Below are 69279 nucleotides of genomic sequence, written 5' to 3' on the forward strand. Positions count from 1 at the left end.
TTTGATTGATTGAAATGTTAGATACAAAATAGTTATTGGCTAAAAGCGTTACATTCCTAAAAAATGGCAGACCAAGCCACCGCACTAGAGACGCGGAACGATCGGAAAGATAGCATTAGCATCATTACGAATACGAATGACGTAAGCCAGTTTTGACATGTGTCATCAGCTGATAGCAATAGACCATTATTTTCATTTTACCACACTTCTCTTTGAATTCAAATAAAGCAAAATATTAAAAAAAAAAAAAAAAACATTTAACCAGCAATTATTATTATAAGGTGAGTCAGGATAAGTGTGACATATTATAATTCAATGGGATGAATTTCAACCTGGTTCATGATGAATGGATGTGTTTTAAACAGTTGAAAACTTTACCGTAGAATCTACAAAAGCATTACAATTAATATGTACAGAAGGAACCCACTATATAATTATTATCTTACTTTAATATTTTTTGATCACTAGTCAGTTTGTTACACTTACCCCAATATTGGGGTAAGTGTAACTAAATTCAACTTTATTCCAAAAGTACTTCAAAACCTGTATTACATGCCTAGAAAGGTAATATTTCATTTGATGGATATTGAGTTTTGAGTTAAAACTACAGTTATAATTTCAACAAAAATGGACTAAAACATTTTTTTTTGGGGTAAAGCCGCGTTGATACGGTCCAAGTGTGACTTGGATAGGAATAATTAGTATGAAGATGTCTCATCCAAGTGACAGCTTCGTACTATTTATTCCTATCCAAGTTAACTTGGATGCGTAGGACGCGGTCCAAGTAGCTTGGATAGGAATAATTAGTATGAAGATGTCTCATCCAAGTGACAGCTCATACTATTTATTCCTATTCAAGTTAACTTGGATGAGTAGGACGCGGTCCAATAATTAGTATGAAGATGTATCATACGAGTGCACTTGGATAGGAATATATAATATGAAGCTGTCATTTGGATGGCACTCGATCCAAGTGTACTTGGATCGTACTTGGACCGTGTCAACGCGGCTTAAGTGTGTCATACTAATGTATGAAGCGCTAGTGATGTCCCGAAACAAAACGGCGTATTTTTTTATTAATTAACGTAGGTAATTGACGGAAATCTGATGACACTAATGAGTTTACTTTTTGAAGGATCATGGGAAAAACTTGTTATGTCAAGTTGACAGTCAACATTATAATATATCCTTTGTGGACAATCTTTTAAATTCAGGTTGATGATTGTACTGTTTAATAAGACAAGTTATAGTACCAATTGATTACAAAAAGATTGCAAACTTCTTTGCGAACATATTCTACAGCTTGCGGTTTTTAGCATGGAACATGCTTTTATCTTGACCACCCGGCCAGATTCGTTACGAAAACATCGCACAGGCAGTGGTAACGAAAACAAAAAAATAAAGTCACGAAAGTAGCGCGGCGCGGGCTAGAGTGGCTTCAGTCGGCTGTGAACGGCGCTTCGGGAATGACATATGACCTGCGCCTCGCAATTTATTTTATTTCCCTTCAAATTTGGACAACCAGCGTTCAGAGAATCAGTGGGCAAAGCATGGCCCATGTTTAATAATTTTAGCCGTCAGGGTTTAAGTACCTAACCATTATATTTAAATAATAACTTATTTCTTTTAATAAAACCTATAAACCAATTGTGTCCGGATACTTCGTTTTTAAACGGTGTGTTAATATTATTTTCTTTAATATACTGTCCAATTTATTCGAGGACCACTTTTTTTGAGAGACATTCCAATGTATGCAAATTTTCTGCCAAAGATGTTTCAATCTCTTTGGGTAATATTGTACTTCTGCTAAAACTGTCTTCTCTTCTTTCGTAAACATGATTATACATATCCATATTACATATCCTGTCAATAGATTGTTTTTTTACACATTCAACTGTTTTTTGTAATTTTCCTTGGTCGTAAGCTCCTTTATCTGTCTTTCGTTTATATTTACATGTGGAAAAAGTGCACATTAATTATTATCACATGTTAGATAAGCACTTATTTGGTACTGTTCGGTTATCAAGAATACAGCGGGAAAACACATTTTGGAAATAGGCGATAAACTGGATTATCTATTAGGTTAACCTAACCAAACCTAAACTAACAAATAATCCAGTATATTGGAAATTTTCAAAATGTGTTTTCCACTGTATTCCTGGTAACCGAACAGTACCACAAAGGTACACTTACCCCGCACGTTTACTTTCATGGGGAAAGTGTGTCTACTCGATTTAAGCTTTAAAATGCTTATCAATAAGTAAAATGATAACACCACGTGAAGCAGGGAATCAAAACACATATACTCACCAAATTTTACAACCACAATGTGCAGATTTCCATGTTTTAAAAAATAGTTCAGTAACTGCTACCATCTCACTCATCGACTTCAAAATGTCGTCTGGAGAATAACCCATGTAGTCACCTCAAAAAACATGGTATCGACACCATTTCTGATTATTTTTATAAATCAGTGACTTTGCTATCACCTTTCCATAGATGGCATCATCCAATTTGTAGTAGATACTGAGATATCTTAGTAGCTACACTTACCCCGATACACCTTACACATACGTATGTACATTCAATTTTATTGAAAAATCGCCCAGAGCGGGTTTGGCGTCTAAGCGACTCAATTCATCACATGAGTATATCATATTGAATTGAATAAGTAATACCGTTTTTATCAATATAATAGAACAATTTGTTTCTTGCATCCGACCATTTTAAATTCATCAGCAATTGGATGTTAGTATGCTTAAAAAAATAAATGAAATTAGCTTAAAAAAATTTTTAGTCTCTTTCCTTTCTTACTAAATGCCTTTCTGTGCAGCTGAGTGTTTCAAATTTTTCGCAATCACATCAATAGAAGTTTTCAGCGAGTTAAATTCTTCATACATCAGGTCCATAAATACCATATCATATTTAATATAGACACTGTATTCTCTATACTTTCGAAACTTGTGCATGACGCATCCATCGCGTTCTTTTGCCTTAATCTGAACGTCTTATTTCTATTTGTTGAATGACAATCTTTTTTTGCTTAAAAAGCGGGACGTCCCACAATAATTGAGACATATGGCAACGCTGACCATAGTACTCCAATGGTCAGGATGAATAATTATTGATGTTCATTGTTTGTTTATAATAAAATATGTACCTACTTCAGTGCATATAAAACTCTGTAGGATTTTGATTTAAAATAAATCTATATGTTCGGTATTGAACAAATTAATGTAAATTTACACTAATATAATAAGTCACACTAGTTTTTTTGAAAAAAGGAATACTTAAGTACTATTTTCATTAAATCAAAGGTATTGTATATAAGATGGTTTTCTTCGATATGTTTGGTTAAAATTAAATAGTAGTATTAAACTACAATATTAATATGTACCTACAACACTCATTCGACATAACAATGAGGTCTAATTTTGTCCTCTTCAATATGACATTTCCAACTAATCTGATTCGTCAAATGAAAATCGATCCAATTGAAGCGGATGAAACCGGTCCTGCGCATCTATTCTATACACAAGACTTCTATCGGCTGCTATTGGTGGCTACCGAGGGTCGTTTATCATATTTAGGAAGTATTATAATTGTTACAAAAAGTTAGCCATCTAAACTGTCAAAAATGTCTATCTCGCTCTAAAAGTTAACACAACCAAGAGAGACACTGTTAAAACATAGCACTTATTGTAACAATTACAACTAACTGACTGTAACAATAATTATTATTATACCTCAATACAATTCAATGATAAACTACCCTCGATAGCTGCTAATAGCGGTCGATAGCAGTCTTGTGTATAGAATAGATGTGCTGATTGTTATTAAACTATGTGAAATTTGTTTCATATTGGGTTTTATTATAATTAATGCAATATATTTTCAATATGAATTGACAGAGTTAACTCCATTAAAGTGATTAATAGTGGTAGCTTTAACTGGAGTGAAAAAATATGCTGGTATTTTTCACCAACCATTCATTATAAAAAAAGAAACACTTATTTACAAATTCATTTTATTTCGCTACCTTGTAGGTATTACAAATTATGTTATAATAAACAATTACAATTTTATTATATCAATTTTCACATAAGTACAAAATAAATAATGGTCAATTTTTACGTACTCCTTCCAACAGTTTTTGCCATGAGAATTAAAATTAAAAAAAAAAAAACATTGAAACATTAAGTATATAAGAATGATAAATTGAATAATGCCATGTGTGAGAAGTAAAGTAATAAACACAAGAATTAGTCTGCTATGGACAAGGTAATTTCTAATATTAGAATTTGATACAAAAAGTAGAAAGGTATAAATAAATTTAAGACCATTATAGAGCCAATCGCGATACTCAGGGTGTTTGTCCATCGAGGACTTTAAGCGATTCAATTTAAGCTTAAGTGGTGATTTTACTTATGCAGTCATTGCAAACGAATTGAATGTGTACATTCAAATGGCAGTGGTTTTACTTGTATGATGATCGCATTACAGGTGCATGTATTGTAAAGTAACTCTTCGTTGAATCGTTTAAATTTTGTAACGATATATTATTATAATACTTACATTTATTTTATTTCAATTCAGTAAATAATAAAAAATAAATTAAAAGAAAAACAAAACAAAACAGTTTGAAAATTCAAATTCTGCATGCCGAGGGCACGTTACGTATGGGCAATGTTTTCTAAATAACTTACAAAAATATGCAACACCCGGCACAGAAAGATGTGAAATTATCAATTATTAAAAATAATAAATTAACAAAAGTTAGTTGTTTTCTATTATAATATAATATATTTTTTAAAACAGTCATATTTCATAAAAGCATAATTTTACATTATTTTATTGTCAGACTTGGTTAACGTATTTTTAGCACGAACAACTAAACTATATACCTGACAACAACTTTACTGTTAATCACGTATATTGTAACATTTTATTTTCCAAAAAGAAAGTGATAACTTGTAACCTAAAAATAAAATAAAAAATATAAAATATTCACAACACCATTTAAACAAAGATTAAATTGTTAATTACCTACATATCAACTTCATCGATTTGCAGTATATATTATTTTTTAATCTTACAATAACATTTCACCAATATTCAATATCAAAGAGTATTAGACATTAATAACAAAATAAGTAAAATGTATAATATACTAATTAAAGTTAAAGAACAATAGCACAACATAAATATGTAGGTATAATGTATATATGAACATATCACCAGATACCTGATAATATGTACATGTTATGTATTATGTACTTATAATAATTGAATAAGAAGTGAATATGAGGTAAAAATAAATAACAATCTTCGATGGTATTCATAATTTAAGGCACTTTTTATAAAAAAAGAAGTTATTACCAAAGTGGCTGATGACATCTCACCATGAGTACTTTTAGTGTATTCAGAATTTTTTGCTTGTACACAAAATGTGAAATGCGTTGTAATTGAGTTACTTCACTAAAGTATTTTCAAAATATTTTAAGAAGTTGACCACTTAACTATATCATTAAGATATACTATGGTAATGCATCAATGTGATGTATATTTTTGGTGCATTAGTATGTTATTTTGATTTGATATACTAAAGTATTAAGCTCATACGAAGTTCTTAACTTACCGCAATATTACAGTACGAAATTGATTTGTAACATCAAACGCTAATATCTCAAAACTATACTTTTGGAGTTAATACACTAAAGTCCTCATGGTGCGACATGGATTTCACTAGTTTCACCATATACATATATTAAGATCCGACATAGGTAGTGCACACTAAACTTTGTCAGTCAAACGTATTTTTGAACTAAGACTACAATGTGTAGATAGTGTTTGTTAAGAATATAAAAAATAGCATACCTAAACTATTAGGCAGGCATTATATAGGCAGGCTTTAATTGAATTTTAAAAACTAAACAATACCGTCTGCAAATTTTATCATTATATTTTTTAATATTTAATTTTTTCATTATTAGATTAGTTCAATGAAAACCAATAAGTATGACTAACAAAGTTTAGTGTGCACTATTTATGTCGAATTTTAACAACCTACCTCCACTCCTCGCCACTGCAGTGATGTACATAGTGGAACATTTTAGTAGTGTACAGTAGTGAAATAAACACAAAAACACAGGTTTGATAAAATCATAAAGATATATTGCAACCTCTTTGGCAATCAAACCCAGAACCTCGTATGAGTACACAGCGCTATACGCATTAGACTATAGGGGTCATGAAATAGCTCAAATAAAGAATGTTATACCAATGAGGTGAGGAAAGAATAGGTGGTCTAAAGCAGATTTATCCAGACAATGCAAGAGATATTTTATTAAATCAGATACATCCCATGGACGGAATTTGCCTTGATAACCCGGTAATTGTACAATAGCCCGTTATAGTAAAACAACTGACTGACTCAGGAATTGAAAATGAAATGAGTGCAAAGCGCACAAGACATCCACTAGACGTTACCACAAACAGCAGGAAGTTGCAGGTTTGGTGGTGAATGCGGGGCCGATATAGTTTAGGACGGCAGTGAGGGTCTTAGCGTAGATTCAAATTTAATCCTTATATCCATTTCTAAAATAATAATTGATAGGCTGAGGATTGAAGGAATACAAGTGCACCTGTGACCAAGTTGCAAATGTGTGATTGTAAAATTTAACATTCGGTAAATGAGGACTTGTTCAGAATGATTAATATATTTCAATGTATCAAGGACAAGTCATGTAAAAACATTTATTGCTGTATATCAGTATCAAAGGGTGGAAGTAGGCTGTAGAGATCCAAGATAAATAGTGCACACTAAATTTTGTCAGCCATTCTTATTTTGTTTTCATTGAACTAAGAATACAAATTGCAGATACATAATATTGGTTATTTTTGTTAATTCAATTAAACCCCGCCTAAGTCAAACCATAATAGATAAAAAATATTCAATATCTAAAATTAAGCCATTAAATCATACATAATATATTTTAAAGATAGAAGAATGTTTTTTATCTTTTATCTATTATGGTTTGGCTTAGTCAGGGTTTAATTGAATCAACAAAAATAACCATGAATACCATCTGAAATTTGGATTCTTAGTTTAATGAAAACAAATAAGTATGACTGACAAAGTTTAGGGCGCACTATTTATGTCAAAAAAAGCCTACGCCATTGCTAGATGTATTGGTATTAGAATACTAATAACATTTTCTACGAGTTTATAGATTGTTCAATTTTATGACTAAAATGTTTTTAACTTTCCATAGAGAACATTTACTATTAACTCATTTTTTACTTATATGTAACATGTATACCTTTAATACTCAGCATCTCAATAACAACAGATCTAAATTTATTTTAAATACTTTATAGTTGAAGCAGTAACAATATTATGTATTTTTAACTTTATAACCTTACAATCAATCTGTATATATTTAGTATACTTCTATCAGTCTATTTGTAACATGCTATGATTTACAATTCAATATTAACATTATGCCATTGTTATATAAATGCACCCACTTAATGTATACACAAAAATCATTATGACGACACAGTAAACTTATAAAAATGTCAGGGTGACAATATAAACAAAAAATGCATTCTTAGTGTGGCCATATCGCCATTGCAACGTATGGCATTACAAAACCCATCACAACACTAGATATTAGGTTCACACTATGATTGTCCAGTATCATTCTTCCACTGATGTACACCACACCTTTCCCTGGAGAACACACTATGCGTCCTTGAGTATCCACACCTAAAGTAAACAAAATAGAAAAGAGTTTAGACTACATCACCCAAGGGGGCCTTATAAGGTTTTATAAGCATACCACATTAGCGTGAGGTTCGATAGTTTTGACAGACGGGCGCCTAATGAAAGAAAGCGATGCAATATTGCTGTAGTAAGTCCAGTGGATGATAGTTACCGTAAAAATAATCACACTAGCCCTCTCTAATTCTTGCGCACTAAAACAATCGCATCGCGTACAAACAAAATTAAATTGTTCCCTTTTGTTTCACAATGTCTGTAATCTGTAATGTTCTGTCATTATTCAAATTCAAATTGATATGTTTACATGAAGCAATTTAAAACTGCTGTGATATGCCCGATCCCATAATATGCCAATTAAGACCGCGTGTAGTGCGGGGCGGGTGTGGTTTGGTAGGGCCATTAACTTCAATGTTAAAACTTTTAGAAAAAATTATTATCTGAATTCCCTTTTTGTTTAATTCACACGAGAATAGATGGGTGAAATATTTTATAATGAAAACAAAAAAAAATTACCAGAGTACTGGACGGTTGCACCTAGTAACGAATCAAGCAAACTTCCCAAAAGTCCCCCAAGGAGACCGACAACAAGTATAGGCCACTGCGGCGGACTGGCAATCAGAAGCGCTTTATCTGTGGTGTAAACAATAGTCAAGTAATGGGCCGACCCCACAGCCAGTCCTCCCAACGCGCTCAGGACCACTCCCTCAAGGGTTATACCTCCATTGGTTCCGCGAGGGACCTTCTGCCTCGTGGTTATCAGATAGGGATCGGCCCGGGCGAAAACGGTGCCCAGTTCTGATGCCCACGTATCACCGTTGCAGCATGCAAACGACCCTGTAAATTTGAAAGAAAATATACTTAGTGAATTTTCAATTAAAAATACTACATGAATTTTGACCAGTCTGCAAAATTAGAGCAGACGACCCACTGTCGCAATATATAATGCGCTAACTTCTGATCCACAGATGGCAGCAAAATATTACTGGATGATTTATCCACTATATTCCATCAGAGATGGAGTACACAATCGGTTTTGTTTTATCAGAATTGGTTGTTAGTTATTCGCTCAAATCTATTGTAGGTGTGGAGGGTGAGAAAACAATGGAATAGGCTTCATTTAAGAGCAGTCAGAAATAATAACGATAACAGTAATTAAATTTAGTCTACGTATTTAGTGTGCAGTAGAAAAAATCGCAATTTCAAAGTTAAGTTATTCCACTATAACTAGTTAGAATAGCCCTGCAGGAGCTTCTACGAATCTACACGCTAAGTTGCCAGTGTGAACTGCTGGTAACTTGGCTGCAGCAGTTGATATTTTATTAAAAAAGATGTCCAGCATTCATTTCACTCATTGAATACAGATTTCATAATGCAGGAACACTTACAAAGACATTGATATACTATAATATTATATGGTAATGTATTTTTCAATTTATTATTTATGTTTTAAGTGAGTCATATTGTATGTATATCAGTGCATATCAATGTTCGGGTCAGTGCTCTTATCCGTTATGTTACCAATACGACTATGACTCATGAATAGTATCCCCTCGAACTATGGTATCTGAGAAATTTCTAACTAATTGAATTGTGGTAATAATATTACTAACATGATCTAGGTGGCGCTAGGTGTTAACCGAATTTATTTAGTACAATGAGTACTTGCAAACAATTAGAGTATTATTATACAATATAAGATACTAACTAAATAAATGTTTACATTTTTATAATATGTATTGATACACATATACATGTGACTCAAGTTAGTGGGTCAAACGGAAACTAGCACTTCACACAAAATATTTTTTTAAATTTACATAGACTTTCTAATTTTCTACATTATCATAAACATCTACATAATATTATATTTAGAAAGTATTTATCTTCTTTTTCTGCATATGTATACACTTGAATGTTGTGTAAAGGTGCTATTTGACTCCTCGTCAACGTATCTTCGTAACAAAGAAAGACTTTGTACTTACCAAGAATGCCCATTGCCAACCACGATGGCCTGTAGTCCCAAGCAAAGTTGATGGGCCGTTCTCCGCAACCCACATCTAATAAATATAGTAATCCAAGTTGGGTTGCCATACCGCCGTTGCATAAAACATGAATCCATGTTCGTTGACCTCCTGAATGAAGTAAATACAACTAATATTATAATTCATTACTATACTTCTATAGGTGGGGTCAATTTGGTGGATGTTAAATAATCAATCATCATCTGCCGGGGTCGATACCCTGCTGGATGAAGTCCTCTCTTTCCACTCTTCTCGGTCCCTAGTCCTTCATTGCCACATACATCCACCGAACTTTATGAGTTAGTCTATCCAGAGGATTTTAGGACGTCCCTGTGGTCGTCCATTAGTTACCATTGTTCACAGAATGGACGATTTTAAATCTCTTGAGTGTAGTATTTTTATTGTTTATAATTACTAATGATCTATTATTAGGTTTTGACGATTTATTATACGCTTATCAAGTGTATTATTATTGATAAGATGTGGAGTTTTTTACAAACACTTCAACTATTCATAATTTGTTTGTTATATTTTTTTATTATGACCCTTGACTTAATAGGTAGGCGATAAGTTTTTACCTACTTTATTGTATTGATTTGTTATATAAGTTAGAGTTAATAGCATTCATTGTCAGTGTGAGTGTACACAGTGCCTGAAGATGCCGAAAGGTGAAACCCGGGATGCAAAAAACGACTCAAATGGAATAGTACAAAACTTAAATCCATTAGAATTTAAATTCAAATTCCATCAAGTACCATCGGTCGATAGTATTAAGATTATAAATTCTATACAACTATTTTTTTTATTCAAACGAATGTCACAAGATTTAAGAATGTAAGTATTTATACTGAATCTACAACCTATCCACCCTTCAGCCGTAGGGATTGTAGGAGCCATACGATGGAGTGTGCGTTGGGTGGGGGATATATATATACAGAGGAGGAAAGTTGCTGAAAGTTGTCTCAAATTTCAAAAAATCAAATACATCAAATACAAGTGTCACAGTTAAGCAAACATATAAAAATAATTAGTAATTTATTAACATAACCGGTAAAGTGGTGATTTTACTTATCGCATGCAATCATCCCACTGGACACCTTGAACAATTGCATGCATTGCATTGCATTGCTGTGATCATTGCATAAGTGAAAACACTACTTAAGCACTTATTAAGCAAAACAAATTGGCTAATTTGAAAAACAACTTCAAATAAATTTTTTCTTTAAATGCAGTAGGTTGTTTGGTGCAATTCCAATCCTAACACATAACATTATGAAAATAATTCACTACTATCATCTGCGTGTTCTATTTATGTGATGTACGCAACAAAGACGCAAACTCTTTCGCATGATAATTTACATGCGTCATGCAGAGACAGCTTATCGTTGGCTATGCATACCTTCGGCAGTCAGAGAGAGGGTGTGTGTGTATGTGTGTCTGTGTGTGCGTGCTGTGTTGCACTGCATTACAGACAAACAGATAAAATGAAGACAAATATATAATCTAATGCTGTTCGGCTCATGCTTGTCCGATGATGTAAGAAAGAATATAATATAGAATTCAAGAAAGATATTGAACTATTATAATACAGGTGGTATTATAAACTTTTTATGATAAAATACTTTTTTCATACCTATGGTTATTACTTATTAGTAACTAGAAAAATTTTAATTCTATGTGCTGGCAGCTTTCAATGTAGGACATAAATACATTGTGATCACGTCACGTGAACACATATGCTAGAACAACACTGTCATCTGTAGCTCGCTTCGAAACCAATGTAATTAAAGATATATGAGATCACATGATTTGAAAATGTGTAAATTTGAATAAAATAAAAAAACCTTTTATCATGAAGAGAGGTTGGTGATGGGACATGATATGGGTGAGGTGACATTGGTGTGGTTTGATACATTTAAATACCAAGTAGAATGACATTACAAACTTTTAGCTTGAGACGTGATTATACGGTGAACTCATATGACTTGATCACAATGTAGTTCTGTCATAATTTGCGATTTTACGTGATGATTAGCTAAATTAAGATGGTTTATTGTATAAAAAACTCCTTTTAGGACTGTATTGCAAGATATTTTTATTTGAGTGCTGCGTTGGTAAATAAATCTAAGGCAAATCTAGCTGTTTACAGATGAAACTGATTTATATCAATTAATTTTAGTAACCTTTTTTTAACTTCACTTATCATTTTATAATAAATCTCCATAGACGTAGGTTTTTATTAAACAATTTTGCTACAGAATATTGAATGTATGTAATATACCTTCTTTGTAATCCTCCTCCAACTTGGATTTAAGAGCCCCTTTGAATTTAGTTGCTTTAGACGAGGTGATGAAGAAGACAATCAAGCATGCCAGAAAAGCATAGCTGCTGATGGTCAGGATCATTCCCACGAAGAAGCCCAGAACAGCGCCGCTGATGGCTAGACTCTTTCTTCTCAGACCGTAGACGCACATGGTGATGCATACCACACTCGAGATCAGCCATCGGAATGGATGAATCGCAAGAATTTCTATAATTAATATTTAATATTTGAATGATTTTTCCAGATATTATCTACATGGATCAGAGAAATGATTACATTAAAGCGGTGTAGTAAGAAATCTACATTGAGCTACAGCAGTGCTTCTCAAACTTTTTCATACCACGGGCTTCCGAAATCAGAAAAAAAAATCCAAGGCTCCCCTCCCAAAATTTTTAGTCTTCAGTTACCAACAGTATTTTATTTACCATTAATTATTATTATAGGTACATTTTTATTAAAAATAATAAAAGATTTCATTTACTTGCTTGTAAAACAAATTAAAAAAAAAAAATAACTTCAAATTTATTACAGTTACAGCCTACAAAAACAATTTAATGAGAGGGGTGTGATTGCTAATTTTTACATAATAAATCAATATCTGGTACAATGTTTGAAATGCTAATTCGCAGGATTTGCTCTAAAGTCTCCGTTGGAAGACACGACCTGTGTTTATTTTTTATTACCAGTAATGATGAAAATGCTGTTTCGCATAGATATGTTGTCGCAATTATGTCAATATAAATTTTATATACAGTACACTCTCAGTAATCTGCCGTTATTTTTACTAGTTGAAAGCACAAAATCAAGCTCTATAATTCGCCGGAATTCGATTGTCAAATTGAATAGTCCAAGTATATAACGCAGATGAGACAGGTTTATTTTGGAAACTTCTCCTTTGTAAAACGTACATTCATCGCGAAGAAAGTAATGTACCAGGGAGGAAAGTGCCCAAGGACAGCATCACAATTATGCCGTGCTCCAATGCAACCAGGAGACACAAAATATGACAAAATGAAGCTTTTGGTCATAGGGAAAGCCAGGAATCCTAAGCCATTCAAGAATATCTGCCTCATTGAACCACACTGGTTGTGTCAAGTGATTTACTGTTTAATATTTAGTTTATAAATATGTATAATTTAGTAAATACTTGATTTTGATTATAAATAAAACCGTAATTTGCTAGTACTTACAAATTTCTCAAAAAAACTATTTTTACGAATTTTTTTTAATTTTTACCATATTTTGTACATATGCACTATTATCCGCCGCTTTCACTAATTGGACACTTGTCTGGTTTTTGGGGATTTGGGGGTGGCGGATTACTGAGAAAGTACTATATTATGTTTGACTAAAAAATCCAAATAATTTATAAATATTAGTACTTAGATTATATTTTATCCATATCGGATAAAGTATTGTGATCGTGTGAAAATTCAACCTCGAGACTTTGATTTGTATCAGGAATCGTCCAGTGATCACGTTTTTATGATTTTTTTTTCAAATACTGAAATATTTCGCAGCTCCCTGGCAGGAACAGCAGGACCCCCCAGGGGGCCGCGCCTCCCAGTTTGAGAAGTACTGAGCTGCAGTATTCAATTTGCGATCGCACTGGTGCTTTTATTACGTCAGGATAATTGAGTTATTATTTATTATCTTTATTACTTTAGGAAACATTCCTGAGTAACCAAGATAATAACAGCTCAATAATCACCGCACGAAACATTCCACACGCAGTGGGTACAATGGGATAGAGGCACATAAAGTTACTTAAAGTCATTTTGGTAGAAGTTTTTTTGATAGACTAATAAAAAGACAATCTAAAAAGTAAACCCAAAATTGCACTGAATTTGAAAATTACTGAATCGAAGTACAGTCGAACTCGGTTATTACGATCACAGATATAGCGAGATCTCAGATGTAATAAGGATACATTCGTTGACATTTTAGTTTATGATTTTCTCCATACAATTATTATTCACTGTTATAACGAGCAACTTATCGGATATACTGAGCTAAAATATCGTCAAAAATTTTCTTAAAACTGTTAATGTGTCGATCGTTTAAAAACATTTCGACCCTAAGCAATAAAATCCGACCGGACAGGATGCCGCCGGGATCGCATTACGTTTATGACACTAGTTAAGTGTCTAAGTACCTATCTAATTGGTGTTTTCGGCGACAATATTGAATAAGTATCCACGCATATGGTTGAAATAAGTAAAAATTCCAAGGTTTGTGAAGTCAGTAGGTACCTACCAGCGTTCATTACAATAAACAATTTCTTTTGTAGTTATGAATGCCACGCTTCTTTCGGGAATTTTTACGATGGTTTCCAGATTTTTTATTTTCGACTTTTTGTGTTAAAATGTGGAAAAATACCTGTTCTCTGATATAACGAGTAACGCTTATAACGAGCAAATTCAGTCAGTCCCATCTTCCTCGTAATAACCAAGTTCGACTGTAATTGTTTCAGATTGTTTTCTTACCGTCATATTGTTCATTGCTAAAAGATGAATATCCCAAGTTGAAGAGCCACATAGACATTGAGAGTGGAATTGCCAGTGCGCACACCAGCACAGGGAACAGATGATCGGACTTTAATTTGGCCATGGTTTTGCTAGATGCCTTTGAGCTGCTACGGGTCATCATCAATTTACTTTTTTAGCTGAAAAAATATTTTCGACATTAATCATAATCAAAATTGCATATGCACAAAATAGTAATAACATAATACAGTGGTATTCAAGCTGTTTAGAAAAAAACCTAGACAACCATTATTGCAATAGTTTTTAACCTCTTATGTTTTTCAACGAACTCATATCTCACCTCAGCAACTGGTTTCAAGAAGAATGGTGGTAAATAACGTCACATGTAGCTGGGAGATCATGCGTTACTTGGATGCGACAAATTAAAGAATAAATGCAAATAATACATGTGCACGTAGATTCTGTGAAATCGACAAATTACTAGCCTGCAGCGCTAACTTTATGCAAATGTATAAAACAGAATTAAAAAATTTAAGACTAAAAATAATATGGCACGGCATTTTGAGTCTACTTCGTGGCGGTACCTTGTCTAGGTATTTTCCAAGATTTGAGAAACTAGGTCCAGCGGTCCCTCCCATCCAACCAAAGTAATCTTCGGACTCAAATGCCGCCGCGAGACGAAAAGTTTGAATACCACTGTAGTGTATGAGTAACGTGACCATTTATTTTTTCCCCCAAGACACCTAAAAAAAGTAGTTACTTATCCATTTTAGGCGCCTGACACTTTCATACAATACAATAATTGACAAGATGTTTTTTCATGTCATATTACGTTACCTATTTTATTTATTTATTTGAAGATTATCGGTAGGTATGTTTGAGTAGGCGCATACAACGTTTGAGTTCCTACATATTTTTTAATAGTACATATTATTTTATTTATTAATAAAAAGTACATACAGGTATATGAATATTTATCTGGTGTTATATTTTTCCGAAGAACAAATTTAGTATATCCTGGTGTTGATTTCAAAAACGAATGAAAATCTTGGCAGGATTTTTTCGAATTTACTTTTATAATTAACATTGCTTTAAGGCCATCTACTTTCAACTGTGTTTTTTCACTCTTCTACAACTTATTCATAAGAGAGAAGACCCTTTCTACTGGTGCATTAGTGCCGGGCAGACATAAAATATATTCAATAATTATTATACGAATATTTTTGTGATCCAAATTATTGGCTCGAAAGTGTTTGAACAACTTCACCCAATGACTTGAAACATTGTTGAAACATTCCCAGTGTTCCATTCAGACACTTTTTGCGGTGTAATGTAATTACAAAAAAGTGAATACTCATCAAATATTTCTGTATTTTGGTCACAAGTTTCTTTCTTTTCAAAAACGGGACATTTTGGTGTCCCGAAACAGTGTTCGGGGACACCGGGACACGCCGCTTGAAAACGGGACTGTCCCGGTGAAAACGGGACGTCTGGTCACATTATGTATGAGAGTAATGTTACATTATTCAGTTAAAGGTTAGTTTTAAATTTGAAATTAATATCAATTACCTTATAAGTTTCCTTGTAAATTATTTGAATTTCATCGGCTTGACGGTTTCCTGCTATTGGTTGATAATTTAAAAGTAAATATAACAGAATACTGGTCACTGAACAATATTAACACTACGGCAATACGTCGATGACATCCGTGCCAAAGTGCCAATTGCATAGATAATAATATTATTATGCCAAGTGACAGCAGCCTGCAGCAGCAGTGTTGCCATTTTTTTGTCACCTTAGGTGCGTTGTTTTCAACCGTTTGACGTTTCACAATGCGCATGCGTAGAAAGTAAACCAGAAGTAGTTTGAGATTTGAGTTTGTTCACTGTTTCATCAAACTTAACATCAAACCATTATCTGATCGTCAGAAGTGGTTTGGTTTGAAATGTCAAACCACTTCTGACAATCTGCCAAAGTGATAACCATCCAGACAGGACCTAACCTAAAAATGATAGTCATTTATTATATTCTGTATCTGTCATTTTCTTGACATATTGCGTTACATAATATAAATATAATAATATGTTTATGATTAAGAAAAATCGAAATGATAAGCATTCTTCTGCGTTTATATATCGTAAAATGTTCGTATATTTTACACAGTAGGAGTTCAGTTAATTTAAGTATATTATAGCAAAGTAATCAATACCCTCACAAGTAACCATGATGTACGAACGAGAAACCACTTTTGGTCTTATTATATCACAATTCCAGCCATATTTTATATGCGATTTCAATAATTTAATATCATTATATTATTAAGTATCATTTAAGACAAATAATTTCTTTTCATTTTATTCATAATGTCTTGTAACGGATTCTAAGTTACAAACTATGTGTTAAATGTTAAATCAATCGGGAATGATCCGGTTTTATGTTATATCTAACTAATTTTTAATACTGACTACCGATTATTATCAATTATTTTTATTCGGTTTTCGTCAAGTCACATCATGTCAACATGAAAACCATGAAACAATTAGTGGGCGTTTAGGAAAAGTTTTGGAAAATAGTTTTAAAAATCTTTGTCATATGAATTTCATAAATGTACCAAATGGGTAGGATTCATGGAGTATTATTTATATTTTATACACTTAAAATAAATGAATACGAAAATTGAATTTGTGTTATTCTAGACGACGAGCTATAAGAGGTTAGAATTTCATAATGCCGGCGCTCCATTGGCACGCAAGTCAGACGATTTACAGTCTTCGGACTTTTTTTTCGCGTGGAGCACCCCAGGTCTGCGGACTTTTTAATCCGCAGACCAGGCTCGTTGGATTTCAAACATGTTTGATATTTTACTCGCCGAGCCGCTGAAATTCGTATGCCGGCGCTCCATTGGCACGCAAGTCAGACGATTTACAGTCTTCGGACTTTTTTTTCGCGTGGAGCACCCCAGGTCTGCGGACTTTTTAATCCGCAGACCAGGCTCGTTGGATTTCAAACATGTTTGATATTTTACTCGCCGAGCCGCTGAAATTCGTACGTTCACCACGCTTTACCGTCACATTATTTATATCTATGCCGACGGACGACAGCGCCATATATTAGTCTATGAGCGCCATCATTATTTTACTGTCATTCAAAGTGTTCGGACATCGAAAACAACAATGGTAGATCTACGAGTGCATTCGAAAAGTTTCTTGGAAGATTTTATTAGTTGTTTTAAAGACAAACCGTCGTTGTGGAAGACGACAAGAATCGTGATGCCAAGTCCTTGGCGTATGCGGAACTTTTGGAAATATTAATCAAGGTGGAGCCGCAGGCAACGGTCAACGATGTCAAAAAGAAAATACAGACATTGAGGTCGGGTTACAGAAAGGAGAGAAATAAAGTAAGGACATCATATCGAAGCGGAGCCGGCACAGACGCAGTATATCTACCCAAACTGTGGTACTATAAAAATTTGGAGTTCTTGAACGACCAAATGGAAGGTACGTGGGAATGCTTTAAAGCTATTTATTATTCACGTGCAGATTATGAAATTGTCGTAGCTCTGAAAGTGACATCGCATTAGATTAGCTACTATTAAGCAATTAAAACATACAGCTATGAATCATTTCTAGTCACAATAAAATTACTTATTCTTTGCTGAGGTAGGTAATAAATAATAATAATATATAGGTACGAGGGAATGCTTTAAAGCTATTTATTATACACGTGCAGACTATGACATTGTCGTAGCTCTGAAAGTGACATCGCATTAGATTAGCAACTATTAAGCAATTAAAACATACAGCTATGAATCATTTCTAGTCACAATAAAATTACTTATTCTTTGCTGAGGTAGGTAAGAAATAATAATATATAGGTACGATCATGGCGGTGGAAGCGCGGCTTAAGCGTTGGCTTATTGAGTCGTGGTCGGGTCCCAGGTTCAAATCTTGGGTCTGACAAGTACACATTGAATTTCAATTTGTGTATGAGTCAGAGTATGGACCTAATATGTTGAGCAAGTGGCTGACATCCATTTCTCGTAAAAACAAAATCTGTCAATACAAACCTCTACTCCGTGGAGATGATCGGACATGGTCGAAAGAAGAAGAAAAGAAATGATCATGAAATCAAAAATCGCTCGAGTTAGGTTCCTTCAGAGACAATCAATAAATCGTCAATCATCAATCAAAATTAATGGTACAGTTTGGTTATGAGGAATACAGCGGAAAACACATTTTGAAAATACCTGATATACTGGATTACACCAATTATACCAATATAAATAATCATATCAATATTAACTGTATGAAGGAATGGGTACTTAGGGGAGAGATAATAAAAAACAAGTTTGAGTATTATGTTGTATTTTAACAATTCACATTTTGTTTTACAGAATCGAGCTCAATATCCAGCATGGCGGACGATTTGGAAAACATGTCTCCTGATGAGAGTTACTCCAACTCGTTAAACAACGAAGATTGTATTGAGGTAAAACATTTTAACTAAACTGTTACATTGGTTTAATTTATCTATTGCTTATCATACTTTCTTGCCATGTGACAGCCCCGGTAGTATTAAAATATTTTTCAAAATCTCCTCGCGCTTTCTTAGCATTGGCAGTCGAGTTCCGATTAGTCGTTGCTTCCAAAGGCGCTAAGGTGTCCTGTAACCTCAGTCCGAGCTCTATTAAACCTGTTTCAGGATTTTCCCTATCAAGGTCATGAGAAGGAGTATAAGAATGTGTTGATTTGCGACGAAGAAAGTTGTGCAGCACACAGCAAGCTAATACAACTGTATTGATATTTTCAATTTTCATGTTTATTGGAGCTTCTAGCAGCTAAAATGCCAAAAACATTTTCTATAATTCGCCTGGCTCTGCATGTCCGATAATTATATATTAATTTACTGTGATTTAATTGCCTTTGTGAATACGGCTTTAAGAAATCGTTACGTAATGCAAAGGCTTCATCGCCAATATAAACAAATGGCAGTGCATCAGAATTAGCAGTAGGTTTTTTTTGTGCAGGTATTTTTAATCTGCCTTCGTCTAAACGTTTGAAAAAAATAGATTTTCTCAGTACGCCTCCATCAGAAATACGTCCATTTGTTCCAACATCAACATAAATAAATTCATAATTAGCATTTGCAATCGCCATCAAAACAATGCTGTGGAAATGTTTGTAATTATAAAAGTGGGAGCCGGCGCCTGCAGGTGGCACGATTGCAATGTGTTTCCCATCAACTGCGCCCAGGCAATTTGGAAATTGCCATTTACTATTAAATTCTTCTGCAACCGTCTCTATTTCTTCGTGCGTATCAGGAAACTGCAGCAAAAAATAATCAATATTTTATTTACAGATATATTATTCGCCTTCAACATCAACGTTGTCGACTACTCCAAGGTCGAATCTCAATAGAGCACCAGAACCCCCATCGTTCAAACGAAAAAAATCGAATGATAGCGCCAACAAAGTGTTAGAATTAATCACCGACAAACTAAGCAAGACTGAAGATGAATTTGATGTTTTTGGCAAAATGATGGCCATGAAACTACGATCGATGTCACAGGGACAAAGATTGCTGGCCGAGAAGCTGATGCATGAAGTTGCCTTTATGGGACAAAGTGACAAAATAATGCCAGCAACTACTGTTCATACTCAACCAGTTTATCGTATATTAAGCAAAAATGTACAAAAGCCGGTATAATAAATTAATGTTTTTTGTGTGAATAAATATCTTGTAAAATATTTGTTTTTTTGTTTGTTTTTTATGCCTATAAACATTAAGGCTTAAGCGATACAACAAATGGTAAGTATTTGAGTTATGTTAGCATACCTATATTATTATGTGGCCTCATTTAGAAATCAAATTCCATGCTTGCTTTTCGAAGAATATGACTAGTATTACAATACATTCAACAGGAATAATTAAGTAGCTTGCTTACAGCCTATATGGAGAGTCCTGGCTAGGTACAGAATTCTAACGGTCTATTGAATATTTAGCATGTCAACGATGGCCTTATTTGTGACTATATATATACCTATCTCAAATGCATCTTGTCTGTCATTCTTATGCTGTTGCCGTCTATGAGTTATATAGGTAAAACAATCCACTAAACGTTCACTTTATAAGACCAACCGACGTCTACTTGTTAATTATATATTTGTAAATTTGCCCAACTTTATTAGATGACGTATAATATAATACACACCTTGAAATATTCTCCTTTCAAAACGTCAATGATGACTTGGCAAGTTTCGGGAATTATCTTGCCCAGAGTTTGTCTTCCAATCGCAGTTCTATAATGCAAGTCAGTGAACGTTCCGCCGGCAGTCAAAAATCGCAGGGTTGCACATAATCTATCATGAGGAGAAATAGCTTCCCTCATAATAGTATTTTTTTTTAATAAATGGGGAGACCAAATTATACAGTTCTGTGTATACATCCTCCGACATTCGCAAATAATTGCGGAAATCGCTCGGTTGCAAACGCAATTCTCATATTAAATTTGTGTGGGATAATGTCGTTCGTTTCCTTAACCATTGTTTCACCCAGTATTTGTGTACCCTTTGCTTCGTTATTAGATTATCTGCCACCCAATAACCCAAAAAACACAAAACGTCGGTATCATTTAACGCCATCACGATTTAACTGTCAAATTTACGTATATTATCTATGCTGTCAAAGTCGACGGTTTTACTCGTCAAATTAATAATATACCTCGCTTCGTTGAACGTCTGTTAGCCAGTAGCAGAATGTAGAAAAATCTGAAGACTTATTGTCCTCGGACTTTTGGCTCGCCAATGGAGCGCTGGCATAACAAGTTGACATTTCAATAAATGTGTTGCTGTTTTAGAGACAAATAAATTATTGAATTAATTTTAGGTACTGGCAACACTAATTAATTGTCAGAATCGCGGTCCCGCAAAATTTCTGCCAAATGATCAGAGATTCAACCGCCCGGTTCGATTGGTATGATATAATTTGATTTGATTAACTGGAACATACTGGATACTATCCTTAGGTCTACCGCGCATGGACGATTACATAACCGGCCGGTAGCATTCGGACAATCGTTGGTTTGCTCGCGCATGATCCAAATTATTACCGGCCAGTATGTTTGAGCGCGCATGGCGTGATATAGATCGGAGGCAATGCGCGCGCACTGAAGATATGCTTCCGCACCGAAAAATGGCGGACGCAATATAAGAAACGTCAAAATGGATTTTGTAGAGCTTATATTATATAATATATAGAGGTTTTGTATAGATTATCAAACTGTTTTAAAATGTGGGTGTATATATTATTAATTTATGAAGAAAGAAACTGAAAAAATGGGACTAGTACGCGCATGCAAAGCCAATAGGTACGCATCGATGAACTGTCAAGTCAAATGTGGCGGTACGATGTATGCGTGCGCTACATACGACCGCGTCACCAGTGCTGCCAAGTCAAAATTTAAAATTTCAGTAGATTTTGACAAAAAAATCAGTAGATTTCATAAAATATCAGTAGATTTTGGAAAATGTAGTATATTAGATATGATTTAAGACTTATAAGAATCAAAATAACTAATAATATTAATTTATTGTAAACAATGATGATATTAATGGGTAAAATGGCATTCTTGGGTAGAGTTACAATGCTTTCTTCATCAATTTAGAAGTGTAACACATGAAAAAAGTTTATTAATGAAATAATCATCAGTAAACTTTAATTATGGAGAAACACAAATATCAGTAGATTTATAGAATTTCGAAAAAAAATCAAAAATTCAGTATATTGTCAAAAAATATCAGTAGATCTACTGAAATTTCAGTAGACATGGCAACACTGCGCGTCACTTGTGCGTGCATGTATGAGTGCACTCTCGGCCGGCCATGACTTGTCATGTGCGGGCTCCAGTGTTGCCAACCGTACTATAATTATAGTATTTGTACTATAATTTTCGTCTGCGTACTATGTACGATATAAAACAGGTATAGTACGCCTAAAATACTATAATTTTGAGAAATCGGAAAAAGTTTGCCAATAGAAGAAAAAAAATGCCAAAATAATCCGTGAGAAGCAAAAAGGTATGCAGTTTGCAAATGCATAGTTTATAAAACGGCCGCTAGTTATAAACTACACAAAAAAACAGTCATATAAAAGGTTGTTTGCTAACCTTTCTGGAAATAATATGGAGACTAATTTTATAATCCCTCACTTCTATACTATTGTGAAGCGCAATAGCTATCTCGTAAAAAATGAAATAATAGGGTCAAATTAATCATAATGTTGAAATTTGAGGCAAATTTGTTTAGGAACGATAATTTTGTTATTAAACTTGTCTATTTGGTTGAAATTTTAAAATTGAGTGAATAAATCAATCCAAGGACCACTAATGCATTCACTGATTTAAAACGACAAAGTGAAGGCATTCATAAAAAATTGGAGCTTAGGAAATCAAAATGACAAATAAAAAGTTCGCCCTGTCTCCACTTTTAATGATTTCTACGCCAGATATATTGAAGCAAACAAAAATCTATTTACTGAGTTCTTGGTTAGTTTGCTAATGCACTTTTCACATTATTTTATTAATAGAAAAAAAAGTCACCTGCTATTTCGGAGCTATTAAATATTTTAAATATGTGGTTGAAAAGTCCTGACCCGGGGGGTCCGTTTCAGGATATCATTTTCAGGATATCATTCATACATGATAGAATCATTTTGGCAATGAACGAAGATGAAATTGGATTGACTACTATTGAAATTGATTGTGCTAATAAACAAGCACATTCGTCAAAAATTAATGTGATATAAGTTGTAAAACTTTGTTTATTTTTTTTTCATTTTTGTATTCATAAGTAGGTACATTGTTTACTATTTAGAAAGGTGTCTGTATTATTTAATGAAATAAGGGGGGGGAGGCGCCTAGATTAGATTTTTTTAAAGGGAGGCGTAGTAACATAAAGTTTGGAAACCACTGACTTAACATTTGAATTTTGTCTAAAGAAAACAAGACGTTAATTACCCCACGTTTAATTTTTTGAAAATGCAGAAAATTATAGGTCACTCAACGCGTACTATATTTTTGGCCGAAATACTATAATTTTGAAGGCACTGTACTATAATTCCACTTTCAAAATATGGCAACACTGGCGGGCTCTCATTAAAAGCATTGCCAATGGGACCCCGGCCGGTTCCAATCGGTGCAAAATTTTGTGTCTGAACACAGATTTTCAATTCGGCCGTTCGCTCGATCGTCCATGCGCGGGGTTGCATTGCAATACGATGGTTACAACTCCTCGATTGTTGACCGTACGATAGGAAATCGTTCATGTGCGGTAGGCCTAAAGTTAAGGTGACGCATCAGTGAAACGCCAAATAATTTTCAACTGTACGCGCGACGAAATTTTGGACTCGCTGCCATTCACTGAGAGAATATTGACCCGGGAACACGTCACTTTGCTGCGTGATGGCGACGGGTCAATTAATTCTAAAATCGTGTAAAGATGACTAAAAACGTTACCCATTTACTTTAAAAAGAAAACATGTCAATGAATATATTATTATTGTTACTAATAGAAAAATAAACAGAACATAAAATGGACGTATGTTGGATTTATATGACAATTAATATTTCGTTTGACAGGCGTCATTTTCACCCGCCACCCGCAATCCGCGCATCGCCTAGCGACGATCTTTTTAGACCGTGCCTCAACTAATGCATGGCCTTAACCATCGACACTATCATTCAAAAAATATGGGATTTGATTTTTTTTAGTACTCCGTCCTCATACTGCGCTCTTAAAAAAATAATACAACTGAGTCTGCATTCCGAATGGTTCGATAAAAAATGTTTTGGTCGTTTAATCTCTCATATTTTTTTAAATTACCTATCTTTAGTTTTGTGTCAAATTCGTATTGCAGAATAATAAAAGTACTATCAAAATATTTTAGAAAAATATCTGAAGTCATGTCGATAAAAATTAAAAGGATATAATAACTTTCTACTTTAGATAAAAAATATTGTTGTTGAAATTTGGGATTTTTATTTTTATTGTGCTGGTAGCATCTAATTCGTAAAAAACATGAATGGAAAAGGACGGAAGAGGATGCTTGACGTGTGTTCTTATAACTTTGGTGCATGTAGTAAATAAAAATAAAAGTATAATAGAATAACCAGAGGATTACAATAAGCCTCACGGATTATTCAAAATGCCTTCTAAAATTGATTTTGACGAATGTCTTCGCGACTCCCCAAAATTCAGGTCTGATTTCATAGAAATAATAACAATGTTAAGTCTCAGCTGACACCCATGTTAAGTGTCAACGTTAATGAGCCTTTAATTACATTATTTACGTTTTATTATTACAGATCGCAGCTGGAGGAGGAAGAACTCGGCATTGAATTGTTGGAGCAAAAATTGGATAAGGTACTTAAAATGTGCGGGCTAATGATAGACAATGGAAAAACGTACGTTGCACAACAAAGGTATGTATTAAATTTAATATAAAAAAACAGTAAGTAGCATGTTGTATTCATGTTATTTTTTTCTATATTTACATACTACTTACTTATCTTGATCACAATGTATTCTGAAGATTGTATAGTCATACAATAAGAGATAAATACTTATATATAATATAGAATCAGAGTATGGAGATATTTGAATTAAGATAATTACTTATACGTTCACGGGGACCTGCTAGGGAATCGGAAATAGAGAATAGAGAAAAAGAGATTATGGTAATTTTATAGTACTTATTTTTGGGTTACAGTAGGTCGTGTTAGGTTTTGGTTTGATTTTTGGTCTCAAAAGACCTCGATCACACAGATGATATGGAGTACTATAAAATTACCTACCGAGATGGTAGAGATTATAAATGTACACTAGGTACACTGTTGTTTTTGTTGTCCCGTTTTTTTGAGACCCAAAAACAAACCAAAACCTAACAACCTACTATAATCCAGAAATAAGTAGGTTGTACATATTGAGTTTAGGTTTATTTTCAACATTTTTTTTATTTGAATAGACCAAAGAATTTGAACTATAACTAGAAGGAGCCTTATACGTTATTTCTGTTATGACATTTGAAATTATTTAGCAATTACATGAAGTATGGTTAAGTTGGTAAACTCCACAAATATGAACATCTCTCAGTTGCTGTTCCAATTTTCTTATTCAATATAGCGGCAATTTCTTATATTCATTGTGATCACATTCGAGTGCAGTTGTAAACGGGGTTTTACACAAATTTTATACGATTTTTCGGTTGTTGGTTTTGCAGGAAGCCAGCGGCAAACAAATTTTGAAAATAGCAGATATCTGGATTATTATTTTCATTCATGAATTCATGAATTTTACCAAAATCGGCTATGAAAATTAGCGCGATTCCTGCTTGGCTTCCTGTAAACTGACTTGTACCAATTTTTCAACTAAATAATAATGCCGAAGTGTAACAATTTGTACCAATTTGTAACAATCCAACAACAACAATTAGTAAATTGTTACGGATTGTCTTTTTATTCCCCTGAAAATTGGTAAATAATTGTCATAGCAGTAATGTAAAGTTCTCTGCAAATGAACCTGCAATGCGAAGTCACTGTTGCTAATTTCATATCTGAACCAGTGATCATTATTTTGCTTTAATTTCATACATTTAGGCTCGATCTCTATAGAAGGAGGTTTTTAACAACTTAAGCATATTTCGTGTAAATTTATCGCATTTTACATTACGTCGCTGTTGGATTGGTTTTGTCGAATAGACCAAATGTCAAATATTCAGGAGACGAAAAACAAATATCATTATCTATATTTAAATACATGGAGGTATTTAAATTGTTGTTTTTAGAGCATATGAATGCTGTTTTCATTACAAAGCCATTTAAAGAAAATGATGGTTCTGGTCCATTTAGATACAAAAATCATTTTGCATTAAAAGGTCGATTTCGACAAAAACGGATATTCGACAAACCAATCCTATAGCGACGATTATTAGCGGAATCAAAATTATAAAATTGTACTATAATTATAGTTCATGTACATAATTTAGATTAACATAGACTAATATAGTAATAGTTCTAGCAGTATAACTACTTGGACATACATATTTGGCTGATAAACCATACGGCATTATTGCAATAAACTTTAATTGTTCTGAATAGCTGCTTTAAAGCATAAAATAGTGGGCGGTATTCAACGTCTGATATAAAGAGAAACTTTAAAAAGGATACATTTACAAATAAATAATATCATTATATTTTCAGCCTCTTTGCCAATTCTCTGTGGGAGCTGAGTTTGCAATTTGGTGAGGAACCGCCGGTGATGTCAGCTCTTAACCGGTTGATTCATACTCTCCAAGAAATGAACAAATTTCACACCATCTTGTTAGACCAGGCATCTAGGACTGTACTGAAGAACCTGACAGCATTCATCAAAGTGTAAGGAAGCCATTAAATATCATTTATGTAATTATTAAGTGGATAGCAATACCTAAAGACCATTTATTACTAATTAGTCATCTGCATTGTTTGTTCAGAATACAACAAATACCAAATCAACATTTACTTTTCACAAAATAACTATCAAGTTAATAAGAATTGGAATGAATCATCATTCTTAAAATCATTTGTTTTTGCCACAGATTAAAAATAAAATGAAGCATCCAAAGCATGCTTTGATGTTGAATTTAAACATCTAACGACCTCAGCTAATATATTTTTACCAAATGGCAACTTCATTCATTTACAATTACATGAATTGTTTTTTTCTTTTTCATGAGACTTGAAAATATTTTATTTCAGTGTATGGCTTTAGTAATAAATATAAATTTTATAATATTTTCTTAACCAACATTACTTTCTCTCATCTGTTTATTACCTAAATTATTATTATTTAATTTCATGTTGGTAGTAGATATAAAATAATATTGCCTATGGAAATTACCATTGGCTTTCGAGTCAGACTTCTACATAAACATGAGGCTTTGTCATATTTATGTGTAGTTTATTAAAAATGAAATAGATTTTTTCTACCTTCAATGATATTAGCATAGTAGATAGGTTTTGTGAGCGTTTTACAGTCAAATTATATAATATAAAAATTTAACCATGGCAACCATTGATATAATAATGTGGCACCATGTAAATTTCAATAAACGTCGAGGTCAAATTTCTAAATATAACACACTCTAATAATAAGACTGACTGTCACATTAAATGATAGGTGTACGTCTACCAGTGGCGAAGGGTGGCGGTAGGCTCTTAAGATCCGACATAAATAGTGCACACTAAACTTTGTCAGTAATTTTTATTTGTTTTCATTGAACTAAATATACAATTTGCAGATGGTGCCGGTTAGTTGTTAAAATTAAATTAAACCCTGCCTAATCCAAAGCGTTATAGTGTAGCTGGTATGCAATGGGCAATGTAATGGATTATTTATTTGTTTACATTTAACTAAGACTACAATGTGTAGATAGTGTTTTTAAAATTCAAATGGACCCTGCCTAATCCAAGTCATAGTAGATAATTTTATTATTATAGTCAAAAAATATTCGTTTATCTATAAAATATCTAAAATTATGCCATTAAACCATACATCATTTTAGATATTTTATCGATAGAAAAATATTTTTTTATCTATTATGGTTTGGTTTAGGCAGGGCTTTCAATTTTAAAAAACTAACCAGCACTATCTCCAAATTGTACTCTTAGTTCAATGAAAACAAATAAAAATGACTGACAATGTAGTCCAGTCAGTGAATATATTGCAGAGTGCATGGAATATTCGAGAATTTTTGACTTCAGGACCTTTTTAGGAGTAGTTAGTAGGTAAACATACTAAAAGTCCCCGCCCGTGGGAGGTGAACTAAAGGCGTGAGGGGGGTCGAAATGTCCCATGTTTTGGTTTTTCGCTTATATCTCGGAAACGGTGCATGTAAAAAAAAAATGTTTCAAATAAAAATGAAAGGTTATTAAATTTCCTATAAAATTGTTTCTATACATATTTGTCGAATTCCCAACGGTTTCCGAGATATATTTTATTGAAAATCGATGATTTTCAATGATAATTGGCATTGCCCACTGCCCATTTGCTCGTTTAAAATTAAAATTATTAGCACAATGTAATTAAAATACCGATCAAAATAAATATTACCATCTAGTTCCCTAAAATGATATTATCTCGAATTGATTAAAGTATTTCCCAACAAACCAATAAAAGAATAATAATATAAATTTGTATTTAGATAAATATTAACTTAATTAACATAAATAATTAATCAAAATAATGTATAACCAATAATAATAATTATATATACCATTATCTGTTTTGAACAGCGACATCTAGCAAGCTATTTTAACTCACCTTGGGGTTATTTGAATCCCTCCCCTACTAAACTAAGAATGACCCTGAACTAAGAATACAGATTGCGGATAGTGCTGGTTAGTTTTTAAATTTCAATTAAACTGTGCCTAAACCAAACTATAATATTATAATATAATATGATTTCACTGAAATTTTGAAGTGGAAGCATTAACTATTTTTAGTTCTTTAACCAGCTTTCATGAAAGTCATTTACAAAATAACTGTGAGAAAGCCTGCGTGACCTTGTCGTATCAGTTGATTTGTATTGCATCACTCACGACATGCCGTAGGAGTGAAAGAAAAGAAAATGTGAATCCCCACACTTTAAACTGAGGTGTAGTTTCCTCTTAGAGCCTGTCCACATGGCGCGTTTTTACGCGCGAGTGACAAATCACGCGTTCTCCAGGTACATGTGACCCAATGCAGCTGTCCACAAGCGCTCGCGCGGAGTGCGCCGGTTATATGCCAGACTCTTGACCTCGCGCGTATTGTGCGCGAGTCGGGGTACTAGGCCGCCAATTATTGCGCCCAGTAACATCGCGATCGCCAGCTTGCGCGGAAGTGATTTGTCGGCTAGTTTTAATTCGCTCTCCGATATCAAGCAAAAATTCCGATACAACTCTGCCACCTTTCTCCGCCACCTTCGCCGATACAACTTCGCCACCTATAACTACCGCTTCCTCGGTTTCCATGTTGAATACTGAGCGCAAAGCATTTTTGCTACTCGCGCGTAATACGCGTCATCTGGGCGCAACGCATTTTTGGCACTCGCGCGCTGCGCCATGTGGACAGGCTCTTACAGTCGTGTAGTTGACTCTTTGCCCAGTAATTGGAAACGCTTCAGTGTTCTCAACCAAATATATTACGTTTGTTTAAGTTGAAGAATGACAATATGAGAGTGTAGTAGATCAATGTCTACTTGAAATTGGACATGTCTGGAGGGCAATTTTTGAATGAAGCAGTATCTAACCTATTCAAGCTGCCTGCTTCGATTTATACAAATTCAACTAAAAGTCTCGGAGGTTTTTGAGTTTCACAAGCTTCGGCGCTAGAGGCGCTAGGTTGCATTGGCGGTCGTCCATTTTATTTTTGACAGATCAAAAACAGATTGAATGTCATAAATTAACGTTGCAAGACTTTGTTATTTATCGTTTTTCGTCTTTTATATATTATCATTGGAAGTGTTATTTTGTATTTAAATTCTCATGTATATATTATATTCTCAATAATAATGTGGAGCTTATTAATTTTAAACATTCTATCATCGGAATAATATAAACTTTCACCCTTGTGACTGTGTACACGAGGAAACAAAAAAGCTGTTTTTCTCCTATTCATCCATTATGGACATGACTGATTTTGAAATCTAGCGACACATTTATTGTGATTTTGTAATATAGATACATACAATATACATATTTTATTAATATTAGGTTTGTAAAATACGTCCACATTCTCATTTACCATTGTAGGTACCTACATATTATAAGGTAAATAATTGACGTAAATGGCTTCTTTAAGGATAAATTAGCTACGTACTTTAAGAATAAGTTGTTTTATTAATCATTAAGGACCATATTTTAGGTTATTTTCTTGTTTACATAATAAATTAACTTGTGCAGCTGTCATTGACTGTCATAGAGTCAATAGACTAAAATATAATGCAAACTCTTTTTTTTTTTTTTTTTTTTTTTTTTTTTTCGACCATGTCCGATCCTGATAGGATCATATGGGCCTCCACAGAGTGGAGGTTTGTATTGACAGATTTTGTTTTTTTTTTTTTACGAGAAATGGATGTCAGCCACTTGCTCAACCTATTAGGTCCATACCCTGACACACACAAATTGAAAAACAATTTTTGTACTTGCCAGACCCAGGATTCGAACCTGGGACCCACGGCTTTGTAGTCCAACGCTTATACGCGACCATAAATGTCTGCCCCATATTTCCGTTGCATTATCGGACACTGTTCGAAGCTATATGCTTACTTTTGAAGCTATTTCGCATTTTTAGCAGGTTTTCATATCTTATGATACGCTTAATTAAAAAATTGGCCTCCCAATTAGGTAATCAAGTTTGCCTGTACATATCTGGTGATTCCAGGAGGCCATTTTGTGATTGAAGCGCTATGACCTGTTGCGCACACCTACTTCGATTGAAGTACCAAAAGTGCGCAAGCCTACTTGGATTGTAGTACCAAAATTGCATATTTAGTCAACCGGCAGTGCGGACTGCAGTTTGAATTTGAAGTACACATGCTTTGCCGCTAGAGGCGCTGACGGTTAACGTCAGATATCTAATGTCAACGTAATAATGTAGAAAGCTGTATGTACTATTGTGTTTTGTCTTTTACATATTAATTATTACTGTTGAAAGTGGTATTTTGTGCTTAAATCCTCATTTAAGTATTCATTGTGATTTTGTAATACAGTAAACGACATGTTTGTTTGCAAAATACAACTGAAATGCCGTATGTAATATTGTGATATTCTATCTTGATATTTTGTTGACGCGGTAAAAATTCTATCTTACTCTTACGCATGGACCGGGAGGTATAAGCATGCCGAATGCTTGCTCACTAGCACTTATGGTTCATGGGTTGATGCCGTTCGAAGCTATGAACACACAATATTTACTTTAAAACTAAAAATTTTACCTGCTTCAGTCAAAGCGGTTTGGTGACGGGTTTTGTAGTGCTTCATTCAAAAATTGCCCTGCTGTAATATAATAGTTCTTATTCACACATTCTATATTAAAATAACTCTAATGTTCATTTCTTTTAGGGATATCAAAGGCGTTAAGGATTATAAACACCATTTTGAGAAAATCTCGAATGATTTAGACGCGGCACTGACAAGAAATTCACAGGTATTATAAAAATAGTAATCATTAAATTTGAACTAGTTGCCCAGTTTTTTTATGGTTCATCTTTTGATAAATTTGCCAGAACTAGCATCATTAAAGTCTGTTTTTTGACCATGTCCTATCCTAATAAGATCATAATTTGTCTGCTTAACTTGCAAACTGCATTAATCTACAATTTAGCGAAATGTTCAGGAGGGTATAAAACTGCATAAATTTGCCGTTAAGCAATATTTTCTAATTAAATTTACATATTATGTTATGTAAATAACGATATTTATTGATTTGACATTCAAGATTTAAAAATAATTTCAACCGTACTACAAAAAAGTTCTGATACAAATTATTCTCTTTCTCCTATCAGCATTGAGTTTGAAGATGAGCAGTTTGCGAGTTAAGCCGACGATATGGGCCTCCACATAGTGGAGGTTTGTATTAACAGATTTTTGTTTTTACGAAAAATGGATGTTAGCCACTCGCTGAACACAGTAGGACTTCCTATAATATAGGAAGTCAAAAAATCTTATATACAGTAGAACCTCGATTATCCGGACTGATTCGAAATGAAGGTAGTCCAGATAACTATAAATATGGATAATCAAAAATAATAAAACGAATATTTTACTTCAACAATAAACCTGTTTAATAGCATTTTTTTAAAAATTCACTTATTTTACTTTTATATTTTAAATTGTATCATTTTCTTAAATCAATCATACGAAACTAATGATCGAAAAGAAATCCGGTTAATCGAGGTACGGATAACTGTGATTTTACTGTAATTATTATTGTTTATGCTGTGACCTAGAAAATACTATGTAAGCGAAACTTATGTTGCGGAAGAATATCCCTTAATAAAACTAATAACCTTAATACCAGGTATCCAAAAATAGGCCGATAGAAACCGAAGAGGTGGTAAATCTTTTGTCAGCCACTCGATCATGTTTTCGCCACACTGCCTTGGACTATGTGCACGCTTTGACTATGATGAGGGCGAGGAAACGACACGAAATACTTGCTACGGTAAATAAATATAACTTTATATATTTTCTACTAAAACTTTTAATATTTATTTAACTTTTTTTATTACTTTCATTTAGAGTTCACTTCCGCTTTTGTATCTGTTTTATACAATTTCAAGTGACACAAATATTAAAAAATTTCACTGACACAAATGAATCCTTGTATTTTAGGAACATACATAATCTGAAAACATCTCATGCGTATACACAATAGATAAAATGATTTTGTAGAAAAAAATACGACACCCGACGGGACTTGAACCTGTACCTGCTGGATTCACGGCGAATAATATCGTTGAATAAAAGAAATAGTTTATTGTATTATAGGTACGAGGGTGGGTCAATAAGTCCTTAGAAAAGCCGACAGGTGGCGCGACTAGTACTGCAAGCGGTTTGTTTTCATGCAGCGGCACTACCGATTCAGTATGCTGCGAAGTTTCAATAAGATTGGTCGGGTTGTTGTGTGTTTCTCGTACATTTAAAAAAAAAATTTGCTTGTGGAAAATGGAAAAATGGAAAATGGAGAAAATTGAGTTTAGAGTTGTTATTAAACATTTTAATATAAAAGGGTTAACAGCAAAGGAAATAAAAAATGAGTTGGATTTAGTTCACGGCATATCTGCTCCTTCACTTGCAACTATTTATAACTGGTTAAATGAATTTAAACGTGGTCGTACATCAACAAAGGATGAACCACGCTCAGGACGTCCTGTAGAGGTGACTACACCAGAAATGATCAATAAAATCCACGATATGGTGTTAAGTGACCGAAGATTAAAGTTGAGTGAGATAATTGAGGTTACAGGGATCTTAAAAGGTAGCGTCATTTCTATTTTACATGACAAATTGGGCATGAAAAATATTTCTGCAAGATGGGTGCCGCGTTTGCTCACAGTCGACAATAAACGCAGTAAGGTGGTGGCCTCTAAAGCCCTGTTGTCGCTCATGCAACGCAATCCGGATGAATTTTTTCGTCGCTTTGTGACTGTAGATAAAACATGGATACACCACTATACTCCCGAGACGAAAGAACAGTCAAAGTAGTGGATTGCGAAGGCAAACCATGTCCAAAGAAGGCGAAAACCGTAAAATCAGCTGGTAAGGTTATGGCTACTGTATTTTGGGATGCACGTGGAATTATTTTCGTTGACTATTTGGAAAAAGGAAAAACAATAACAGGGGATTATTATGCATCTTTATTGGACCAGCTAAAAAACAAAATTGAAGAAAAACGGCCTCATTTAAACAGGAAAAAAATCCTCTTTCATCAGGACAATGCCCGTGTTCACACATGTTTACGATCAATGGCTAAAATTGAAGAATTGAAGTTCGAATTGGTCCACCACCCACCGTATTCGCCAGATTTAGCCCCCAGTGACTTTTTCCTTTTCCCAAACTTAAAAAAATGGCTAAGTGGACAACGTTTTTTTTCAAATGAAGAAGTCATCGATCGGATAAATGCTTATTTTGAGGACCTTCCGAAAACTTATTTTTCTGACGGTTTAAAAAAAATTGAGAAACGTCTAACCAAGTGTATTGAGCTCCAAGGAAATTATGTTGAGAAATAAAAAAAAAATACAAAAATAAAACCTGTTTTAATGCTTTTTTCTAAGGAATTATTGACCCACCCTCGTATTATTAGTTTTAAAAAAACACTACTCTCAAATAAATGACTCATTTTATTATAAAAGATGTACGAGTGACCGTACCCATACAGTATCTACCACTTAATCCTAATTAATTAATATCGTGTATTAATAATTTGAATTCCCAAGCCATTTGGGAAAGTTATAAATTTTATAAACAAACACGTGTGGTTTTATAATTATGATACAACATTCACTGGTAAATAAATAAATAAAAGTATGGTCTACTGCAGTGCTCCGCAACCTTTTCCCATCCACGGCACACCAAAGGTCTTCCCAGAATTCCGCGACACACTTAAAACAATTTATACACCAAAACATGGGCACCCCTACCTATCACTAAGGTTAAAGACAGTGTGATACTCTAAAATAGCATTTTTCAAATAGTGTTGGAGATAAAATTAATGGTATTGACTTTAAGTTCAGCGATTTTTTGTATGGTTATATTATATTAATATAATTATGGTTAGTTGTCGGGTTAGGAATAATTATTTGTCGAGTATTGACACAATAATAATGAATTGTATCCTACAATCACATGTCTTAAAATATTAATAGTAAGGTAGTAAAATAGCGCCGCAGGCGACTTTTTTTGACTCGAAAATGGGAGCTGAACTGCGACAGCCTTGTCGGAAATCCAAGGATATTTTTTATTAACCGAAATCCAGAAAATAGTTCAGTTTTAGCGTCCCGTCGTTTATCAATTCAACAAATTCCTCTCGAATTTATAGGAAAAGCGGCTCTATAGAATTTTCGACATTGGTTGCAAAAGGGTTTCGTATCCAGTCGCATTGATTGTATGAAAGTAATGATGAAATTTCTTTTGCAGCAATGTTAAATGTTTTTGAGACGGATCCATAATTAATTGCTTGTTTTCAATGGTGGTCTGGTAGTTCCTTTGGAACATTAATTTGTAGAGACCCTTGTCTTAACTCCTTCTGCCAAAATTTTTGAATTCTTCTAATTTATCAGAGCACGTCAATATATTTTCATTCTGACCTTGCATTATTTTATTAAGTTTATCCAGGTGCTCAAATATATTACCAGCCATGTACACAAATTTGGCTATTGCACTGCGGCACACCCAGCATCGTCTCGCGACACACCAGTGTGCCGTGTGTGTGCGGAGCACTGGTCTACTGCATATCTATTATAGTATCTGGCTTTTCCATTTTTTCAAATGGCATTTTCTATTAACCCCACCTTTTTGTATGATAATAATATGTAAATGCTTATAATTCTTATCTATGAGGGATTAGTCCATATTACATTTCACACAATTACAAAAAAATCACATTAAAAAAGATGTCTTTTAATAGGTTATATTATTTTACCACTTTTCTTAATTATTTTAGAAATATCACCAATGAAATCAATAATTAACACATCTTACCTTTCATTTTATTAATGTTCAAATGAAAAACTAATAAAAATTGCTTGTAAAACTTTGTTAAGTCCATAAAAACTGTCATAAGATTTGAAATATGAGCTGTTATCACATGAGCATATCTTTCTGGTAATATTTGAATAAAAAATTCTAACAATAATGATAAGTAATATTACCCACATTGTCAATGTCTCCGCTTACTGTGAACTACCTAAAGTCAAATTACATTTTCATTAGCTGGAAGGTGCCACTGTGAATCATTCAAAGTATTTTCAAGCCTTCTGCAAGTTTGAATTCAGACATTTTAATTGCTTTTTATGCTATTTTATCATTTGTTTATTCCTATTGCATATGGTGCAGTGTACATTATAATATGTGAGTATCATAAAACCCATAAAAGAATGTCAATTGTCATCAAGAATTACAGTAAAAGAATAATAAGTGTGATATTATATTGTGTTGTTTTCAGTTTCTGTCTTACATGCACGCCTGTTGCACGTTTTATCATCAAGGAGCTGACTTGTGCGAAGACCTCGATCCGTTTCTGAAGAGTGTCGCTGATGATGTATGTACAATTATTGATTGATATTATAAATTTTATCTTTAGTTTTATCTCTCCAGTTTAAATACAAAAATATGTTACCAATTTTATAATAAACATATTCATATCAAATCCAATTCTTTAGTTATGCAGTCAAGATTGATTGAATATTCAATTTACATTGTATATAATATTTACAATATGAATAGACACGAAACTGTGAATTTCAATTGTAGTGCTAATTATTGATTATACTTTGAATGCTATTTGGTAAATTGTGATAGATTAATGTGTAACAGGTTAGTTCATTGCATTCAAAGTTAAGCAATAACTAGCACTACCATTGAAATTCGCAATTTATTACCGCTGCTTGACTATTCTTAAATAAACGCGCCTATGCTGTGTGAGTAAATCTTTTAATTATACTATTAACAACTGACAGTCCACCCACGATTTTGTTTGTATGAAATATGGAATTAAAAAATAAACGACACTGGATGGATGTAGCTACACGCCTTTTCATCCGTACCTTGGTTCACTACACCACATTCCATACACATGATGAATAATTTTTGCTTGTGCGCTAATTTTTGTGAAGTTAGTTTTATCTTGTTACTTCGGAATCTTTTGAGATATCAAAATGAACCTTGACCAAATTGGTACCAGCAATATTGTCTATAAACTGAGGAAGTTTCATTAATATTAGTCCAGTAGTTTTTCAGTTATAACGGAACTGATAGACAGATAAAATTAACGCTGATCAAAAGGCATATATTTCAACAGACAAAATTTTTTACTTACATATTATTTATATTTCAATGAATTATTTCTACACGATGAAGCATGCTATTAAGAAGAATGATTTATAGTGTCCGCTTCTCATGCACTCTAAATAATATTCGCCACTGTACAGGCCAAGTAGCGTAACCCTCAAATATCAAATTGTTCAGGAAGTGAAAAAAACTGTGGGCATTGGATTTACTTATGATTTTATATAATATTTATTTATTATTTTATTACAAATTGAGTGGTTTACTCTATACTTACCCTGTGGCTTATGTTTAGAGAGGGTTACAGCATTTGACTGGAATATTTTTTGTCAAGTTACAAATGGCTTAAAAAATAGTTTTGAATTATTTTGATTTGAAATTTTTTTTTGGGATTTATGGCATAAGTCCATTACCATCAAAATGTCACTTTGGTGAAAAGTGAGGGTTACGGCAATTGGCCTGTGCAGTGACAAATGATAAGTTTGTTTTTGATTGTCGCTCCTTCGTTTGATTTTGTTCAAATGTGAATAATTTGTGCAGGTGGCGATAATGCGAGGCGAGACCAAAGACTTGGAAAAAGAAATGGAGAACCGACACACCGTGGTGAACAGCAGGGACACAGCGCTGCCGAGCTGCAACACTTCCGGGAAGGAGAGTGAAGTGGGCGACGCCATGACTCTGACAACGTCTCCTAGGAATTCCATCAAGCCCAGGATGCAGGGATACCTCTTTAAGAGAACTTCAAATGCATTCAAGACGTGGAATCGGAGATGGTTTTATTTGTTCGATAATCAATTGGTTTACAGGTCAGTAATTCATCGGAGCCTCTTTTATAAGATTATTTTATAATTTCCAGAAATATTTACTAATCAATATTTTGTAAATTAATTTTTAATATGAAAATTTATTACACACGGGTATTTATTACATCAAGAATAGTTAAATACATATTACGCAGCTCTCTTTTTTGTCACCCTTCTCTTCATCCCCATCTTCATAAATCATCACATTATATTAGTTCCCTTCCCCACCTAGAGTGTGGTGTCATATATGGATGACCCCTAATTCCATAGGTGGCGAATACCAAATGGTATATCGACTCAAATATATATTATAATATATTCACTGCAAAGCAAAACATACGAAACTCCACAGTGTTGATGTTATATTATCAGATTTCTCAACGAGGAACCCATTGAGTAGTTGCTTTCAATACAAAAATACATTATAGAAAATATAACATGCAGTTTTCTGACAGTATTGAAGTCATGCAGTCTGCCACTACTCCACCGCGGATGTAATAATTGAGTGTATTGGTGGGAAAATATATATTTTTTTATGCATAAAAATGTTGGCTCAATATAACTTACCTACTACTAATAAAATTAATGATAATGTATCTACATTGTGCAGTAGAGATAATTTATACATTACGTTAACTGTATTATAGTTGGATACTCATTTTAGTCTAATTCCAACATTAATTATAATCAGTCTAATGCAATAAATATTAGCTTATCATTTTTAATAATGTTAAAAATATGTAATACTTTCATAAATGACAATGTCATTATATTCAGATAATGAAAAAAGCAGGACAAAGCATTATAATATTATTATCACACTGTACATTATAATTACCAATTGCTGAGTGTAATATTTTAACGAATATGCCCTTACTTGTTCACTCGAATGCTTTTTAATCGTCCACAAGCTCTGGCCAATATACTTTTCATACAGCAGTGGCGAAGGATGGAGGTAACTTTGTCAGTCATAATTTGTTTTAGAAATTTAATAAATTGTAGATGGTATTGGTTAGTTTTTAAAATTCTATTAAACCCTGTCTAATCCAATTAGACTTGCTAATAATTTAATAAACTACATATTTCTTTTATTGAACGAATAAGACACAAGATTTGAGAATGTAACACTTTTATATATTGAACATACATAATTTGAAAACAAATAAGTATGACTGACAAAGTGTCTGACTATTTTTGTCTGATCTCCACAGCCTACCTCCATCCTTTTCATACAGTATATCTCATTTTTTTTTTAAATACCTCACATACAACCACCGAATCCACGATAATTCGATACACTTAGATTGCTGTTTGCATTCATACACCTTACAGTACACTTGACTACATCATCTCTTGAGAATAGCCTCTGCAAAGAGTCCGAAATGTCGAGGAAATAAAGAGAGAAGGAAACACGGTGACAGTCCAGAAACTATGCAGCAAAATAATATAATATGTATTTATATATAGAAAAAAATAGACAGTTAAAATTCTCTTGAAACTCATCATCAGGACTTCGACGAGAATTTGACATTATACACGTAAATGTTGTGTAGTTACATATCCATTTTTAGGGGTAACAAATTGCTAGCCTCAGACTGAACTCAATTGGCCAAAAAATAAAATCATACATATAAAACAAATCGTTGAAATATATAAAAATATATGAATTTTATTGTTGAATATTGAACGGCTCGGAAGGTGATAAAAATTAATAGACAAAATCAAGATTTCTTGATAATAATGTAGTATTGGTTGAGTCGTCGTCTTCTTATCAGCCCAAAGTTATGTATGTAAACAACAAATTTAAAATTGCATGTTGCTTTTTTTATAGAAAGCGAACAGGTGAAGAAAATGTGACAGTGATGGAGGAAGATCTCCGACTTTGCACCGTGAAACCTGTCCCCGAAGGAGAAAGGCGTTACTGCTTTGAGGTGTTATCGCCATCAAAGTGAGCATTGCATTTTTATTGTCTATGGTAAATTAATTAGTGAAGTTTGTAATCATAGATGTTGAAGAAAATCTTTTTTACTAGACAACCTAAATAAAATGGGGTGTTTAGTGCAACAGAAGTCTAAGCTTAAAAACTTAAGCTGAGATATTGAAGATTTAAAATGAAAATTCAATTGCAATCATTTTTATTAATCGATTTAAAATTTTACAACAATTATATTTTTGTTTTTTAATAACAATTATAAAATGCACAAATGAGTTCATGGGTGCAACTGCACCTGCGGGCACAATGTTGGGAAACCTTGCTGTATGCTGTCTGTAATCATTTTCTGTAAAGTATAAAGCGTTCTCTACCCAAGTTCTTGTTTATTAGACTCACCACTCTCCGGCATTAACGCTACATTATTTGACTAACTATACCTTTTAATCCTTTCTATGCCGCAATTAGTTAATTGGTGTAATTAACGCTTTCGACAGTTAAACGGTTCAAAAATGAAAGATTTGTGTAATAAAAGAAGGAAACAGTTACATATTTAATTTATTTTATTGCAATTTTCTCAGAAGTCACATATTTGTGTAATAAAAGAAGGAAACAGTTACATATTTAATTTATTTTATTGCAATTTTCTCAGAAGTCACATGCTTCAAGCTGATTCAGAAGAAATGCTGAGTGCGTGGATTGGCGCTCTTCAGAGCGGCATCCGTGTGGCTATCCAGCGCGGAATGAGCACCATTGTGGTTGCCGACACGCATCCTCGCGACCACACTACTTCTGCTAACCATCTCACCAACATCTCTAATCACTATCCCAATAAGAAAGTCAAGTTAGTATTCATTATTTACAAGCATACTGTTTTTCAATTTATGTATGAGTCAGACATCCTGACGAGGCTGACATCCATTTCTTGTAAAAAAACAAAATCTGTTAATACAAAAAACCTCCACCCTGTGGAAGTCCATATGATCTTATTAGGATCGGACATGGTCGGGCAAGCATACATTTATAATACTCACCTCGATTACTGTGAATAATTATTGTCATCCTTAAATAGTAATGTAATTACACACGTGTCAGGTACCAATTAGATTGTTTTGACGCTTATTTTAATAGGTTAATGACATGCTACGTTGCTAGTATTTAAAATTATATTATGTAAAACAAATAATATCTATTGGTCAGCTCGGTGCCTGCATTTTACAGTTTTCCCTAATTTTTTCATACTTATAATGTCACTGCAAACTACTGGAGATTTTATTTCGACAACGAACAAGTTCCTGATCGTATTTACTAAGATAATATTTTTATTTTATATTATTACATAGGCAAATGTGCGTAGTGCCTGAAAATGCCGAACAGTGAAACTTGGGTTACTAAAAATGATTCAAATGGAATAGGTAGTACAAAATTTTAGTCAATTGGAATTTGTGAAATAGGTAATGAATAAAATTAGACAAACATCAGCCTGACAGCATTGACAGAACTTAACAGCTTCGAGCCAATTTGTCACCCCGATTGTCGTGTTGGATCAGGCTATAATAAAAATGTATCTATTTCGTCCATGACTTGATGAAAAGATTCAAAATGAGTTGTCAAGCTAGGGAGTTTATTCTGGGATTTTGGTTATTTTGTATGCTTAATTTCGATTTGCCATTATAGAAATGTGTTCTTTCAGAATGTGGGAGCAGCTACTGAGTATTCCCGGAAACAATGTTTGCTGTGATTGCGGGAGTCCAAACCCTCGGTGGGCCAGTATCAATTTGGGAATCACATTATGCATTGGTAAACCTACACTTCTTTTCATCTATGTGCATTTTTTAACACTACACCAGGCCAAGATGCCCAATTACAGTAGTGAACACGTAATAGAAACATTCAGGCTTGAGAAAATCACCGATTGTTCATAGATTGGTTGTGCCAGATGTGCATAGATAATCCAATGCACATCTGCCAGGCAACTTGCAACGCTGTATGTCTTAGACTTTGCCTACTTCAACCTGTTAAGCTTCAGCATCAGATTATGGGGCAAGTCTAAGGTCGTACCAATTCCCTCAATCCAGTGCCATGCCCTGCGCACCTTGCTATGTCCAATATGGAGCGTGTATATTTCTTATGTAGCATAATAGCAGAGTGGAAGAGAGTCGGTGTTCGGTGCTGAATTAGAGTTTGATTTTATGTTAATTGGTATTTCAGTCGAGTCTTATATCTTGATAATTGTTTACAAATTGATTTAGCAATCGATTTAAATATGGTTTCTAGAATTAAATCCAATATAATTATGAATATAATATATTCCATCTTCACCAGGAGTTAAACAATCCGAAGTGGATCTTACCTTCTCTCCACCTGTCCCTGTCCGAAGTGGCTGGTCTTCGATTCAGTAGGCCAAGCCTACGACACGTCATTTGAAGCTCCATCTAGCTAGAGAAGGCTTGTCCTGCCTTTTCTTTTGCTCCCTATGGGATTGCTTGAGTTTTTATTGTTTTGTTTCAAGAATGCTCTGGTGTTCACCGCTCCCTCGGTGTCCATCACAGCAAAGTGCGATCTTTGACCTTGGACGAGTGGGAGGGCGACGCTGTGAAAGTCATGGCCGAACTTGGAAACCGCGTTGTGAACAAAGTCTATGAGGCAACTGTCACCGAAAACACTGCCGTGATCAGGGCCACTCCTAATTGCTCAGGGTGAGTATTGTACTTAAATATTCTATCATACGTAAAATCACTCATTACACCACATTTACATTATTGCCCATAGATGTGTATCATACTGCAGACATTTTTATACACAATCATATTATTATATGAAAGTAATATGTATGGCTTAATATAAACTGTTTTACGATCTATTGTATTGTTTTCTAAAGGAAACTTTACATCGAGAACTAGTTTATATGACGGGATTTTTTTGGCATAGTTTATAAGAATTAATTTCCATATTTTAATTTTTATTATAATGTTTTCATTTGTTAATAAAACTATTAGCCATTTAAAAAACTGGTTTTTATTAAAAAAATATTTTTTTAAACATATTTTCAGTGTTCTATAAGTCCTTATTACATAATATTAGTATCACATTGTTTAACGGCCCACATGCTCGTCGTAGGTCAAAATTGAGTTTTTATTGTATTTTCAAACCATGATCCTGGACACTCCTTAAACGTTGTAGATAATCTATTTATATAATTTTGAAGCCTTATTATCCTTTATAGTTATTTTAAACATTTGATGACTGCATAAAGTATTTTTGTTACATAAAATAGTATTCTTTTAAACCTCTCGCTCTAATGTTTTAGAATATAGTCATATTTCGGTACATGAATGTGCAGTGGTGTTAAGATTTTTTACATTTATTAATTTTTAATCGCATTTATAAAACCATTAGTATAATTTATGACGAGATTATTTTAGTAAAATATTTACGATAAAAAATTATATTGATAATCTCTGTGATCCCAAATTTGACAAGAATTAGGCATTTTATTATTCAAAAAATTGGCAAGATTAACACATTTGAAGATGATTCTAAAGATACTTATTATAAGCTATGTCTTTGACCATTCAAGTGTGATAAACATCCTACGAATAATGATTGCTTTATAATAATTATTGACCTAAGAATAAGGTAGTGTTTTTTTGAAATACGCCACTTCTTTTGGCATTCCCCAGTGGTTAAGCTACAACATACGGCCGTAGCCATAAATTGACAAACTATAATTAAAGTAGGGAGTAATTTTAATATATTTTAATATATATATATAAGTAAGGAGTTGCTTTATAATAATTATTGACCTTTATCAATATAAGATAATGATAATATAATATTGAGATTATCAATATAATTTTTTATCGTGAATATTTTACTAAAATTATCTCGTCATAAATTATACTAATGGTTTTATAAATGCGCTTAAAAATTAATAAATGTAAAAAATCTTAACACCACTACACATTCATGTACCGAAATATGACTATATTCTAAAACATTAGAGTGAGAGGTTTAAAAGAATACTATTTTATGTAACAAAAATACTTTATGCAGTCATTAAATGTTTAAAATAAATATAAAGGATAATAAGGCTTCAAAATTATATAAATAGATTATCTACAACGTTTAAGGAGTGTCCAGGATCATGGTTTGAAAATACAATAAAAACTCAATTTTGACCTACGACGAGCATGTCCCCCCTTAATTTTGAATTGAATTTGATAAAAATATATTAAATTTAATTAAAGATTGTTTAGTATTTTAAGAGCAATACCAAGGATTCATTCTCTTTCTAATAGTTCTTCTGTTGACATGTTCAATACCTCCGTTCAGGCACGAAAGCACTGCAATTAATGATGTTTTTGTAGTGTAGATACCTACTCAACTCATTATAATTTTGATATGCTGCTTTTTCGTTGTGCTTTTTCTTCTTTTTTTATTAAAAATTAACAATACATTGTATTATTTTGTGTGCCCTGGTTTTATTGTGGTATTTTATGTATTTTGTTTCACAGGTGCATACGCCATTTATAAATATAAATAAATAAATGTCATCAATGTGATTCAAAAGTTTCTTGAAAGTATCTTCTATGTATTTAACACTAAACTACTGTATTAGATCAGGACAAGTTTCATTGAAATATCCTAAGAAGAAAAATCCAAATATTTAATAAACTTTACCTACCGCTTGCGTTTAGGTGGCGTTCTATTAGTAGGCAATGGTTACTAACGGCATATGCCATTGTGGCGTCTGAAAGTTAAATGAACTCTATCTACTGTAGTTATTAGGAAACTTGGTCATTAAAAAGAACGGTTTATCTTTAAATCATTTGTATAAAAATAATTTACTTAAAAATAATAAAGAAAATTGGAAATCACTTCATTATTAATAAATTGAAATATGACCATAGATTTCAAGTCTTTGGCCAATAAGACCATAGAATTTTATGTAAACAAAAATAAAAATTCCAGGTCTATCCGTGAAGCATGGATAAAGGCCAAGTATGTATCCCTGATGTTTATCAGCGAGCTGACAGTGGCTGCGGAGTCTGCCGCTGAAAATGTGTCGCCGAAAGATGATGCCAAGAATCAGGCCAATGCCAATAACAATGCCAGCAGGAAATGGTCGGTTCGGAGAGTTAGGCGCCGGCCCAGATCTCGCCCGCGTAACAGGCAAACTAAGGAAACATCGCCAATCAGTGAACATGAAAATGGTGACAAAGGTAGAGTTGTTTTTCTCAATTCTATTACAGTAAAACCCCGTTAATACGAACGAACACGGTGAATTCAAAATATTTGCTAAAATTTATAAAATCATTGTACACTATCAACCCCACTCTAAGCAACATTTTCTCTTAGCTAAACACACCCCCTTTTGATACACTTTGACACAAAGCGGCATTCACATTTATATACCTAACGGATCACTTCGATACATTATCGTTTGAGAATGGTTTTTGAAACAAATTTGTAACATCGAGTAAAGAAGGAGATAGAACACATGGTAACAACCCTAAAATCTGTTGCAATAAATGTTTATAGATATAACATATTATCTAAGAAATTTTATGTTATTACGTCTCTTAGGAAAAAACTCACCAACATCTTCAAGTGAAGACGTGCAATCTCCAAGTGTGGATACAAGGGACGCACCATCTACAGAGGCAAAGAGGAGAAGCGGTCGCGGAGTATTGCTTATTGGCTCAGAGTTGAGTGTGGCCGACCGGCCGACGGCTATCGCACTGCCAAGTGATCAGGACTCCACCGAAGGAGATGAGTCAGATGAATTTATGGGTAAATACAATTTTAACATGATGACCTGTCACTTGATCAGTTTGATTTGCTCTCCATATGTATGGCTTATTTGTTTTTTCTGATTCGAACAAGAAAACATTGTAAACTTAGTTTCAATGTTATGATGTGTTTACAATTATAATGGAGCGCCGAACAACCATTCACCGTAAAATAGAAAAAATCTGCTAAGAGAACCTCAGTTTTGTGAAAGTTAAAATGAGAAATAGAGATAATTTATTAATTTCACATGACAAATCCCAAATATTATTTTAGTTGTCATTGTTAATCTTTCATATCATTATAGTAATTAGATATATGGTAATAATGTATAAGATATTTCGGTACAGTTCGGTTATGAGGAATACAGCGGAAAACACGTTTTGAAAATAGCCAATATATTGGATTATTTGTTAGGTTAACCCAGTGGTCGGCAAACCGCGGCTCGCGAGCCACATACGGCTCTTTGGCTCCTTGAGTGCGGCTCTGCCACAAATTCCCTCTGCCCTATTGTACATGGCTACAAAGAAGAAGCAAAGAAAAATGGAACACGAAACCCGTGAATTGAAAGTTGAATGGACCGAGACTTTCGCGTTTATTCAAAACTTAAGTGGCCTACCGACCTGTAATATTTGTCTGGAAAAATTGGCTCATACAAGAAGTCACATTTGGAGAGAAACTTTACAATTAAACACGCGTCATTTAGCACTAAATATCCTGTCGGTGATGCAAGGAAGAAAGCAGTTGAGAAACTTTAGAAGAGTCAATAAAAATCAAGTTCTTCATTTAATTATTGAATACAATCTTCCAACAATGTTAATATTGCAATATTGCATGTTTTGTGGTTAGTAAAGTGATTTATAAGAGAAGAAATCAAGAGTAAATTGAGAAGTTGTCTTATTGATGATAACATGGAATCACCAATACTGCCCCCATAAGCAAAAACACAGCTAATGGGAAAAAGTCAATTTTGAGAAAAGAGAGGTTATCATGTTTTTCATTGGTGCTTCATTAAAAGTTAATCAATTTTAATAAATGTTTCAGTTTATAATAGATTATTTAAAAATTGATATTTTGATTACATAAAAATGGCAAAATTACAAAAATATTGATTATAAAACTTCACTATTGTCTTTCTATTTATGATTTTGAATGGAATAATGTCAGTTTCATAAGGAAAAAAACAGTTAATATGTTTTTTTGTTTATAAGTTAAATTGTAATGGATATTTTTGAAAAATGGAGTAGTTATTTTAATGTAATGGTATTTTATTTATTAAATAATATTGGAATGACAATATATATTTTTAAATTACTCCACATGGTGCAACGTACAATTGAGGTTTTGGTACCTATATTAAGGAGAGAAGTTTAAATCAAAAACTTCATATCGTGCTCCGCAGAAGCGATATCAAACGAAATTTTATATTTTAAATGTATTGCCTCTGACGGCTTTGACAATCACCATGTTCTTCATGTAGGGTCTACACCAGTGGTTTTCATGTGTAGCCCTGGTGGCCGCATGCGCCTACCAGCGCCTTACAGAATAATATTTCAAAAATATATTTATAAAATTATGAAATTGGTATTCAATCAAATGGTATTCTATGGAATTTAATACATGACTTGTCTTAAATTTCTTTCCACGCTCAAAAATGATCCATAATGTGTTTTTCTGATGAGATCATATGTGAAATTGTGAAATAGTCCGTTTCTGAGAATAAAGTCAATTCAAAGAGTTGGCAACTGCTGACCTGTTAAATAACATTTAATTACCACATTTAAATATCATGTTAATTATATCTAATGGTCAGTCACAGTGTCAGCACTAAATGAGTTAATATTGACAATTTTGCCTACTACTGTATACTGTGAAAGATTATTCAGTGTAATGCACTTCATAAAAAACAATCGAAGCCAGTTGACAAATGTAAACTTAGAAGCAGCCATGCGGCTCGCATTGGAAAATAGGAATATTGAGAAATTTCCGTTTGCATTATTTTTAAATATCAAATGTTTAGAGACATAAGTACAAATATCATTAATTTAATAAGACCAGATAGTTATAAATGTGTTTTATGATGGATTAAGATTAAAATTAAAACTCATTTAGTGTTAACAATGGGACTGGCGCGTTTTCAGTAGTTGGCCATTAGATATAATTAACATGATATTTAGATGTGGTGATTAAAAAGTAATTGATTGATCATTAACATTTTACTTGCCATTATAATTTCATTAGATTTTGCAGCATTTTGATGTTGAAGCTTATCCAATTGCACACTCTCCAAAATAAGGTTGAGATCTTTTTTTCACGATTCTTAGTCCAATTTCGAACTTAATCACCTTTGAGTCTTAAAATATCGTTAAAACTGTAGGGCAATATGAAGTTAGTGAATGATTAATTTGAGGTTATCTCACTATTACCAGTTACATGCGGTATTACGTTTGTGTAATAATTCTAGAATCATAAACAAAAACAGTAAGTCAGCGTTTTTAAGCAAAAAACGCAGCAAATCGATAGATGTGCTGTGTTTTTGTTTATGAATCATTATTTACTGTTTTGTTGCTTCGAAAAACCTAACATTTTTGCAAAAGTAATGAACACATTATGATGATTTGTATATGAGGCGCCGAGTCGCTAAACTGGCTCCTGGGGGTTTTTTGAGTTTTGAGTAAATCACGAAAAACTGTTATGGGCAGTGTGATAACTTTAAGTGTAATTTAAGTTATTTTCTAGTTTCCGGTTTATATGGAATAGTAAATTAAAACGTCAAATTCAATTTATATGCGCCAATATTCCAAATAAATGCATTTTAATTGTCCGGAGAGCACACTTGCATCACTCGCTGTCACAAGGAGCCAAATTTGTGACTCACACTTTGACGTTACATGTCAATAGAGTCGAGTTTCGCACTTATGGAATAAGGTCGGCCGGAAATGACTGTTCAGTAGCGGGCCGTATTTATTTCAATTAATATAGATATGTTAGAATTTATTTTGCCAAACAAATATTTTCTCACCATACTTACCTACTACACGGTAAATCCTTTTTTACATTGCATCTTTTTAGCATTTATAGCGGTAGGTATGTATGTATGTACATAGAAAAAAAACATTTTTTCAAAATAAAGAATCGTGTTTATTAATGAGAAGCGAGCAAGAAATAACGCAAGTATACCAAATATGTGAATAAGTGATGGTCTCAATAACACATACATATAAAGCATAATCATTGATGATCTAGTTGTTCCAAGGTGGAGAGAGGAATTAAAAGTAGGTAGGTCACTATAAAATTAAAAAGATTTTTTTCTTTCAGCCCCACTGTGTGACATCACTGAAACTCCTTTACAATACTTCACTATAAATGTATCTTGACCAAGTTTCACTGCCTTTCCATAAAATGCAGTATGGAAATGTCTAATATCAGTTCCATTTAATGAACTGCCCTTGAAGTTCTTAGTGTCATGATTACACTGAGGATACTCGGGCAATTTTTTAGATGAATATCTGCAACAAATTATGAAAAATACAATAATTAATAACTTTGAAAATAAAAAGTAAAGATAGAGGTTAATAAAATATATATACAAAAGTATAAAATAATGACTATACTTAGATATTATGTAAATATATATAATGAGATTTATGGCGGTTATCTTAAATCAATTTATTATAAGTCATCAAGTGGTTAAAAAATAATGTCCAATTATTAAAGGTCCCAATATTATTTTTTGAAACGAGCAAAATATGTTAAAAATCTGTACTTATAGATCTCATAATAATTACATCACGCTAAATATACAATATTATGTATCTACGGCATAATTTAAAAAAAGCGTACGAAACAAAAAATAATATTATGAAACACCACTGGATTATTGAAACATCTATAGCAAAAATTAATGTTAGGAATGTCAATTTTTAAATACCTTTCTTGGCGTAACACGTTACATTTCCAGCCAGCTGGATTTCTTAAACGCTTCCTTGATTCTCCTGGTAGAGATTCCGTTACACTTACTAATGAAACATCCATTATTAATTAGTAAAAACAATCAAATAGACGAAGCAAAATCAAGGCTTTCTCACTGCACAGACGCGAACGGTTTGACGCGGTTGTATAGAGATTTTACCGTACGTTTGAAATCAGTATTTGAATGGCGGCGTCTGATTGGTCGGTTAAGAAGAGACAATTTAGCGACTCCATATTTTTTCAAAGAGCGCGCTTGGCGACTCACGTCAATATTCATTTTGATTTTTTGATGAAATTGGGAGGAATTTGAAACTCTCAACTGGAAAAGTCGATAGATCTATCGATAGAGCATCTAAGTACATTCAAAACTCATTTTATCGAAAAATCGCCAGGAGCCAGTTTAGCGACTCGGCGCCTCATATTAAAATAAATGATTTTCTGTTTATTTTGTTATGTAATTATGTTCAGAATTTTATCTAGTATGTCACCTCATACTTACTTTAATTTTTCATTTTTTCCCATTAGCTGTGTTTTTGCTTATGGGAGCAGAATAAGACTTACAATTAAAAACATCAACATACAAACCTGACTTACCCAAACTTTCCAAGGATATGCAAGGCCATTATTCACATTAAGTGTTTGTCAGTCATTGTCATGATTTAATTTTATGGATACCTTACTTATATTTTAATTTTATCAATAAATAAGATCATTATTAAGTATGATATCAAGTTTTATTCAGTGTACCAATAGTTTATAAAAGACTTAAATGTTTAACTAAATTTTATAAAGTTAATAAACAGTCTAACTACATAGGTATATAATTTCAGTTTAAGAAATTTGGCTCTCAAAAGAAATCTCAATTGTTGAACTGTTGATATTTGGCTCTTTTGACTAATGAGTTTGCCGACCACTGGGTTAACCTAACCAAACCTAAACCAACCTAACCTAACCTAAACTAACCCAAACTAACAAATAATCCAGTATATCGGGTATTTTCAAAATGTGTTTTCCGCTGTATTCCTCATAACCGAACTGTACCGATATTTCTATGTATCACAAATATTTTTATTTTACTTTCTTTCTGGGTCAAACGCTTTTTTGCAGTACAGTAGAACCTTGATATAACGGACTTCGGATATAAGAGACAAAATATCCGGTCAAATGTGAAAATTGTTAAAAACATTCTGTTAATGTTATACATGTTTAAACCCAAGTGTCACCGCTTCTAAATAATGTTCTGCGCATGATAATAGTGTCATACCTCTCGCAATCGAATTCATAATGTCGTCCTCCTCGTAGACTGAACATAGCACTGACGTTTGCAACTCTGGCCGCTAATTTACACAGGTGCACAGCAGTTTAATTTGTTTACTCGAAGTGAATGAATGCATTTATTACTCCATTCAATAAGTTTACAATGGTTAAAAGTAGACGAAGGTGACCTGGGAATCACATCATGACTGATTTTCGTAATTTTAGAGAGTTGATTATAAAAACTACCTGACTTTAAAAGTGCAAACAGAACTCGATTCTTTTTTCAAAGCAGAATTACCGAAAGCATGCCTGTCGACATCGAACATTAACGTCACTCCACAATGGGCGTTTGAATATATCATCTGAAGACGAATAAACACGATTTTGTTTGTGTATTTATATAACGGATTTTCGGCTTTAATGGAGTAGTCCGTTATATCGAGGTTCTACTGTACCAAAATAAGATACCAAGTGTCCATTTTTAGTGCATGTAATTGGTTTTGCAGAAGAAGAAGACTTGTCAGCTCTGACTCCATCACTGCTATTATACCGAGCGGCAGGCGCCCACAACCTACCTGTCATGTGCCGTGCGATCGCCCTGCGAGCCGATTTACTCGCCCCCCACCCTCAGCCCGTGCACCATGCCAGGACATCTCTGCACGCTGCTGTCTTGAGTGTAAGTCACCATCATAAGCCTGATTCTATACATTGAGCTGACTCCATCCCTGCTTGAGCTGATTGGATGGTGTATAATTAAATTTGACATTTCATGCATCTCAATCCTGTATCAAAGTAGACATTTGAATATAAAATTTAGCTATAAATCTGTGGAAAGATACTTCCTCACCAATTTTATGTAGGCATCTAAAGGTATGAGTTTTGGATAATAAAAGATATCACTATATAATAATCCACTCTAAATTTAACATAGCAATCACGTAACACTTTACAATTAAGAAGTTAGAATATTATAATATACCAGTTGTTATTTTTTGGGAGTCCAACAAAAGAATATCGATTTTCATATAAAAATTTTCAATAAGAAACAAAAGAAAATCCGTTGGGCAAATTCGAATTTGGCAAAACCTAAAACAAATGAATAATTCTATTTTCATTAAATTGTGACCCACTCAAGACTGCCACTGAATTTAGAGTAGACATAACAATACCTTTATTTTTAAGAATAATCATGTAAAACAAAACACCAAGAAATCTATACATAGGTTATGTAAACAAAGCAACATAATTGAACCGGAATATGAAAATACGGAAAAAGAAAATAATGATCTTGTTACTGATAACCCATACAATCGTCCGATTCAAAAATCAATCCGCCTTCAAAATTTCTAATACGAAATATGTATAAAATTCTATCTACAGTCAAAATTCTTTTATTTATTATACACAAAACACCCGTCTGTATCATACCTTTATGATGTAAAAATATTGTATGTCCAAATAGAGAATTCGAAAAGTTATTCTCTCATTCTAATTATAGTATTATGTATATTTTTCTTTTGATTTTCTATTCATTTAAATCATTCAAATTGGATTTTTTAAAACATACAAAACTGGTTGCAAAACATCCATAGAGTAGGTTGTTTGTCATCGATATGGCTTTTATATATTATGTGTTAAATAATTTATTGTCTTTTCAGGGTTCGGTAATGGCGTGCTCTTACTTATTAATGAATGGATGCCAGATTAACATACAAGATGCTATCGGGAAAACACCGCTTCATTTAGCCACAGAAGCAGGGAATACGGCACAGGTATTCATTTATTAACAAGAGTAACTTTACAGTTTTGGGCCTAGTTTTCCACAAACAGATTTAGAGTGTTTAAGGGGGGACATGCTCGAAGGTCAAAATTGAGTTTTTATTGTATTTTCAAACCATGATCCTGGACACTCCTTAAACGTTGTAGATAATCTATTTATATAATTTTGAAGCCTTATTATCCTTTATAGTTATTTTAAACATTTGATGACTGCATGAAGTATTTTTGTTACATAAAATAGTATTCTTTTAAACCTCTCGCTCTGATGTTTTAGAATATAGTCATATTTCAGTACATAACTGTGCAGTGGTGTTAAAATTTTTTACATTTATTAATTTTTAAACGCATTTATAAAACCATTAGTATAATTTATTACGAGATAATTTTTGTAAAATATTCACGATAAAAAATTATTTTGATAATCTCTGTGATCCCAAATTTGACAAGAATTAGGCATTTTATTATTCAAAAAATCGGCAAGATTAACACATTTGAAGATAATTCTAAAGATACTTATTATAAGCTATGTCTTTGACCATTCAAGTGTGATAAACATCTTATGAATAATGATTGCTTTATAATAATTATTGACCTAATAATAAGGTAGTGTTTTTTTGAAATACGCCATTTCTTTTGTCATTCCCCAGTGGTTAAGCTACAACATACGGCCGTAGCCATAAATTGACAAACTATAATTGAAGTAGGGAGTAAAATGATATTGACGCGCGTGTTTGAACATGTACCGTTTAAAAAAAAATAAAAAAAAATTCGGTTAGGTACATGTTCAAACACGCGCGTTAACATAATTTTACTTCCTACTTTAATTATAGTTTGTCATTTTATGGCTACGGCCGTATGTTGTAGCTTAACTACTGGGGAATGACAAAAGAAATGGCGTATTTCAAAAAAACACTACCTTATTCTTAGGTCAATAATTATTATAAAGCAATCATTATTCATAAAATGTTTATCACACTTGAATGGTCAAAGACATAGCTTATAATAAATATCTTTAGAATCATCTTCAAATGTGTTAATCTTGCCGATTTTTTGAATAATAAAATGCCTAATTCTTGTCAAATTTGGGATCACAGAGATTAGCAATATAATTTTTTTATCGTGAATATTTTACAAAAATTATCTCGTAATAAATTATGCTAATTGTTTATTAAATGCGTTTAAAAATTAATAAATGTAAAAAATCTTAACACCACTGCACAGTTATGTACCGAAATATGACTATATTCTAAAATATTAGAGCGAGAGGTTTAAAAGAATACTATTTTATGTAACAAAAATACTTCATGCAGTCATCAAATGTTTAAAATAACTATAAAGGATAATAAGGCTTCAAAATTCTATAAATAGATTATCTACAACGTTTAAGGAGTGTCCAGGATCATGGTTTGAAAATACAATAAAAACTCAATTTTGACCTTCGACGAGCATGTCCCCCCTTAATATTTTACAATCGCATCATCGAGGCTCAGTTCCTATAATATCAAGGCATTAGTACTATGTTTTATTAATGGCATTATAATACTTAAAACAAATAAAGATTAAAACCTACATGTTTTTTTATTAATGTAGGTTTGCCTTCTTTTACGGCACCGAGCTGACCAATCGCTGACTGACAACGACGGCAACACACCTCTGGATATCGCAGTAGAGAATGCCAATGCTGATATTGTTACCCTGTAAGTTTTTAATGTAGTAAAATGTCAATTACCAAATAATTCCAATTTTTCAAAAATTTTGATTTGATTTGAAATTAGAATATTGTCTCTTGTAAAGTTCTATTATTTTAGTAAGATGTGATGGTTTCTTATTGTCTCTTGCAAATTAAATAAGATTTCTTTCAATTAATAATCAAAATTTAGTTCCAAAGTGACGTAAAGTCTCTGAAGCCGTGTTTGAATCAAAGAATTTGGACTGCAGTCGAACTTGGTTATTACGAGGAAGATGGGACCGACTGAATTTGCTTGTTATAAGCATTACTCGTTATATCGTTATATAACATATTTCGCGCCACGTTCTATTTAAGCATAGAACATAAAAAATCTGAAAACCATTGTAAAAATCCCCGAAGCGAGCATGGCATTCATAAACTATAAAAGAAGTTGTTTATTGTAATGAAATGCTGAGCCGCCGGCGCTGGTGGGTACCTACTGATTTCACAAAGCTTGGATTTTTTACATGCAATTTCAACCATATGCGTGGATACTTTTTCAATGTTGTCGGCGAAAACACCAATTAGGTACTTAGACACTTAACTAGTGTCATAAATGTAATCCGATCCCGGTGGCATCGGTCTAGTTAACTGCCCGGTCGGATTATATTGCTCAGGGTCGAAGATGTTGTTTTTAAACAATCAACACATTAACAGTTTTGCTCGGTATACACGAAAAGTAGCTCGTTATAAAAGTGAATAAATGTATGGAGAAAATCATAAACTAAAATTTCAACGAATGTATCCTCATTACATCCGAGATCTCGCTATTTCCGTGATGGTAATAACCAAGTTCGACTGTATATAGTAAGTAGTACATAGTCTATGACATTTGAATGTGTTTTTTCGAACGAATGAAGCATGGTAAAGTCTCAAGATTAAGAATCAATGGTTTCGGTTTTATCTCCAGCTCTTGAGTAAAATATACATATCCTTATGATTATCGTTTATTTCCTTATTCAGATTACGTCTCACCAAATTGAACGACGAAATGAAGGAATCAGATATGGGAGTGATGGGTGATGAGACTTACAATGAAGTGTTCAGGGACTACACACAAATGGCGCACTCCCATCCCGAGCGGCTGGTGAGGCCCAGCCACCGAGACAGCTTGTCCAGCGACACGGGAATAGAAGATACCGGATAGTGCTGAATGTTTATGATTCTTACCAACGCTGTAATCAATTGATTTCTATTAAAATGCCTCTCATTGTGGGCACTGTGTACGCTGTGTGACGCAAATATGGTTTCAAATGATAATTTGAATACAGAATTAATAAAATTCCGAGTCATCGAAAAGAATTAGTTAATTTTGAATGTTGTTTTTGTTTATTTGAAAATATACTACATTTTTTTAATAATAGATGCACTTATTAAAGGATTCAGTAACCATTGATCCAAATATAATTTATTGATTAATTAACTTGTATGGCGGCGCCACCGCATTACTAATGTAATGATGAGATATTAAGTTTTACACGAGAATAATTTCGACAAGAACAAAACTTAATGAAATGACGACATAACTACGGATTCTCCTTTGCACACGACCGTGTAGTAAAAGAAATGTGGCAATACAATGAATTCAGATAAATATATTTTTTAAATATTTGAATGTGTTGTGTTATAGGTAAACGAAAGGTCTGCCCAAATATAGTCTTCTCTTGAAATATAAATATACATACCTTACACATACGTAAGGAATTACTTTAGTATATTTATTAACTCTGAATTTAGTCAATTACTTATGAATTTTGTTCTTTTACCATGACGAAATTGACTTAATCCAACATATTTTGTATCTTTGAAAGCTCTTCTAAAAATAAAATTTATAGTGATTATTTATAACTCATAAAAAGAGATCTGATTAATATAAACATTTAAATGTATAAAATGTATTGTGTCGTTATTTTTATATAATATATTTTACAATATTAGATTCAACTGTATTTTTCAGAAAATATTTTAAATTCAAATGCATTAATTTGTGTAACATTCCATTTTATTTTTGTATTGTTATTGAAATAGTTGTTAAACTGCAGTCATATAAGATGCGAATGCTTATTCTTAAAGGATGTTTTGAGTATGTTTTTATCTAAAATAATCTATTACTTTTGAAAATCAAATTTACTATAGAAATCATGGCAATCAAAAAAATTAAAACCTATCCGCCATAAGAAGTCAGTTCGAAGCTAAATCGGACATGCTGTCCCTGTCTTACGTCATATGTAACATTTATAAATCCATCAATCATGTAGTCTAACTATGATTTCTTGATACTGTCCTTTGGTAATTTGTTTTATCTTAATTGATGACTAAAGCTCGAAAGCACCACAAATACAAAATAAAAACTGTTAAAATTAAAATACGAGGGTAGTCCCAGAAGTACCCGACCTAACAAAGAAAACACAAAAAAATTGTGAAAAAATATCTTTATTTCTCTACATAGTCTCCTTTTAGGTTGATACACTTTTCCCAGCGATGTTCAATAGCTTCGATACCCTGTTTATAGTGAGAATCGTCGAGCTCCTCAAAATAGCCATCAAATGCAAACTCCACCTCTTCATTGTTGGCGAATCTTTTACCACTGAGCCATTTTTTCAAGTTTGGCAACAAAATAATCCGAGGCGGCTATATCTGGCGAATAGGGTGCGTGAGAAAGCAATTCGAACTTTAACTCATTGATTTTGGCCATCGCGATAACGGTAATGTGTGAACTGGTACATTGTCTTGATGAAACAAAACTTTCTTTTTCGCTGAATGCGGACGTTTTTTTCTTGATTTCATCACTCAAACGCTGCAATAAGTTCGCATAATGCACGTCGTTGATTGTTTTTCCTTTCTGAAGATAATCAATGAGAAATATCCCACCGCATCCCAAAAAACTGACGCCATGACCTTGCTTGCAGATGGAACTGTCTTCGCCTTCTTTGGAGCCAATTCTCCCCTTTCAGTCCATTGTTTTGACTGTTCCTTCGTCTCTGGTGTGAAGTGATAGATCCATGCTTCATCCATGGTTATTAATCGACGCAAAAACTCTGCTTTATTGCTGCGAAACCTCGCCAAACACTCGATTGAAACATCCTCACAATGCTGTTTTTGTTCCATTGTGAGTAATCGCGGCACCCATCTTGCGTACAGCTTTCTCATGTCCAAATTTTCAGTCAATATGTGATGTACAGCACTTTTTGAAATGCCTACCATGTCTGCAAACTCGTGCACTTTCAGTCGACGGTCATCCAATACCATTTTGTGGATTTTCTTCACCATTTTGGGCGTGGTCACCTCATTTGGTCGACCACTGCGATGTTTGTCTTGGCATCTCGTCCGGCGTAGTTTAAACTCTGTCACCCAATATTTTACTGTTGTAAACGAAGGAGCAGACACCCCCAGAGTAGAATCTAGCTCCGCTTTGATATTGGTTGGACGGAAGCCTTTCAAATGAAAGTATTGTATTACATAACGATGACCAATATTTTCCATGTTTACAAATTCACTGAGAGCGTTCACTATTGATGGCTGTCAAATAATTACTGAACAACGTAATGTTGTCAAACTTCAAACTTAAGCTTTATAAGGTTGGTACTTTCTGGCATAGTCATAATTTTCAAACAACAAATGCCATCTATACGTCAGGTCGGGTACTTCTGGGACTACACGGTACCATTGACACTTGTAAAATTGTGCATCGTATTGATAAAATGTTGATATCAGATATCACGTAGTATTGCACTAAATTCTATTGGCCACTGTGCGAGAGAAATGTTAAACCAGGACAGCATGTTTATTACAGCTAACTGCCGTCCGAATTCGGATTGAGTATAGTTTAGGTATTTCTTTATGTATCAAATTTTTCAGGTAGAATTAACAGTTTATGTGTACTTGACTGTGATTATTTCTAATGCATTTAATAATGACAAACTTCATCTTCATTTCAATTCTCTTATAATCTGTGCATGATGTGAATATATTGATAGGTCAGGTTCAGGTTCGCATGTAAAAATCAGGTATATCACAATGATTGTGGAATATAATATGTACTAATTAAATATTTTGAGTTATCAACATATCCCTGCCATACACTGATATAAACGTATGGCCCCCTGCTCACAGACATTTGGCGCAACACCAACGTATTCCAAACTCAAAAATGTCAACTAAATTCACCCTCATACACAGATGCGATTCAATTTAGAGTCGAAATGTCAGAAAACTTAACTGTCAAAATATTCAAATTAGTGAATGTCATTGTATAAAATATGTTATTGGCTGAAGAAACAGAGATTTTGTATCGGTCACAAGATTTGAGAATGTAACATTCCTAATTTGAAATAATATTGAGAAAAAAAACGACGTCTGACAAGATTCGAGCAGTCCTACCTAGTTGCAATGAAATTAACTAGTAGTCGTACAACTGAAATAGGTTAGCAAAAATTGTAAATCTTCAGCTGTCTGATTACTAATTAATTTTGTCGTAATTAGGTAGGACGCAGGTGGTTCCATTGGTAAAGCACATAAGTGTGAAAACGATCACTGTTTATTGTAATTTTTGTGTTCTGCGGACTGACTGGCCGACGTGGTGACCACTTAAATTACAGTAAAACACAACACATGCTCTGTGAATAGTATTGATTCTGTGTGTTTTAACAGAATGGTCAACATGACCGTAACATTCATGCTAAGTACTGGTCTTCAAGTCTTGTCTCATGCGGAATGGCTGTTTTTATAACAAATAATATTGTGTCGACGCTGTTTGAGCAAGAATATTAAGTCACATGTATTTTGTGAATCTTAACTAAATCGCTTACAATAAGTCGACAAGTTGTGCTGAATTTATGTGTGCGAGGCCACAAACAGTTTGCTGACTACTACTCTTTCAAAAATTAAATTAACCATTATATATTTTAATTAAATAAGCTCATTAGGTGATTTTTAGTGTATTTTTTATGTAATCTTAAGTTTTTTTTTTAAATATTAGCAATATGACAAATTAATGCATATTTTTAAAGGCGAGTACTTTTTATTTAAATTTTAACCAAATATTATTATACAAGGAATTGAATCTTAAAAAGCTGTTTAAAAAATATTAAATTTGTCATAATTAAGGTGCTGAGGATTATACAAGTACAAGTGAATAATTAATTAAAAAATTTGTTAGAAGTCATTTTGACATCACCACATGCATATTGATGCGTGAAGCAGAATTCAAAAATGTAACTGGTTTGTATAAAAAGATATAAGCTATTATCGACATTAGAATATCTCCCGCGGACGTGGTCTATTATTTTCGTAGCAACCATATGAAATTTTTTATGTTTTTGTTTGAATATTAATATTTTTTTATGGAGTTGTGATAAAGGATCATTTAAGAACGAGAACTCATTTACAGAATTTCAAAAAATGAGGTGGAATTTATAAGTGCATGGTATCTAAGTTTGAAGTCGATTTACTCAAATTGTTCTATGGTACACTTGCATTAATCTAATCCTCAACACCTCAATTATAAAACAATGAGTATGTAACAGGTTGGGCTAGTGTTGTACGTACACAGCCTACTTATAGTGTCATACGATGAGCTTGTAATGCTTTGATCATAACATGAACTTCTTGTATGTGAATATAACGAATCAAGTTACATAGATGTATTTGTATTTTTACAGAAATAGCGTCACACTTTTGACAGTTTCTATTTGTTTTTACTACAGGGAAATATTGTAGTCGACTTTATGATGTGTCTTAAATATTTAAAAGTATGCCATAAGTGAATAATTAAAATCCAAACAATTAATATTTAAAAAGTATGAGAGAAAACGACTCTTAAAAAATATAGATTTAGTGTCTTGTGTACTTGAAAATTGGCAGGACTACATAGCATAACCTGACAAAAATGTAAATGGCTAAAGTTTTGGAGAATACAGGCTGCGTATGATCATGTCGAAGAATTTTTACTGGTACAGAGGTAACGGCTACAGACGTGTAGTTATCTACTGATAACTGTAGGTAGCGCTCTTATGAATTGGAGTAACCTTTGACATCTTACAGGTTTCCGCTAAGATACATGTTTCCATTGTGAGATTAAATATTATATAATATGAAAGTCAGCATTTTTTAAAAAAGTCAATACACCCCTTTAAAAATGTAGGGACATTATCTTTTCTTAGGTTTTCCAGTTCTTTTGTTCTTCGAATGAGGTAGATTCCTGGAATTTCGAGAATTACTTGCTTGTAAAATTGTAGATACAGACCTACAAACTTATCTAAAGAATGGCCAAAAATGGAACTACAAACTACCATAGACGCCATTTTGAAAATGTCATTCGAATGTCAGATTTTGTCAAGTTATGAGTTTTGATTGGGTAGTTTTCGACAGTGGCTCCCCCATCCCATTCTTCAGACAAGTTTGTAGGTCTATACTGGCAGTGAATTCTGAATTCAAATCGAGATATTCTGACGTTGAAGATATTTTGTTGGTCTGTTACCAAGGTTACCAAGGAAACAAAGAAATTCAAATTTTGATAATGTATGGGAAACTTCAAATGTTCATATCTCATGAATTAAACAACACAACAACCTCAAAATACTTGCGTTGATACTAATTTTGACCAGTGAATCTTCAGCGCTCTAGAGCCTGCCGCTTCTGAGATTTTGAATCCCGGACAAACTTTGTGTTTTGTAGTACCTATAGAAAATATCATTTGATCAAAAGATATAAAAGAAAATATATGAGAAATTTCCAACACAAAAATATTGTATTATGTTAGGTAGTTCGGTTAATATGCAAGTACAAACTTATATTAGCGTAACCATAATTGTTTCATAATACTTTACTCAGATTGCCAATTACCTTATACTAATCTAAAACTATTCAATTCATTCCTAATGTTATTTTTGGCGTAACTATTAAAAGGTTTGCAAGGATAATATTTCTCACATTTTGTAATGTATTTTTTTTATTTCATGTACAATTGAATAGGTTTTTCTCTTTATTTAGTGCAATACTCAAATATTTCAGAGTCTATTCAAGAAAATGTAAATGTCTATGCTGTGTATTTAAAATGAAAATGGTATGACTTAAAAAACATTTTTAAATCTTTTTAAATTTAAATCTTATAACTCTTGTAATAATAATACAATAAAATTATAATATTCGATTGTAATCCTAATGCATAATATTAATATTATAACTATGATATTATTGAGCTTAAAATATGCTCATAGAAACGAAAAAACCCATGATTTTAAAATTAATTATAAAAATATAAAAGTGAAGCCTGTATGTTCTTCAGATAATAGATTAAAAAAATGTTAACCTTTAATATTATGTAATACAATATATTGTAATAATTTTGTAAGTTTATACAATTTGATAATTATTAATGTAAGCCTTTTAAGATTCCACAATCCTTCAGAATTAAAAGTATATTACGACTTCTTTCTTTTCTGAAACTATTGCCAATTAAGTATTTGACAGGATTTAAAAATGGTATACAAATGATTTTTATCGAATATTATTAGTGATTTCTTGTAGTTGAAATTATCTTAATAGGTTTGTTCCTGCTGAAAATCTTTACTATTTGACATTTTTTTAATCAAAATAATATGTTAAAAGTGATAGTTTGACATGCTGGTATTTTGATGAAGAATGTTTTTGTTTTTGTTTATGTCACCTGTCACCAATGTTGCCAACTTTCGTTAACGAAAATATGCCGGATGGGGTTAAAAAATAAGCTAGGTACCTAGATTTTTTTTGAAAAGATTTTTCAAATTCTCTAGTAATTGGTGTTACTATTTTCAGAAGAACGGAACAATTTTTCAGCGTCCATTTTTTTGAATTTTATATTTCAAAATGAAGGCGGGGAGCTTTTTTTTACCTCTCTTGGCCGGCATTCACTGATGAATTTAAAAAATCTCTCGAAATCACCACTTTAATCACGAAATTGGGTGAAATAAAATAATTAAGAAAAAATCTAGCATTATTGTAGAACATTTTAAGCTGTTGGAGGCATATAAAAATGCCATAGATATGTTTTTTGGAAGCTAGATGGGTATCGAAAAATGCTAAGTTGGCAACGGTGCCTGTCACAAATCGGCTTCAGATATACGATTGTAATGTGTGAATTTTTTGATGAAATGAAGTTGAGTAGGTAGGTAGGTACATAGTTACGTTAATTATATCTCAAAAAAATGTAGTACAGAAGATTGTATGTCTACTTTAAATGTACATATTGATTGACTACAGTTTCTCAATATTTATGAACATAATATAAAATTCTTTAGAGCAGTTATTAGCAATTTAGGCATGGAACGAATAATGAATGGCGAAAAAAATGTCAACGCATGCAGCATGGAAAAGAATGCGCAGACAAAACGACCAAGAATGCTTACCATCATTTGAAATACCTACTTATAATATTGATTAAAAACGCAAATACAAAGGAATAGCAGTATTAAATACGTTTTACATTGTGTTATTTTCACTCTGACATCCAAAACATAAGCAAAGGGGCCATTTTGAAATCTACTAATTTTATTGCCATATTAACTAAAATGAAGGAATGATCGAGTATAGATCTATCTTACTAGGTATACTGGATCCACAATGCAATAATTTATTGAGTTAACCACCGATAAGTAACCATTGAGTTATTTTAAGTTTATATTAACTATTATTTAATTTATATTGTGACGTTTGCACACTTTTATCATTCTTATAATATATTTTTTTTAAATAAATGTTGCGAAACTATAATTTTACAAATGCCCATAATAGTGATAATGGAACACGATGTGACATTACTAATTAAGAGTTTAACAACTTTAATGTCATTGTATTTTGGTTTATGCATGTAATACTGCCATTATTTTGATTTAACGTAATTCAACATTCTATGCATCTAGGGTTTAGTCATCAAAAGTATGAACTGACCGATCAATTGTAATTGTTTGGACAGTGTTGGGACAGCGAGAATAGAATCGAACCATCTCGTAATAATTAATAGGCCACAACACTTTTAGCTGGAACAAACCTTTTGATTACTTCAACGTATTAAATCCACGATAATATTTATTTATTTTTCTTATTTTAATATGTTCACTTATGATAATGACTGTAGTATTAATAATGTTTACTAATTACTTAAAAAACTGATGTACTTTTTGATTTGATAGCTTTTTTTTTATTGTTGACGAGTTTTCTTACAATACTCAAATCTCTTGCCAATAATTGAAAATTTGACTGTTAAAAGTATGTGACAGTTATTTGTCATATAACGAACGAATGAACCCACTATTTTTTGATGTCATGGACAAAATAATTTGAATTGTTTGAGTATTAATATTGTAATGTTTATTTTCATATAAATTTCACTAAACTAAGCCAAACATGCATTTCTTCCATTGTAAAAGCATTTCACTTTATTAAGTCATTATTATATAACTGTTCACATCTTATTACAATGATGATTGTCCTAGACAAATTACCATTTTCGCTCCAAAGTGGAGTGGAGGTTATCGACCATCCCTTTTCGAAGAATGGTTGCTAGATATTGGCTCAACCTATCGGAACCTCTCTCCATATCCAAATATATATCGACAAGAGAAACAACACGTAAATTTGAGCCAGCCGTATGATTTGTAATTGTGACCAACAGGCGGACGTTCTGTTGAATAATATTGAATATCCTATTACCTCCATTGTTATTAGACATGTTATCATAACATATTTGGTATGCATTCAGAGTTTTGTGTATCCACACAACCACAAAAAAAATTAATTAATAAATCCCCAAACAGATTACCCTAAAATATTAGGAATAGGTACATTGGAGGGGCCAGAAGAATGGCACTGGGATTTACATGTTTAAACTGCATTATATCGAATTCCAAACATTGTCAATTGACATTAATAAAAACTTGGTTTCCAAACCATGCCATTCTTTTGCGAAATGCATTCCGAATTATGTCATTTAAATACAACATTTTTGTACATGTCTAGGGCAACGCCCATTATACTGGAACCACTTTACTATTAATATGTGCAAATACGATTTCTTTCTGTGTGCTGGAAGTAGGAATAATGTGTTTACTGTCTATGGTTGCTATTGCTGACTGTTTAGATCGCGTCTGTTGAATCATCTTTGCGCCTTGCTTCCTTCACCATCTATTGTTTCTTGTTGAAATTATCGAACATTACTGGTAATTTGGTACATTTATAAATATGTGTCTATGAATTGTAATTATTGTATACTCCATATTATTTTTATTGTCTATTTATATTATTAGTATGTTCTTGATAACATTTCAATATTTTTACTTAATATATCATCGGTGTAAATGCAATTTCCTGAAGGAATCATTTCTGAAAATGTTGAGACACAAAAAACCTTTTTACTACATACGTGTGTTTGCTTTCACATAATTTGAATAGTGTTCTTCTGCTGTATAGTTTATACATAGTTTTGTTTACAGCATAATATGCAGTATTGATTTAAGCCGATAACAAGAAATGAATTAGTCGATTCTGAGATGATGTACTCAACACCAACTAAAGTGTCTTGTCATGGTTAACAGAATGCGGCAAAAAGTAAATTTAAAAAATATGGCTATTCTGTATTGCACTTTTACGCTGACGATATCTATCTTGTTGCCAATTAAGTTCATAATGACACATTCAAACATCATTATTATACAATTCATCATATCAGTGGTAAAATTCATTCAGTCCAAAAGTTATTGGACTTAATAAGTTTTACCTCTGACATGACGAACAATTAAAGTTAACGTTCTTTATATAATACTATCCTATAAACCTAATATTTATGAGCTTACATGTACCAAAAAATATTCTCATTAATGATTGCTTTTCTTGAAATGTGTATATTTCTTTGTTTTGTTAATGTAAAGTATTAATCATTAACGTTAATTATATATTATATTTAACCTAATACTGTTATTAAAGGGTTAATGCAAATTATATTGTGATATGTCGTTGTGTCATGTGCTCATTTTTGCTTTACTCAGTTCATAGATTTAAATTATCATGGCCAAAGTTTGTCTCACATTGTTATAATCTTGTTATATATTAATTCAGTTATTGTTAATAATCTTTTGTGCTGAATTATAAATGCTTCTAGCTTGAATTATTACTCATAGAGCTGTTACCAGAATATTTAAAATTAATATGATTCGAACAAATCGATAATATAACTATTTTTTTAAATCTCAGACCTTGAGGACTGAATGTTCCGATGGGTTTAGAGTACGAAACTGCTGTGAATATTCCTGAATCAAACATTAAATTAACGAAGGCGGTCTAAGCATCTAAGTGATGCCTAACTTTGATTGTATAAACCAGATTTACTTGGTTATACAGTAAAACCTCGTTAATAAGAACACTTATAATTCTCCCCATACATTTCGTAATTCGAATTTTTTTTCGATTTTTGGTCCTGTGGAATTCGTATTAACGAGGTTTTACTGTACTTTCATTGACAGTTTTCAAATTTGTTACTATTTAAAATTTTACAAATTAAGTAAGTCTGATGATAAAAAAAACTTTCTTGATTCAGCTTTTTAAATGGACCCTTTCTGGACGCAAGCTTTAGTAGTGAAGATAATGTAAACTGAATTCACGCTTCCATTCCATACTATTTATTTTTCAAGAACTGTCTGCATCATCGATATTTAAATTTACAACATTGTGCAAGTATAAATCATCATAATAAAGTTTTTCAATGAATTGGACCATGTTTTAATTGAATTTTAAATCTACCCTCATGTATATATATTTTGTATACTTGGAGCAGTTTCGTGCATATTGTTGTCGAGCTGTTAAAACCTCTGATGTAGCTATTTTGTCAAAACGGTTTTTATATTGTTTCCTCTTTTTAGACCGTGTAATGTTCTATAATCTATATACATATTAAAAATTACTAAATTTAAAATATTATGATTAATATTATAGAAACCTCCGATTTAACATGTCTCTAGAACTACTTACCTATGCTATTACAAGCGCTCGATAATGACGAGCCCCCCCGTCAGTTAGTTGTAAAGTTGTAGTAAAGTTGAAAGTACAAATTTTCGTGCTTGTGAAACGATTTTTGTTTCTTGTAAAATTTTAATTTTGTCACAGAGGTTTAAGAGTCCTTCACATTTGTTTTTTACACGTTTGCTAGTGGTACTGCATACTTGGTGCACAAGTAAAAAAGTGCCGCCACCGTGACAGGTTGTTTGGGGTGTTTTGTGCCACATTTACTTACAAACACGGTGTTTATAACGTGTCTTGCCAGTATCATGAGTCTTGACATGACATGCAATCAGCGGCGGCTCCTCTAGTACCATGCAAATGCTACGCACTGCCTGCATTTTTGAAGACATCGCTCAACTTTTCATTGTTATTCATACGTGTATCACTAACTTCGCGAAGTAGAACATGTAGCAGTATTATGAAAAATACTCCGTTCATGAGCGCAAAGCGATTGCGATCTAAACAGATTTTCAGTTTGCACAGGATTACAATGAGGTCATTGTATACTACTTAAACGGTGGCCGAATGTTCCTGTAATGGCGTTTTGTGTAGAATTTTTTACACACTTTTAGATCGGCGCACAAAACGAAGGACTCTAGAAACAAAAATGCCAGTTTCTGTTTTATAACCAATGTTCGCGAGTTAATTTTTAACAATTTTACAGTTAACATACTTAATGAATCGCCAATATGTTACGAAAATACAAACTCCCGCGTTTATTTCTAAACCAATCAAATACTCAAAATAATAAAAAAACACATCACCGGTTATTTCTTTGGCTGACGCATTATTCGCTCGGAGCGTAAAGCCATAAACTGTGACATTTATATTTCTTTATTGATATTAAATCATTCTGTTCAAAAACTTTTTTGAGAAATAGTATAAATAAACGAAGACATTTAATTTACCTTCTGAGAAGTCGGTAAGAGAACACGGCAGCCTTTGGAGATTGAGGTATTCATGAAAAGATGCTTTACGACCTTACGTGGCTAGGACACATATTCCGGTTGCCACCAAAGAGTGTGACACTTCGTACCCTTATGGCACAGCCTCAAGGGTTCCGTCGCCATGGCCGGCCCTCCCTCACCTTGCAGCGGTGCCACAAAAGTGTCCTCCGTGTTGCAGGTCTGACATGGCGGGAGGCGCAAGAGTTGGCGATGGACCGAGGGAAGTGGCGCGAACTTGTGCTTGCCCTATGCCCCAATGCTGGGTCATGACAGGGTGAAAGAAGAAGATCTTCTCTTTATAGAACGTAATCCATTGCGCACTACCAGAAAATGCTATTCTGAAGACCACCGGCCGCCACTGCCTTCATTGACTTTGTGAATTTATGTATTTTGTCATTAGCTATTTTGCATATTAAAAATTGAGCGTAACTATGTCACACTTTTATGAAACACCAATATATTAGGGCTCTAAGAGCTCAATGATGATATATATTAAAAGCGACATACTGGCAGAACCTGGCTGGGAATCACTCCTCTATACCTATGTCCTATACGCCGATAAGGTTTAGTTTTAGGATAGTTTACTATAAATATAATAATTGAGTTTCAGATGTCAATTTCAATTTAATTCTTTTAAAATTCACATGCAGAATTAATAAAACCACATCGTCTAAAAAAAGTAGATAATTTCAATACATTATGTGATGTGAAAGGTAATTCTTCAGTAAATTGCATTCAATTGAAATAAAGCAGTTCATAATTTTATCAAGAAAATAGTTAGTTTAACTACAGTACACTCTCAGTAATCCGCCGCTCGATTATCCGACAACTACTATAATTCGCCGTTATTTTTATTATTTGAAAGCACAAAATCAAGCTCTATAATTCGCCGATATCCGATTGTCAAATTCAATAGTCCGCCGCGTACAAGTAAGTCTACAATGCAGATGAGACAGGTTTATTTTGGAAACTTCTCCTTCGTAAAACATACGTTCGTCGGGAAGAAAGTAATGTGCCAGTGAGGAAAGTGCCCTAGGACCGCATCACAATAATTATGCCGTGCTCCAATGCAACCAGGATACACAAAATGAAGCTTTTGGTCATAGGGAAAGCCAGGAATCCTAAGCCATTAAGAATATCTGCCTCACTGAACAACTGGTCGTGTCAAGTGGCTTACTATATTTAATTAATGAACTTAGTTTATAAATATGTATAATTTAGTAAATACTTGATTTTAATTATAAATAAAACCGTAATTTGCTAGTACAAATTTCTCAAAAACACTATTTTTACGAAATACCTGTTTTAATTGTTACCATATTTTGTATGTATACACTTTAATCCGCAGCTTTCACTAATTGGACACTTGTCTGGGTTTTGGGGTGACGGATTACTGAGAGAGTACTTATTTATGACATGACTATCCAAAAAAAAACTTAGCTATTGTATGACTTCACATCATCACGGTCATCAAATGAGATGCGTAAGCCTATATATTATTAAAATTAATAATTAGATAATTTAAAAAAATAATTTCTATGTCATTCAATCATATTATATAAATAAATATAGGTAGATTGTTTTTAAAAATAAAAAATAATTTTATCTAATGATTTTTGATGTGTATAAATGTTTTGGATAATACATAATTTAAACTCATCGCTCAATTTTATATCATCAGTGAGTTATTGAAATTTCATCAAGTACTGTGTCGTTGTCATTAGCTTGTATCTTTCATTTTCGTGTTCTTTTTCTCTGATCTCCACAGCCTACCTCTTTCCAAAAGCCACCGTTCGCCACCGGCACATACTATTCCCGCCACCTATTTCCGTCTCTTCACATTA

At 33.0% G+C, this 69279-nt stretch overlaps 3 protein-coding genes across 6 annotated transcripts in view; 1 reads left to right on the forward strand and 2 right to left on the reverse strand.

Annotated features, from left to right (window-relative positions):
- LOC147073776 (putative inorganic phosphate cotransporter) overlaps nucleotides 1–180 on the reverse strand; it is a 23653-nt gene extending 23473 nt beyond the window's left edge. The window contains exon 1 of the mRNA XM_085944798.1: nucleotides 1–180. This exon is cut by the window's left edge and continues 204 nt beyond it. The gene's annotated coding sequence lies outside the window, so the exon portion shown is untranslated.
- A 5390-nt stretch (nucleotides 181–5570) lies between these two features.
- LOC147073777 (transmembrane protein 19) lies at nucleotides 5571–16345 on the reverse strand. Of its 2 annotated transcripts, XR_015070383.1 has the most exons (7): nucleotides 16186–16345; nucleotides 14617–14795; nucleotides 12089–12337; nucleotides 9769–9918; nucleotides 8300–8620; nucleotides 6402–7771; nucleotides 5571–5929 (listed from the first exon to the last, which is right to left on the reverse strand). XR_015070383.1 is itself a non-coding variant. In XM_085944611.1 (6 exons), the coding sequence occupies exons 2-6, from the start codon at nucleotides 14777–14779 to the stop codon at nucleotides 7614–7616; spliced, it is 1041 nt and encodes a 346-aa protein (XP_085800737.1). In that variant the 5' UTR covers nucleotides 14780–14795; nucleotides 16186–16345; the 3' UTR covers nucleotides 5985–7613. The 2 variants fall into 2 exon arrangements, 1 of the variants encoding a protein (XP_085800737.1); XM_085944611.1 differs by lacking the exon at nucleotides 5571–5929 and having other exon boundaries at nucleotides 5985–7771.
- Nucleotides 16346–24675: 8330 nt separating this feature from the next.
- CenB1A (Centaurin beta 1A) lies at nucleotides 24676–56796 on the forward strand. 3 transcript variants are annotated; one of them, XM_085944794.1, is made up of 17 exons: nucleotides 24676–24869; nucleotides 24977–25093; nucleotides 26870–27043; nucleotides 31754–31838; nucleotides 32712–32855; nucleotides 36357–36452; nucleotides 37739–38004; nucleotides 39833–39949; nucleotides 40584–40775; nucleotides 41625–41731; nucleotides 42444–42630; nucleotides 44906–45156; nucleotides 45521–45727; nucleotides 51460–51629; nucleotides 52612–52725; nucleotides 54323–54429; nucleotides 55425–56796. In XM_085944794.1, the coding sequence occupies exons 1-17, from the start codon at nucleotides 24817–24819 to the stop codon at nucleotides 55606–55608; spliced, it is 2571 nt and encodes an 856-aa protein (XP_085800920.1). In that variant the 5' UTR covers nucleotides 24676–24816; the 3' UTR covers nucleotides 55609–56796. The 3 variants fall into 3 exon arrangements, with proteins under 3 accessions (XP_085800920.1, XP_085800923.1, XP_085800922.1); XM_085944797.1 differs by lacking the exon at nucleotides 55425–56796 and having other exon boundaries at nucleotides 54323–54433; XM_085944796.1 differs by lacking the exon at nucleotides 32712–32855 and having other exon boundaries at nucleotides 24692–24869.
- The last annotated feature ends 12483 nt before the right edge of the window (nucleotides 56797–69279 follow it).

The sequence above is a fragment of the Rhyacophila brunnea genome, unplaced genomic scaffold, assembly GCF_057557595.1.
Source record: "Rhyacophila brunnea isolate RB1 unplaced genomic scaffold, BYU_Rbru_1.0 scaffold_17, whole genome shotgun sequence".
NCBI classification, from domain to species: Eukaryota; Metazoa; Arthropoda; class Insecta; order Trichoptera; family Rhyacophilidae; genus Rhyacophila; species Rhyacophila brunnea.

Coding starts and splice junctions, on each gene's coding strand:
- LOC147073777 (XM_085944611.1), bottom strand. CDS start 14,779: ATGATGACCCGTAGCAGCTCAAAGGCATCTAGCAAAACCATGGCCAAA. Junction 12,338..14,616: donor TAGCAATGAACAATATGACG/GTAAGAAAACAA, acceptor TATTAATTATAG/AAATTCTTGCGATTCATCCA. Junction 8,621..9,768: donor GTTGGCAATGGGCATTCTTG/GTAAGTACAAAG, acceptor TCAAATTTACAG/GGTCGTTTGCATGCTGCAAC.
- CenB1A (XM_085944794.1), top strand. CDS start 24,817: ATGCCTTCTAAAATTGATTTTGACGAATGTCTTCGCGACTCCCCAAAA. Junction 45,157..45,520: donor ACATGAAAATGGTGACAAAG/GTAGAGTTGTTT, acceptor TACGTCTCTTAG/GAAAAAACTCACCAACATCT. Junction 52,726..54,322: donor AAGCAGGGAATACGGCACAG/GTATTCATTTAT, acceptor TTATTAATGTAG/GTTTGCCTTCTTTTACGGCA.